At 38.4% G+C, this 72,089-nt stretch overlaps 1 long non-coding RNA gene across 1 annotated transcript; it reads left to right on the top strand.

Moving 5' to 3' along the window:
* The first annotated feature begins 17,448 nt into the window (after positions 1-17,448).
* LOC122148553 lies at positions 17,449-40,915 on the top strand. Its single transcript, XR_006162446.1, has 2 exons — positions 17,449-17,508; positions 40,690-40,915. It is a non-coding gene; the product is annotated as an uncharacterized LOC122148553 (long non-coding RNA).
* The last annotated feature ends 31,174 nt before the right edge of the window (positions 40,916-72,089 follow it).

Genomic DNA, 72,089 nt, shown 5'->3' on the forward strand with positions numbered 1-72,089 from the left:
GTACAAAGGTGTGCCTTTTGAAAAGGTATCCGCCCCAGTGACAACTTTTGTACCTTTTTTTTTTTCTGAGAGTGTATGAGTGGGAGATATTAGTCAGGCCTGGGGTGTCCGGACTGTAAAAATCCAGTAACAGCTGTGTGTCAAATGTTCAGCAACAGAAATGAGGCCTGTGACCTGGACAAAAATGAGTTTTTGGTTGTTATGTGTTTTGTGTGTCTTTTTGCAAATGGCAGCTCTAAAATAAATTAAGCACAAATGTCATGTCTTGTAAGATTGTAGTCACTTTGAACAACTTTAGAAAGCTTGAGATGCCTCAAATTAGATGATGAAACACAAAATATGCTCTGCCTCACACTTAAGAGACCTGTTAAAGGATTTTAATTAAAAATGGTAAGGATTAAGGAAACATTTTAATTCAAAACACCAAACAAATTGATGACAAATGCACAGTGATAGTTTAGCGCGCGCGTGCGCGCACACACACACACACACACACACACACACACACACACACACACACACACACACACACACACACACGTCTAGAATCCCAACACTACTCAAACACAAAGCTCCATCAGAAAGACATCTGACCAAGCTTTGTCCCAACACAGCACGCCACACTGCCCCATCTCTCTCTCTCTCTCTCTCTCTCTCTGGATAAAAAAAGATCTGCATTAAAAAGGAACTCTAATCTGAAGAGACCAGCAGAGCATCAGCGACTGTACAGTGGAGAATAGCTAAAGTACTGCTTTAAATTCACTGGCATCTGAAGTCCTACAGTCTAAGTGACAAGTCTGGTTATGTTCATTTATCTGGTCTCCTCTCGGCACATTGTCATTAAGACAACAAACGCGCGATGAAGGAAATGCTTTTTAAACGATTCCCTCCATTTTCAACCACATTGTTGCACAAATGAATTATTTCCCTATCAGCATGGCTAAATCTATAGGAGCTGGTAAAAGCAGAAGGAGATTGCTCTCGCTGGTAAATTACAAAAAGAACGGCTGATTTGGGCTTTTGTTCTGTACTTGGTTTACTGAATGAGTGGCAGATTAAACGTGGATTGAGAACCCACAATTCACTCCATAAGTGCAAGGTTTTAGATGCACAGAGAGAAAACAGCATAAAACCGGTTCCAAAAGAGAAAGAGAGAGAATCAAGGAGTGTGACAGGGAAAAAGAAGAAGCAATCACTATTCAAAATAAATAAATAAATAAAAGTGACGCTCATAAATACCAAATCAAATGTGAAATGATTTCTTTTATAGTCAGTGATCTCAGGCCAACCAGCCGATGCGGAGCACCACAACAAGTACTTCTCTGAACAGCCTCACCTATTTTATTTTCCACCCGAGAAGGCGGCAAAAAAAAAAGAGAGGCGAAAAAACATCTTTGAGTAGCTGACAGCTTAAATCCTCTGTGTACTATAATAAAGGCTTGTCTATTTTGGGAGCCACGATCATTAATCTACCCGAAGATGTCCCCTGGGCATGAATGTGTTCAAAAACAGACAAATAAATGAAAAAGAAAACATAATAGAATGAATTCTATCATTGTTTTTATAGTCTCATGTCATACCAAACCCATATATTGGTGTTTTTTTTTCTTTCTTTTCATCAAGGACAAAATAAGAATATTTATGGAGTTATTTTTTTCATATGTACACATCAAGCACAATTTTTATGCTACAAAAAGAAAACATGTTAATAAAACATGAAAGTCCGTATGATTTAGAAGACTTTGTGCACACAAATAATTTCAACGTATTTTATGGTGTTTTTATCATTGGTGTAGAAAAAAAAGGTTTTAATTTAATTTAATTTAATTTAATTTAATAAATAATTACAAAGAAACAAGTAATACATGAATTTAGTAGAACGTAGGAAGACTGAAATAGTACTTTCTTGGAAAGTACAATAATCTGCTTTATTTACAACTTTGAACATGGCTGAATGGATTATTTTACACTTTTGTGTTCCACAGAAAAAAAATTAATAAAAATAAAAAAAACGTGCAGGTATGGGATGGCATGAGGGTGAGCAAATTAGAATAAGTGAATTATATTTGGGTGAATAATTTCCATCCTTTAGGATGAAGGGAAAGGGAGTTCTTGGAAGTATTTTTTCTTTGAAAGTGCTTATGAAATATGCAGTGCTGATGTACAGCAAAGCACAGAGCAAAGATCAGAGTTGAGGTGTATCTTAAGTTTTCTGCTCATACAGTGGAATCCGTCCCCCTTTGCAGCAAGCCACTCTGTGTGTTGGCATTTGTGACTGCAAACCAGGCTTGTTTTATTGGGTTGGGTTCTCAAAGCTCCATGCTCTCAGTAGGTGGTTCAAAAGCCAGCGCCAGTTGCTCTAGGCTCTGACTCTGATGTTCTGTATCCTATTAAACATTCATGCTTTGTGTACAGACACTTTGTTTTTACTTTAATAACTAGATTTTTGGTGGAGTGGCAAGGGATTCGATGTTTTTAAAAGTCTGGGAAGAAACTGTTGATTTTGCAGTTGGCTACTCCATCAGAGATTTGTTTCTTTCTGTTTTAATCCTCCCTCCCTTTACACATACTGTATAATTCAATTATTTATGAATGTAAAAATAATGAACACACACACACACACACACACATACACACACACATACACATACACACACACACATATACACACACACACACACACATATATATATATATATATATATATATATATATATATGATAAAGTTATATATTAATATTATAATATATCATAACATTTAAATCATTTAAATATGTTTTTTTTCTAATTAAATAAAACCCAGTTTGCAGATATTATCTCTAAAACAGCAAATATATGTAAGGGAACATTTTTTCAATCAAGGTAAAATTTAGTTAATATTCATATTCGGTATGAAAGTTTCCTTATGAAAAAGAAATGCACTTAACTGTATTAAATGTGCATATTTTTAAAGTATATTTTTGGAAATTAAAGATAAATGTACCTGCAGATTGAATACTTATGTGTGGTTTTAGTGGATGTATTAAATGTTTTTTGAGTAAATGTTATTAATTTTTGTTGTTTTTCTTTTTTCAGTACTAACTATTTTTATTTATTTAAAAATTAATAATTTTTTATAAAAAAAAGCCAATTTCAGCTTCAAGTTCAGTTCATTTAATCTTTAAGTTATTTGAGATCCAACCCAATTTTTTAAAGTTTAAATTACTTAATTACTTAATATTTAAGGCAGCCACTGAGCTTAGTTAAGTTGAAGTAGGTGTAGATGCAAAAAACATATAAAGATTCATTTAGTCCTTAAAGGGTTAGTTCTCTCAAAAATGAAAACTAGACTGCATTTTACTCACCCTGAGGCATCCTGGGTGTATATGACTTTCTTCTTTCCAACGAATCCAGTCGGAGTTATATAAAAAATTGCCTTTGATCTTTCAAGCTCTATCATTGCAGTCAGCGGGAGTTGCATTACTTCAGTCCAAAAGAAGTTAAATAAAAAGCGCCCATCCATAAAAAAAAAAAGTTTCTCACACAGCTCTGAGGGTCGAACAAAGGCCTCCTGTAGTGAATCAATGTGTTTTTGTGAGAAAAATATCCATATTCAAAACGTAATAATCACTTAAATCTAGCTTGCGCTCACTGTTGAAAACGGAAGCAGTTCTAGGAGCATGACGTATGAGGTCAGCGTTGCGCTATTATTGATTTTGATTAAGTTGCATGAATTGTCTGAAAACATTACATTCAGTAAACCCTTATGTACATTTTTTTTTTCACTAAACTATATTATTTCCGAAATAACTCTATTCAAAAATATTCTAAAGTGTTCACAAGGTTTAGAAAAACACATGAATTATCAACTACTAATTTGATGTACCTAGTAATTCAGCTCATTTGAACTGCATTGCTATCTTCTCCTGTTGAAAAGCGTGAAGAAATGGTCAGTAATTGTGAGTTCAAATATGGCCTGCTGCAAAAGAGCCATGGGTACTGTTACTTACAAAGTGCCCGTTTGCTGAATCATCCAGGATAAATGTTTAGAGGGTTATTGCCCCTCTGGCTGAATGAGATTTTCAATCTTTCAGATTCTCCCCATCCTGCTGTAACTTGATCAGTGTGTCTGATATGAGAAAATATTTTTATACGTGCCAAACCCAATAGAGCCATCATCGATGAAAGCTTTAGGTTGCCTGTTACCTAATCTAGTCACAATGAAAACATTAATCACTCCCTCTCTCAATTATTGTTATTTCCTTCTGTCTTTCTCTAACTTTTCATACCCATGATTAAGACGAATGAGCTTGTGGAAGAGTTTCTGGGAGCTCAACTTCTAAATAAAAATACATTTCTCTTGTCCATATCTCTAGTGGTTTCTGAAACCCTAGACCCAAATTCATTGGTCTACTGTAATTCCTGTAACAAAGAAAGGGCACTGAGCAGGGAAAAAACAAAGTAAGCATTCAATAAACATTCAATGCAATATGCAACACCCAACAAGAAGTCTCAAAGATTTAGCACTCTACCTTTTGTAAGTCCATATATCAGTAAATTAATGACATTCCAGATTAACTCTCATCCCCTGACATCAGCAACCTGCAGGGAACATTCACTATCTAAAGCTGCTCTTGGTTTATTGAACAAATATAAGTCACAGCCTCTAGGGATATCCCAAGAGGATCCATTTGTGATCTAATCTGTTAAAGGACTTCCAATATATAAGTTTACGAGAACATAATTCTGTAAATGTCAATCAAAATAAACCCTGCACAACTTACTGTAGCATGTGTTTCCAACACAACAGCAGGGGACAGAAAGGTATCTGGAGAGCATTGTTCTACTATCTCAATTTAGTGACATATGTGATAATCTGAAACTAATTATCTCCCCCCAAATGACTGTCGTCAAAACACATGTAAACATTTACTCACATCACTTACGATCCATAATCCATCAATAAAACTTAACAGCAGATGGTGCCACCATTGTGATTTCATAGGCTGTTTAGGAACTCAATTGCTTCCCATCTAAATTCATAGAGGGAGATTATGTGCATAATCAAATGAGTGGTTCTAAATGAATGTGTTTGCATGGCGTTTCAGAGAGCGCTGATCTGAGATCAGGATGAGTATGATGTAGGCTGAGAGGCCAAGCTGTGGCAGAGTATAGAGACGCTAAGCCCCTTGAGTCTTTTATTATGACAACATTATGATTGGCAACCAGTCATCAATTAAAGTCTTGAGCAAATGGGCAGTGAAACTAGCAGGGAGAAAGAAAAGGATAGAAAAACATGGGGCATATAAAAAATGGTAAGGCAATAAGGCAACAGGAAGTTGAGTGGCAGGAAGAAGAATTTACTGAATATTCACGCATTAGGTATGGTACAAAATCTGTGTATTAAGCACACTAGGTAACATGCATATTACTAACATACTGTCTATTTATTAGTACTTATAAAGCACATATTACTATGTTATTAATATCGTATTCTGCATGACCATATTTTAGATCTCTTAAGCCTACCTCATACCTAAACTTATAGCAACTAAATTAAATAATCAGTCACCTCCACCACTGACCAGCTCGTAAGTCATAAATACACATATGCACTTTCATAAGAAGTAAAATGTATGTAAACAGAGATATTATTATAAAAGGGCTCCAGTAAACATCTGCATCATGGCACTGCACAAAGTGTTTTTGAAACCAATTAAGAAAATAGTGGTATTCAAGTGTTTAGATGCTTATTATTATTTTTTTTTCTTCTATTGATTGGATTATTTCTGATGTACAAAACGTCAAACCCATTCAACATTTTCATTCAGATCAAACTTAATCACAATTAGAGATTTTGTTAGTTAATTTTAGACTAATCATGCTAAATTACTCATTGATATGTAATATTTTCACAACTTATTAGACATAAGTTCAGTACTCATGAATCACAATGATTTTGTATAAGTTACAATATGTTAACATATCCCATTTATTGTGTGCATGATAACATGTTTATGAGTTCTGAAAAACAATGATTAAAACCAGGAATTTACATCTTTATTCAAATTACGGTTCTACTTTACATCCTGTTTTTCAATTCACATTAAATTAAAATTCAATTAATTGAACTAAAATATGAAATGCATGCTCAATTCAATTCTGACAACCCGTGCATGTGCGTTGCATGAGCCAGAGAAAGAGAGAGATTTTTCTTAAGTTGTTAGTTGGCCTTATATTTGTGCTGAAATATTATCTCCATGCCTGGCTGCAACATCCACTTAAAAAAAAAAAAACTAAAGCCTGTCTCCCCTCCAAGTTGATTAATATTGATTCTGTGTTTGCACAAGCATGTGGGTCTCCTCAGGTGGAACCAAATTACTCTGAAGAGCTCTAGTACTGCTCAGCTACTCCAGGAACACAGCAAAGCATTAGTGGTCTGTTTGTGAAAATAAAACAAAGTTAAAGAAAATGAACAGAATGTAGTTGGGATGCTGTCGAGGGAATCAGGTTCCTGGTTGTTGATTGGGTGAGTCTTAAAGACACTTTCATTCTAGAAGGTTTGGTGCAGACCAGCTAATGTGAACTCCTGTACGGTGTGTAATTGCCTACAGAAAGCAGCACACGTTCTGCCCATCAGCAGACAAACACAAGTGCTGTTCGGTGCGAGAGGTAAGTCCAAAGGCATAAATACTTCAGTGACATATAATAAAATTGTACCTATCAACAATGGTAAACAGAAACAATTTAATACTCAATCATACTGTGGTTCAGATACAATGTGAAAACAAAACATTGGGAGAAAGAAGGTAAAACCAAACTTTTCTTCAGACCAAGCAATAGAACTAAGTGTGAAAACAACTTAAACCTCATAGAACCCCCCAGCCCGAAAGAAAATTTTTCTGAATCGGCTCCATTATGCTTTTTACATAACAGAATGTTCTGCTCTGAGGCCTTTGCAAGCTGTTTACAGAGATGGCCTGCAGCAAATTATCTATCATGCATGCCACATTTGAATAATTTATTCACCTTCTGTGGAGTATTGCGGAGGGAGACCTCTTCGTTTCCCAGTCATACTTTTAGCTCTAATTTGGGGTCTCTGATTAATTATTCCTCCCATTAAGTACATGATTGCGAGTTTTTCATGATGATAATTTCCCAGAAACTGGGAATTCTGAGCTATCCAAAGTCATTGCTGTGAGCCGGCAATTTACCACATAGATTCCTCACCCTACTGTTCTAGCACGATTACAACATTTGAGATCAGTGAGAATACAGAAATGCTAATGAGCTCCTAATAAACACCAGTTGAGAACTGGTTAGGCCTGTTTTGTTTCATGACTCGTACCACCAAGGGAAGCTAATGAGCAGGAACTGGAATTCTGAGGCCTGATTACCCAGTGTAAGGTGTTCACTTGCTACTACTTTATTTTCTTTGAAGCAAATAACCACACATTATTCATGCATGTAGCACGTGTAATCCACATGGGTAAAAAGGGAGAATTTTTATATGACCTCCAGCTGAGAAGCTCATGGCCATCCATGAACTGACCTCCCACTACCGGCAGAGAGAAATAAGAGTTCATTTGCAAATCACAATGTAATTATGACACTTCCATCTCTGGAAAAGATCTGGTCCACACTTTCAGGACAGTTCTCATTCGCACCTTGTCTCATTGGCTAAATCGAATGCCATGAACGGACCTCAAACATGCACGTTTGCATCATACGTGCAGTTCTGAAGGTGATTGGAGGCCCACGCTTGCATGAGACCAGTAATCTGGGAGCAAAGCATCTGTCACTGCCAAAGATCAGAATAAAAACAGCAATAAATCAGACAGGATTCAGTAGTGTTGCTGTGGCTGGCTTGATTTGCACATGTGAGATGGAGCCCAAAGATGCAAAATTCTCCAGGTATGGCAGAGGGATGGAGTGGAGAAAGATGGGCCAACAGCTGCTCTTTGAAATGCTGAAATGCCTACTGACAGTTACAGAGTCCTGCAGAGAGATACTGAAAGAGAGTGAGAGAGCAGGAAAATAAAAAGGCTTTGATCTCTGCAGCATGGACGAAGTAGACGTTTCTTGGGTCTGTGTTTGTATGTGTGTGAGAATATGTGTGGATATGTGGTCATAAGTTTGTCCTTTAGACAGTATTATTTGATAAAATTTTAATTTTAATTGGATGAGTTGCATTTGAAGCACACATTTTATATTAATTTCACAAGTTTTTTATGTTTCTTGGCAACGGTCAATGGCTATTGTCAATAATAAATTTGTTTTAGATAATTACAGTATATAATGCAATTCAGATGTTGTTGACTTTGATTCTGCTATTCGATTTGTTTGCTGTTCAATTAAATGTTAAAAATTCATAACTTACAAAAATTATTTTACATTTATGACATCTTTAAAACAATAATGTTGTTACAATATTAACAATATCTTTTGATATATTACTTAATAACAAATAATAAATTACTTAAAATGATATCAAATACATTTTACATAATCTCTAAAATAAATAAAAAACATTTTGCAAAACTAAGTTTTCATATATTTCCTTAATAATATATTGGATGATATTGTCAGCAATAAATAAACATATTTTCTTTTACATCTATGATATATTCACAATTATCTTATATGGGACTCAAGATGCACATCTTCCTCTCCATTTCTTGCTTCCCCAAACACAAAAGTGCAATTACATCTGTGGGTTTAAGTATTTTCAAATCCATGTTGCATTATGTTGCACACAAAAGTACATCAGTATTTTTTATCCTTGTGCATATTTTTGTCATGAGATATTCATGAGTCGTACAGCACAGGACAAGGACAAACCACATATGCTTTTTCATGAACTACACTATTCAAATGCATATTTCCTTTCTTTAAAAATAACATTTCTGGAGAAGCAAAGCCTTTTTTTCCCCTTTTATTTGTACCATTACCTTTACACAGTATCCCCTGCACAGCAATTAACTTAACTGAGAGAGAGAGAGAGAGAGAGAGAGAGAGAGAGAGAGAGAGAGAGAGAAAACATTAACAGCAAAACAAGCTGATTAAGTGAACAAACATTTTAAGCTTTTGCACTGTCAAAATTTAATAAGTTAAACCTAAGAGAGAAACTTTAATAGAACAAAAGCATAAAAAGCTGGAAATGTGGCCACATTATTAGGCAATCATGCAAAAGCACATTTGAGTGTTTGCTTTCATTTTCCGGATCATGTGATGGTCGTGGAGTTGCGTTGGTGTTGTGGGAAAAAAAGTTACTCTCTCACTCTGTTTACAACCCTGAATCTGCCCTTTCCCCCCTAATTTCTGCACTGCCCAGTGGGGAAACAGTCTGATTTATCTACACAGTGCAGACTATGCTCTTCTGGGGGCAATAATTAATCCCTCATTTATGAAAAATAAAAGCTGGTAGCTGATAAGCCAATATGGTCAGGGACTCATTTCTCTGTAACCTCTGCATCGGGACCCTCAGGGCTGCCATTGTGTCTGATTCGGCTCAACCAAACCCATGCATGCAGCCAAGTCATTGATATCAGTCGTACTGAAGGGCAGGAGCCTTCAGCTTCCTTCTCTGCACTCCATAACCAGCTTTAAAGATGCAGCCTGGTGGAAATGAAGTACTGCATCAGTATTAAAGACTCCATTTATTCTGTCTTTTGTTCTCTTAATGAGTTTTTAACCTTCCACACTGCAGCAGGTTCTGAGATTTACATTTCTGAGATAATTTTTCCTAAGACTAAATTATTAAGTAATAGCAGTATGAGGGAATGTTGGCATTTCTGGTTTGCAGCCGGGTTCACTTGATGTCAGTGTTCAGTTTGTTTGGATGACGCAAACACTTTTTTCTCGGCATACTATAGAGTAGGGATGTATTTGATTTCAGAACACTTTCCAGCAGGGGAAGAGAAAAAAAAAAAAAAACTCGGACTAAGCAGTAGAACCAAAGCACCCTAAGATATGTCAGTAGGCAGATGTAAAGGCTCAGCCTTAGCCCTTAGTCAGTCTGCAAGGGTTACCAGGTCTGCAAAACAAAACCAGCCCAAATGCCATTCATAACTAGCCCAAAACCAGCCCAATCACAGTTTTTCCCTTCCGTCGGGGGTCCCCTCTCTTGAAATAGCATTCTGGGGGTGGAGGGAGATTGCTTTAACCTGCAGACTAAAAAAACAACCCACAACAACAGTGTAAAAGTAGCCCAATTCCACAGTAAAACCACAGACGTGGCAACGTTGCAATCTGTTCCTCACACTAAACTATCATATCGCTTCAGAAAACCTGGAATATTGCACATAAGTCATACAGACTGCTTTTACTTTCTGAGTCATTTTAAAACTTCAAAGTCTTGGTCCACATTTATCATAGTTGCATGGAAAAGAGCAAAAAAAAAAAAAAAAAAAAAAGGTTTTGGGGTTAACTAATCCTTTAACTTCAGATATGCCTTGTCACACCTCATGAGCTCAGTTTGTTACTGTACTCCTTTTCTCTCTTTTCTGTTCCTGTCAGGAGACCTGCTGCAGCGTTCAAAAGGACGGGTTGGCTCTCCCTCAAACAAAAAATTAAAAAAAATAAAGTGGTTGTTCCGTCCCGTCAGGCAGTCAGTTACATCACCATTCAGATGTCAAGTCATTGGAAACATGGGCCAGGTCTGAAAGAGTTTTAACCTCTTATCCAGGTTGGCTCCTAACAATAGCATTATTTCAATGGAACACGCAGATGGATGGTGCCTATTTCTCACTATCTGACTCCTGTCCATGCTATCAGGGTTAGTGAAGACCAACTCAAGACAAGAGCAGAGCAGAAGAGCTTCATCCCATAATCTGCGTTTAATAAGTTTTAGATTGGATGGCAGATGGATATGGTCTGAGCTCTGTAAGAATGACAGTTTGACTTTTCATGCCATTGATGCGTGGGTTGACAGCCCGCATGTATTAGCTAATGGTGCGGTTCCACTCCCATCTGTTAGAGATGGTCCAGTGAACTCACAATTATCAGATGCCATGGATCACTGCAGGGGCCCATTACAAACAAGTGTGTGTGTGTGTGTGTGTGTGTGTTTGTGTGGAACCAGGGTCAGTGTCTCTAGAGAGCCGATTTTTCAGAAACGACCTCATTGGTTTTGCAGTTGCCATGTCTCACATCTTCAGGAAAACCTGCCACCTTAAAAAAAAAAAACACCAGTAAAGAAATATTATGCTGTTTGTCTTTTCTCATATGTTTTCACATCCTTGTTGACCCTGGTAAATCACTGTATGCACAAACAGGATTACCCCCCCAAAAAACAAAAAACAGATAGCATTCATTTTCTGCTGTATTGGACAGGTATTGAATAAATCCTGAGCTGACAATATCCATGGCACATAATCAGTGATTTATAAAGCTATAACAGATGCAATATATTCTAAAGATGAATATTTTCCTGTGCCAGCATTTTTTTATTTATTTTATTTATTTATTTAATATCCCAAAGGATTAATGTTCTGGACACCATACAAAATATAAGCTGTAGATGCTAACTGACTGTGACATTAGGCAGTATATTCAGAAAATCTCTCATGTATTTAAAATGAAAGGAATATTGATTTGATTTACTCATGTTGTGAAATTGAGAAGTGTGCATGAAATAAGCCATTTTATTATCATTTTCTTTCAATCATATTATCATACACACAACATTTGGCCCCTTTCCAAGAGTTATTTAACAGAACTCAATTTTTTTCTTTTCTTAAATACACCTGAAATATATAATCAGTAGGTTGACTACTTATGAATAATTTAATCACCTATTAAATGATCATCCCAGGTGACAAATCTAGGATATAAAACATTGTGGGAACATTGTTTTTTAAAATGTTGGTAAAATGTTAAAATATCCCGTTTCAATTTTTAACATTATTTAACAACATATTATAACATTATTTATTGTTGCAACATACCACTAATTCTACAATTCTCACTATTAACTAGTTGCTTATTAGCATGCATTTTCTTAGCATATAGGCTGTTTATTAGTACCTTATTAGTTTATTAGTAAAGCACACATTAATTCCTTATTCTGCATAGCTATATTTCAGATCAGTTAGGGGAAGTTATTGTAGGGGAAGTCGTGGCCTAATGGTTAGAGAGTCGGACTTGCAATCAAAGGGTTGTGAGTTCGAGTCTCGGGCCGGCAGGAATTGTAGGTGGGGGGAGTGAATGTACAGCGCTCTCTCCACCCTTAATACCACGACTGAGGTGTCCTTGAGCAAGGCACCGAACCCCCAACTGCTCCCCGGGCGCCGCAGCATAAATGGCTGCCCACTGCTCCGGGTGTGTGTCCACAGTGTGTGTGTGTTCACTGCTGTGTGTGTGCACTTTGGATGGGTTAAAAGCAGAGCACGAATTCCGAGTATGGGTTACCATACTTAGCTGTATGTCACGTCACTCACATTTTTTTAATCCTACCCCAAGCCTAACTGCCTTACTAACTATTAATAAGCAGCAAATTAGAAGTTTACTTGAGACAGAAGTTGCAGTTATTAGTTAGTTAATAGTGAGAATTGGACCTTAAAATAAATCATAAGAGGTGTTGCTGCCTGAACTAACTGAGTCCTTCGAACACCATATACAGTATTATATTCTTTCTGGTGTTTGTTTATGATGCGATAGAAGACACATAAGTTTAATTACTGACTTTATTTGTATATCAATATCAACCTGTTAATAAGCAATCATTAAAGATTCTACATTATCTACAAAACTTGTGAGTTCACACTCAGTTGACCCCCTTCCCTACACCTATGCATCTCGCCATTCCTGCTGGCCGTGTGACTTTCTTTCTTTTACAATTGGTTAGCATGTGAACCAACGATAGCTGTGCCCCGTCAAAAATAAAGAACAAAAACGAACGGAAAAGAAAGAAAGAATGAAATGTTGATTCAACTTCCCATAAGACACACAATAGAACATCTGGTGAAGAATATTCCCACACTTCAGGTATTTTTGAACATCCTCTGTGACTGCCTCCCACAGAAGAAAAACATGATCTAAACCCTCTCACACAATATCACACAGGGACCAGCTACACCCTCCACCCTCTCCCCCCGTACAACCCTGCAAGACCCGTCGAGAAACAGCAATGAAGAGAAAAACAACATTCACTAGCTCCTTATACTTTTTTTCTCCCTCTTCCAGCATTTACCTAACCTCCCATACATTTCATGTTTGGAATTACATCCAAATCTCTTGCCTAGGCTGTTTCAGAGTCTGTCCCTGAATCATTATTACCTGATTAAATGTGATTAAGCAAAGATCATTAGCAGCTGCATGTGCTGTCACTAACGATTAGAGTGATGGGGGAGTCATATCCAATACTTTCGCCTGCTACACCCCTGAGGCTCTCTCTCTCACCCTGGGAGACATTGTTCACCAATTGACTTGGACGCTCTGAGCTTGTTACAAGAAAGGAAGTTTGTTTCTTCTTGTTTCTAATTCTTCTATGATCTGCCCTGAACTAATACATTTGCACTTCAGATGAGTGTGATTTGCTCTTGGTGTTTGATGATAAAGAGAGTAAATTAGTTTTTAAGTGAACGCTAAAGTTATCTGAGGTTCCGTCAGTCATGATTTAAAAAAAAAAAAAAAAAAAGTACACAAATAAATGAAAATGTAGTTATTATTTACTCACCTGCATGACAATTCTAGTTAACCTAAAAACGAGAAATGCCATAATTTTCTCACCAGCCACTTTTTCCAAACCTGTATGAGTTTTTTTTTCTTGTGCTGAGCACAAAATGATTTGTTTTGAAGAACGTTGGTAAACAAACAGTTGATGGTAGCCACTGACTTCCATATATAACGGCTACCGTCAGCTGTTTGGTTCAACAGCTGAAAGAAATGAATACAGGTTTGGAACAACTTGGTGAGTAAATAATGACTCTTTAGCACTAAAAGAGGGATTCTGAAGAATCTTTACACTTTTTTTCATATAATGACAATTCCACGGAGGCCAAGGTTTAAAAAGAACAGAGAAACAACACAAAACACCCTAAAAGTACATATTACACATGTGCTACAGTCAAAAGTCTTCTAAAGTCATATGTCAGCTTTGTGTGAGACTGAAATGTAAGTCATTATTCACTAAGAACCTTCTCCTTGCTCTGAATTCTTATGAACATCCACATTCAGAATCAAAAACATTCCCCTGCTAGGTTTGACTTCAGTGATGCATAGCAGTTATTTCACAAGTGAGTGATAGAAATCTGAAAATGTTCAGCCTACAATCCAAAAAGTTGTCTTATGTTGTCTTAGTTGTCTTTATTAGTTCTTATAATAAAGCCCAGATTCAAATTCTGTTTTGATAAACCATATTGGAGTAAAACAGAAGCACTTATTTCATTCAGCTGAGGCCTAGAGTTATATAACTGTACTATTTAAGTTGACAACACTAAGTTAAAAAAAAAAGAAAGAAAAAAAAAATTGTTCTTGGCTAGACAACTTATTAATAGTAACTTTAATTCAAGATTCAAGATTTTTATTCATCACATATACAATTATATAAATAATATATAACCAGAGGTGAAATGTGAGTCAGGTCCGTTCCATGGACAGTGCAATTATTAAAGAATACAACACAGAGGAAAATATACATAAATATAGGTATGAAAGAATGAAATAAAAGTAAATAATAAAAATTAGAATAAAATATATAAAAAATGTATGCTGTAGAATTAAATATAGAATAGAAAATAAAATGTGCATGAAATTACAGTATACTGTTTATATTATATTATATTTACACAGGAATGTACAAGAGGCGAATGTGCAAACAGGTTGTGACACTGTCAATATGAGGTAGAGAATGATGAATATCTTACTGATTAAGCGAATATTAAGTGGAGACATGTAGATGTTAAGAGACTGGTTTTGAGTTTAGGAGCCTGATGGCCTGGGGGAAGAAACTCCTCCTAAGTCTATGGAAGCGCTTACCAGATGGCAGCAAAGTGAAAAGACCGTTACTAGGGTGGGTGGAGTCCTTGATGATTTTAACAACTCTGCTTTTGCAGCGTTTGAGGAAGATGTCCTGCAGAGAGGGGAGAGCAGACCCTGAGGTTTGCTCAGCTAAGCGCACAGCTCTCTGCAGGGCTTTGCAGTCTTGACTGGAGCTGTTCTCATGCCACACTGAGATACACTGAGTCAATACACTTTCTATGGCCCCTGAATAGAAAGTTTTCGGGATTGCAGGTGAGACCTGAATTTTCTCAGCTTGTCGCAGATGGTACAGTCTTTGCCTGGGTTTATTAACCTGTGTTTGAATGTGGGTAGTCCAAGTCAGGTCCTCAGAGATGTTTACACCAAGGTACTTGAAGCTGCTTACCATCTCCACAGGGGTCCCGCTGATCATAAGAGGAGGATAAGGCTGCTGCTGTCTCTTCCTGAAGTCCACAATCAGCCTTTTAGTTTTACTCACATTCATAGAGAGACAATTTTCCTGGCACCATGATGTGAGTTTCTCTACCTCATCCAAGTATGCAGCTTCATTATTGTTGGAAATTAGGCCCAGAACCACAGTATCATCAGCAAATTTGATAATAGATGTGGAGCTGTGGGAAGACACGCAGTCATGTGTGTAGAGAGAGTAGAGGAGGGGACTGAGGACACAGCCCTGTGGAGCTCCCACATTCAGGGTGATGGAGTTGGAGGTAAACTGGCCTACTTTCACCACTTGAGGTCTACCAGTGAGGTAATCAAGAATCCAGTTGCAGAGTGAAAAATTCAGGCCGAGGTCCATGAGTTTGGAAGCTAGCTTGATGGGGACTATAGTATTGAAAACTGAGCTATAGTCGATGAATAGCAGCCTTACATAGTTACCATTGTTGCTGTCAATATGCGTGGGAGAAGAGTACAGGATGTGAGAGATGGCATCTTCAGTAGATCTGTTGGGGCCATAGGCAAACTGAAGAGGGTCCAAAGTATCAAGGATGGAGGAGCAAATGTTGTTCTTTATAGGTCATCTATGAAGTTGAAATGTCATCTGAAAGTGACGTGACATACAGCCAAGTATGGTGAACCATACTCAGAATTCGTGCTCTGCATTTGACGCATCCAAAGTGCACGCACACAGCAGTGAACACACACCCAGAGCAGTGGGCAGCCATTTATGGTGCCCGGGGAGCAGAAACGTTTCTCCGTGTGCCTTTCCATGTTTTTGTTAATGCCATAAGACACTTCAAAGTGGAAAAATGAATCTGCTCTCACACAGTTGTCATCCACAGATCCAGTTTCAGCTAAGAAGCACTAAATGCACTAAAACCTACTGTTGTAAACTACACTGTTCTAAAACTTACCTTTCTGAGTTTGTTTGATTCACAAAATAAATAAATAATTTGTAATTTGTGGCTGGAAAGCTGTTGTTTCTGATTTATGAGCTCTTAAGATCCTGAACAGTGCATTTCCATCTGCATTTCCATGTTTAAACATTTGTGTGATAAAATAATAATTAATACTAGCATATGCCTAATGAAAATGTGTAGGAGATGGATTTTAGTTTTATTCAAATCAAAAGGGAAATGTTGCTCACATGTTCTGCACCTATGCAATGATGATAGGGCTCTCTTGAAATAAAGTAACATTCCAGTAACATTTTCCAGAAGACTTACAGCATAGCACTTAAGTACTTTTAAGGTACTTTTTGGCTTTTTTCCCCCCTTTTTGGTTTGAATTCTTCTTTTTGGGTTGAAACGATATGGGGGTGAGTAATTAATGACAGAATTTAATTTTTTTTGGTTATCTATTTCTTTAAGGAGAAACATATCCATGTATCCATGTTCCCCTGAGAAGGGAACAAAACACTGCATCCTCTAGCGGTCACTATGGGGAACACCTTCAGCGTGATGAGTGTCTGAAGCAAATGTCTAAACATGCTTTAATGGCGGATGTATGTCTACATTTGAGTGCAGGTGACGACACGTTCTGGAGGCCGTGGAGAAGCAGATTCGGGTCCTGGAGCAGAGGCAGGCCCAGCTTAGACAGCGGAGAGCCACGCTGGAAACATCCCGGGCTGATGTTCACAAGTCCAGGGTAAGTATGCAGTGCGCTACTAACAGTCCCACCCCCTCTACCCCGTGTGTTTCTCTGGACAGGCCCAGTGCACCCAGGACGCGATCTGCCCAGATGTCCTTCACTCCGGAACCGGGACACCACGGACCCTGGGTGCATCCGCAGCGGCAGACGGAGACGCTGAAGAGGGACTTCAGGAGCCTGATCGAGACGGTTCGCAGCACGACCCCCGCGGCAATGATTATCATGTCAGGACCACTGCCCACATATCGACGAGGACACGAAAGGTTCAGTAGACTTTTTGCTCTAAATGAATGGTTATTGTCATGGTGTAAAGAACAGAAACTGCCCTTTGTTAATAATTGGAATTTTTTCTGGGAGCATCCTAGGCTTTTTCGCGCTGATGGCCTGCACCCCAGCAGAGTCGGAGCGGAGCTCCTCTCGGACAACATCTCCAGGACTCTACCCTCCATTTGACTAGTAAGCCAATTCTCAAATAACTGCTATGATGGCTTTTGTTCTACCCGCTTAAATGTTAGAAGTACTTGCACTGTCCAATCTATTAAGACTGTGTCTGTTCCCCGAATAGTGAGGTCAAAATATAAATTTAATGTAGGACCTAGAAAAAATCTTATCGTGATTAAACCAGAAAAACATAAAATAAATGAACAAAAACAATTTCTAAAGTTTGGGCTCATAAACATTAGACCACTCACACCCAAAGCAGTTATTGTAAATGACATGATCACAGATAATAGTTTTGATGCACTCTGCTTGACTGAAGCCTGGCTAAAACCAAATGATTATATTCGTCTAAATGAGTCTACTCCACCAAACTACTGTTATAAACATGAGCCCCGTTAGACTGGTCGATAATAACATTCATGTTGATAATACACAGTTTTGGAATAAAGAAAAAAATGTCACTGGGCCCACTCATCGTTTTAATCATATGCTAGATTTAATTATATCGCATGGAATAAATCTTACTGATATAGATATCGTACCTCAAAGTGATGATGTTACTGATCATTTCCTTGTATCGTGCATTCTGCGTATTGATGATAATAACTATATGCCTTCTCGTTATCGTCTGGGCAGAACTATTGTTCCAGCCACCAAAGACAGATTCACAAATAACCTGCCTGATTTATCTCAACTTCTCTGTGTACCCATAAATACACATGAACTAGACGAAATGACTGGCAACATAAGCACTATCTTCTCTAATACATTAGAAGCTGTTGCCCCCATCAAATTGAAAAAGGTTAGAGAAAAACGTACTGTGCCATGGTACAACAGTAATACACTCTCTCAAGAAAGAAACTCGTAGTCTTGTGCGCAAATGGAGAAAAAATAACTTGGAAGTTTTTAGAATTGCGTGGAAAAACATATGTCTAGCTATAGACAGGCTCTAAAAACTGCCAGGGCCGAGCATATCCACAAACTCATAGAAAACAACCAAAACAATCCAAGGTTTTTATTTAGCACAGTGGCTAGATTAACAAATAATCAGACGCAACCTGATCTAAATATTCCCTCACAGTTAAATAGTAATGACTTTATGAATTTCTTTACTGATAAAATAGATAGCATCAGAAATACAATAACAAATGTAAATTCTACAGCATCTAATATTTTAGTTTCATCCATCGCACCCAAAGATAAACTGCAGTGCTTTACAACTATAGGACAGGAAGAGCTTAATAAACTTATCACTGCATCTAAACCAACAACGTGTTTTATTAGATCCTGTGAACCCACTAAATTACTGAAATAGTTGTTACCTGTAGCAGAAAAACCGCTTCTCAATATTATTAACTCGTCGTTATCTTTAGGTCACGTCCCAAAACCATTCAAGCTGGCGGTTATTAAGGCTCTTATTAAGAAACCACAACTAGATCCTATTGAACTGTCAAATTACAGACCCATTTCAAATCTTCCATTTATGTCTAAAATTGTTGAAAATGTTATGTCTGCTCAATTGTGCTCGTCTTAGTTAAGGGAATAACATAGTTTAATATGAAAAAACGGTGGAGTATCCCTTTAATTTGGTTTGGTTTATATCTTTCCTGTCGGTTCGATTTTGTTTTTGTTTATTTGGGTGTGGTGTCATTTATTTTATGTCCAGTAAAATATGGTGTAAGGATCTGTCCTAGGTCCTCTGCTATTTTCAATATACATGTTGGCCCTTGGTAATATCATTAGAAAATACGGGATTAGTTTCCACTGTTATGCTGATGATACTCAACTATATATCTCAACGAGACCAGATGAAACTTCTAAATTATCTAAGCTAACAGAGTGTGTTAAAAATGTAAAAGATTGGATGACCAATAATTTTCTCCTATTAAATTCAGATAAGACAGAGATATTACTTATTGGACCAAAAAAACATTACACAGAATTTCGTAGATTACAATTTGCAATTAGACGGATGTATTTTTACTTCCTCTACTGTCAAAAATTTTGGTGTTATATTAGACAGCAACTTGTCTTTTGAAAATCATATTTCCCATGTTACAAAAACAGCATTCTTTCATCTTAGAAACATTGCCAAGCTACGAAACATGTTACCTGTTTCTGATGCAGAAAAGCTAGTTCATGCATTCATGACCTCTAGACTGGACTATTGTAATGCAATGCTAGGTGGTTGTCCTGCATCCTCAATAAACAAGCTACAGGTAGTCCAAAATGCAGCGGCTAGAGTCCTTACCAGGTCAAGAAAATATGATCATATTACCCCAATTTTACAGTCTCTGCACTGGCTACCTATTAAGTTCCGCATCAGTTACAAAATATTTTTACTTACTTATAAGGCCCTTAATGGTTTAACTCCTGCATACCTAACTAGTCTTCTACCACGCTACAATCCATCACGCTTCCTAAGGTCACAAAACGCTGGATTTTGATAGCAAAGTCCACTAAAGGAGGTCGAGCTTTTTCGCATTTGGCTCCCAAACTCTGGAATAGCCTTCCTGATAATGTTCGGGGTTCAGACACACTTTCTCTGTTTATATCTAGATTAAAAACACACCTCTTTGGCCAAGCATTCAAATAATACATCTAATTTTGGACTGCAGTTATATGTGATTGTAGTGTGGTTATTTTTATTTTGTTTGTGTTTATCTAATTAATTTTACTTGGCTGGAACAGCAGCTACGCTAATTATGTCTCTATTTGTTTCTCTGTTTTGCCACGGGATTTACATTACATTTGTAGAGTTGCTTTGCAATGATTTGTATCGTAAAAAGCGCTATACAAATAAACTTGAATTGAATTGAATTGAATTGAATTGAATTGAATTGAATTGAATGACAATAATATTGGCTGGCGACAGCATATGACATCACTACTGGCACAACCACAGTATAAAAGGGCACCAACTGAACACGCCATCTGTTCTTCATCTGAAGCTTGTGTCTGAACCATGGCAAGAAAAGAGGATGCAGTGTCTTGTTCCTTTCTCAGGGAACCATGGTTAGATGCATAATCTGAGATGTTCCCTTCTGAGGGAACTCAAACTGCATCCTCTAGTGGTCACTATGGGAAACGGAATACCCGACGCTGCCATGCTGAGGGAGTTGCCCCTTTGGAGGCCTCAGTGTCTGTTAGTGACGATATCCTCGAGCTACATAAAAAACAACCAAAACAACTTACCTGTTATGGGCTGGGCAAAGAAAGCCTGGTCCCAGGGCAGAGCTCAAAGGCTTAGAATCAGACAACAATGTGATTCTTTTAAGGTGATATAGCCAGGTGTCCACAGTAAACTCACCATATTACCAGAACCTGGCCTTTTACCTAGGGGGACTTCATACATCAACCCCTTATTCTCCCAGAGAGACTATAAAGATAGCCAATCCACCTGTCTGCCAGAGGCAGAGTCTCAGAACACTGACAAGTGCAAGGGACTGGCACAACCCATCTCCACTGTACCTGAGATGGCGAATTCCCATTAGATGGGAACCATTTGTTATGGTATCACTAAGGATACATACTTAAAAGGGGACCCAAGGTGAGAATCGGGGTCTGACCAACCTGGAGAAAGGATATGAAGCTGGCTGTGCGTGACCCTTACCAAAATTTTTGAAAGTGCACAGGATGCTCAGCATGCGCACTTACCATAAACATGGATTTTAGAAAGCACTTAGTGCTATTATAAAGGCCATGAGGAGGCCCAGCAACCTGGTATAACTGCATCATGGAGCTCTAGGGAGTGGAGTTCTACACTCTTTGAGTAAGAGGAGGACTCACATACTCAACCTTGCACATAACACGACTCCTGAGAGTAGTGTGTTCACGGTGACCCATCAAGCCATGAGGGGGCTTTGTTGCTCACAGTTCATCAGTAGGGCCAAATGGACGGCCCAACAACCTGATATGACTGTTTCACAGGCCTAAAGAAGCAGATCACTCACCTCTCAGAATGAGAGGAGAATTTACATGCTCAGAAGGGTGCATGATGGGGCTCCAAGAGTGGCATATCATATTAGACCATCCAACTGAGTGTAGTACCGCCAAACCCACCCATAAGGGCAGTCACATGATGGGAGCTCCAGGGAGCAGCATGCTCAAAGTGACCCTGTAATAAGGGGAGCAATGCCAGGCTAAAAACACTGACAGTCATCAGGAAGGCCACACAGGAGGTCTTAATCCATCTGGTATGGTTGCCTCATGGAGCTCCAGGGAGCAGAGGACTCGACCCTCAGAAAATAGAGGGGAACTCAGACACTCAAGCTGGAAGCGGCGAGCTCATAGACAATCCTCCAGTATGAGGGGAGAATTGCCAAGCTCACCCAAAAAAGCAATCTAACAGGGAGGCAGAGATGACCTAACAACCTAGTATGGCTGTCTCACAGAGCTCCAGGGAGCAGAGGATTCAACCCTCAGAAATGAGAGGGGAACTCAGACGCTCACCTTGGGAGCAGCATGCTAAGCTCAACCATAAGAGCAGCCTAACTGGGAGACAAAAAGATGGCCTAACAACCAGGTATTACTGTGCACATAGCTCCAGGAGCATAGTACTTGGTTTTCAGATCGAGAGGAGATCTCACATGTTCCCTCCATGTGTGGCAGGCTCATGGGTGACCCTCCCGCAGTCAGGGGAGCACTGCCAAACTAAAATAGGCAGCCTTGACTGCAGGTGGAGTTCCGGGAACGGGGTCCTAGGCTCTCAGATCGAGAAGAGAACTCGCATGTTTGCTTTAGGAGCAGCAGGCTTATAGGTAACCCTCCTGCAGTGAGGGGAGCACTACCAAACTCAACCAGAAAGGGCAGTCTAGCAGGGCAGCAGAACGGAAGCTTCTCAACCTGATACAACTGCACACAAGGCACCTTGACACTCTCAATCTCATTCCTCAGTATATAGGGAGAGTGATGGTCCCATACAGCTAGGCTCAAAGGAGCCTGCTAAAGAAGTGTGTGGGAGTGGCCGGCAATTGCACTACCCTTATTTTCAAGGGGAACAATGCCTGCTTGACCACATAATGGGATCCATTTATGCACATGATTAGAGCTCCTCAGTGTGAGTACCTTATAGTAGAACTTCCAAGAGAATGAAATACATTACACTAATACTGTATATAAGGGAATACAGTGCACTCAAAGCCACTCCAAAGAGAGGAGAGATTCACTGGTTCAACCTTAAGGGCAATGTGAGGGAGGTCTATAGTGGGCCAGACAACCTATCAAAACTGCAGAGCGGAGTTACTCAACAACTCAGAGAGAGGAGAATTCAAGCTCAGTACAAGTGCAGAGAGTACATTACACTCATACCTCAGGGAAATCAGTGCACTGAAAATCCACCTGAGAACCCCATGAACTCATTTTTCTCTGTGCCTCAGTAGCGGTGGGTCCTGAACCACTGGGAACCGTTGGCTGACCTTCTCCCCTAGAAAAGGAGACAAATGAGAGTGGAGCTTTTTCATAGAAAAACGCTCACAATGAACGCAGATTGCCCACTTTAAGACATTGTTTGCTTGCTCTCTACCCAAACTCAAGACGTAAAGTTTGTGTGTGTAAGAAAACAAGGACATGGATCTGCACACTTCTAAAACGTCTTAAGCTGCATTTCCACCATCGCAGATGGTGAATATAATTTTAATGAATATAATGAATATATCTAAACAAAACAAATGACCCCCTAAATAAAAACACAGTAGATATTATGGGGCTAATTAACATACATAATTATTGAATCATTTCTGCCATAATTGTTCTGAAGCACCATTTTACAGAAATAGTGTTTACAGAATAATGTTAAAGTGAAAAAAATATTGATAATTCTAACCTCGCACTCATAGTTTTGATTAGAATACATCACATACAGTCGTGCAGTCACATATGGTCTAGCCGCAGAAGGTCAAAATTTTTAACGCATCTAAAACCTAAAATCGGATCCGAATTTTCTGCTTACGCATATGATTGGAACTCCACGCAGCTCCCCCACTACTCTTCATTGAAAAATGAATAACTTCCAGTCTTTCGCTTGTCAGAGATAGTGGAAAGGTGGCTTTACTAGTGCTCACCATTACTTTAAAGAAAGAGCAGCATTCTTACCAGAATGCATGCTTCAAACAAAACAGTCCCTCATGACAAAAAAGAGGACGGCATGTTTGTATTGGCACCCTTTTATACTGTTGTCATGCCAGTAGTGATGTCATAGGCTGTCGCTGGCCAATGTTATAGTTGTGTTTAGACATTTGCTTCAGACACCGGACACACTGAAGGCATTTCCCATAGTGATTACTAGAGTTCCCTCAGACGCAAACTGAATTATACGGTGACCAGGAGGGGACATGTTCGGTTCAATTATTTTTGTAGTGGCCACAACATATTAACTCGTGGGAAGGTGATATTATGTTGTGGCCATGAGATTTAAATTTTTGGGAACGTCATATTAACTTGTGGGAACGTGATAAAATGTGGTGGCCATGAGATCATTTTGTCGAGGTAATGACATCCTTATATACTATGTTAAGGGAACGACATCCATTTCTGAAATTAATATCTTGTTGCCACGACATAATATCACGTTCCCACAAAAAAATAGGTGAACCAAACATATCCACTCCTGGTCACCATAGAATTATTATGTATTGCTGCTCTTTCATTCCAGTCTGTTGTTTATGGTTAGTCTGGTCACCTGTGTATTCAGTTCAAAGTGTTTTCATTATAACATTTCTGTAATTTTCACAAATCATGCATATAATTTTGACCATCGGGCTCTTGCATGTAGAAATGCAATAAAATGTGACAAACAATGCAGACAGCATTTTATTTTTCTTGTGTGTGCTATATGTACCGGAACATCTTCAAAAATTACATACAAATCTTTACAACCTATGAAGCAAAAATATAAACTTCTCAGTGTATTTCTGAGAGTGGTGCTCAAATTGAAAATTCTGTGGGTATGATTAAAGAGTGAAGCTCTTTGCCTTTGAACCTAGGACTAACAGGATTTGAAAAGAGTATGAATATAAATAATCTTCTTTCAGCCTTACCATTACAGCAGAGAGAGGAAGGAGAAACCAAATCCTGATGCGAAAGCATCTGTGGTGCTAAACCCTATTAGCTTGACCTAATCATCAGAATGCTGAGGGATTATCTGAGACCTGGTAATTGAGATGTTCTCGCTAAGGAAAACTACAGAGACCTGTAGTCATAGTCATGTAAATGGCCAAAATGCATAAACAGTTGTCATGTAACACCCTCTTCAACAGCAATGGAATTAAATCTACAAAGGCTCACTGGAAATACATGTCTCTACCTACATTTCTGTAAAACTCAAAAAGCATACCTATACATACGAAACGCTGCATTTTCCAGTTGACATGAACACAGTAAAACTCCAACAACTTTTATTCCTTTTCACACAAAGCATAATTTACAGGGCCAGGGTTTCGATTAATACAGTAAAACATATTTTTCGCACAATTATTTGCAGAATACTATATTATCACTTCAAAACAATTTTACCATGCTGCAAGATTTAAAAACTGATATTTTAGAATGTTAGCGTCACATACAGCTTCATACAGTAAGTATGGATTTTCTAACACAGTTGGTCGGCTCTGTATCTCACGTGATACGGCGTTGCACTTGTGAGGCGAAGTGCTCCAGTACAAACCCCGTGGAACAAAACAGCTCAAATCCATGTATAAGGACATTAAAATAGCATGTTGCATGAATGAACGCGTTATTATATCACTTTTGCATTCATTAACACTATCAGGTACATTTAGGGTTGGGTTTAGTGTAGGGTGTATGTTATTTTCCAACACAGTAGAGCAATAACCTTTTAGCCACACTCCCCAGACATTTGAATTCTGAACCACCACAATACGTGCCTGAAGCAACTTAGTAAAAACACAGCAATACATGCCTGTACCAACTTAATAAAAACGTGCCACGGTAAAAAACATATCATGTGTTTACCAAGTTTCAGAAGAGATCTAATAATCAAGAAAATTGGCAAGGTATCAACGTCAATTGAATGTCAAGAGGTTTCAACTTGAATTCAAACATTTTTCATGTAAATTAGCTGAGATATGCTATAACATTCATTCAAATTTTACCTCTATATTCTCGTACTGTATGCCAACATTTGTCCCATTTGTGTCTATTTTTATTTGTCGTGTCCATCTTTATTTTTAAGTTTTACAAAATACATCTGAGACTATGTGGGTATTTCACAGAAGCATAACTAAGAACTCCATATGTGGGCTATGAAAGGGGCATTCTCTGACCAATAAAATGTTACTCTGGACAATTTCATGTCCTGTCTATTGTGCTCTCAATAAAAGCAGCAAAAAGGGCCAAAAATAAAATGAAATGGGGAGGTATGAAATGGGAAGTAAATGGCATTTAGTCTGATTTGTCACAAAACCAACTAATAAGTGAAACGCTGCCTGTGAATAAGAGAGAGAGAAACATTTGGATTTACTTTAAGCATCAGTTTAACCCTGAATTAGACAATAGTACCTTTTCTGAACATTGAAATGACTTCTTTGAATTTTGAAGCATTTCAAGACAGTGGATAATTCACCAATTCAAGGAGTTACTTTAAAAATCTGACATTTGTTGGCACCACACTGACTCAAGATTGATTCGCACAGACTCATTACAGTTTTCTCTGGTTTGTACTTAGTTCTTGCTCACAGTGAAAGCTAAACAATCAAAAAGGAGATCTGTAACCTTTATTCACCACCAAACTGAAGCTCAAAGCATTAATTAGAAATGCAGGAGTGGTGAGTCAGTTAAAGAAACTGATGTGATTGAGTATATCTGTGTACACTTCAAAAGAGAAAGACAAACTAACCTTGGAGAGCTTGTCTGGAAGGTAACATCACTTAGAACACATTTGTTAAGTTAAAATACATGCACATACACAGTCACATACAGATGAACAACTGTGGTGAATATGTTTTCCTATACATATTGTTGTTTTATGACCATTAAAATACGTCCATACTTCCATTTAAGTATAATTGCCTCATTTATGGTTATGATCACATCTGTATACCAGCCCATATTGAACTGGCTGTGGATAGAACATTTACATTTACATTTAATCATTTAGCAGATGCTTTTATCCAAAGCGACTTACAAATGAGAACAATAGAAGCAATCAGATCAACAAGAGAACAACAACGGTATACAAGTGCTATGACAAGTGTCAGTTAGTCTAGTACAGAACACGTAGCCAGGTTTTTTTTTGTTGTTTTTTTTTTAAGAATATGATAGACAAGAAAAGAAAAGGTAAGTACTAGTATTAGTTGGTTAAGTGCAGGCGAAAAAGATGGGTCTTTAGATGTTTTTTGAAAATGAGTAAAGACTCAGCTGTTCGAATTGAGATTGGGAGGTCATTCCACCAGCTGGGCAGTCCAGGAAAAAGGTCTGTGAGAGTGATTTTGAACCTCTTTGGGATGGCACCACAAGGCGTCGTTCACTTGCATAGTGCAAACTTCTGGAGGGCGAATAAGATTGAACTAATGAGCTTAGGTATGTTGGTGCCGTGCCAGTGGTCATCTTGTAGGCAAGCATCAGTACCTTGAATTTGATGCGAGTGGCTACTGGTAGCCAGTGCAATATGGTCTGTGAAGCTTAACTGATGATCCATCACAACTCCTAGGTTTCTGGCTGTCCTGGAAGGAGTTATGGTTGACGAACCCAGCTGTATAGTGAAGTTGTGATGAAACGATGGGTTAGCTGGAACCACCAGCAGTTCAGTCTTAGTAAGGTTGAGCTGAAGGTGATGGTCATTCATCCAGCTAGAAATGTCACTCAGACAGGCTGAAATGCGAGCAACTACCGTCAGGTCATCCGGTTGGAATGAGAAGTAGAGTTGAGTGTCATCAGCTACAGTGATAGGAAAAGCCATGCTTCTGAATGACAGATCCTAAAGACTGTAATGGTGAACTGCAGACCTAGAGGTATGAAAAGGGATCTTCAGCTTTAAATGACATAAAACACTATGAGAAGTCTGAAATAATGCAAATGACCTACCAATATATATATATAAATGAAGCCCAATGGCCAATTATTTCCCTTTGCCAATTAACCTTCCCAACAGCCCTTGCTCTTCCCCCTGGTGGCATACTGACTGCCAAATGTGTTTGCACTCATCAGCTCCAGCTAGCTGATGAAAAGAGACAGGGGACTCAGAACATTAGCCCAAGGGTGGGACAAATATCAACCTTACAAGTAGCTTGGAGTTCAGGTGTGTGAGGTGAGACCATCCACAAAACAACAATTAAATCAATAAAGGAAGCAAGCACTGCCTCCACAAATCTATCGTCCATCCGACCATAGATATGTGGCTTAAAGGTGGTGTTCACCCAACAATGAAAGTTCTGTTATTATTTACCATTATGAAATCCATATGCTGTTATTATCAGTCCTAACTAACTGAATATTAATAGCTTTTTCTTAAGTCAGAGGCAGCAAAACTTTTCACCTATATCTTGGTCTTGTGCCAAATCACACTAAGTGACATTTGCATTTAACCTATATATTCTCGTACTGTATGCCAACAATTGTCTCATTTGTGTCAATTTTTATTTGTTGTGTCCATCTTTATTTTTAAGTTTTACAAGGAACATCTGAGACTAAGTGGGTACTTCATAGAAGCATAACTGAGAACTCCATATGTGGGCTATGACATGGGCATTCTCTTACCAATAAAATGTTCCTCTGGACAATTTCATGTTCTGTCTATTGTGCTCTCAATAAAAGCAGCAAAAAGGGCCAAAAATAAAATGAAATTGGGGCTATGGACTAGTAAGCAAATGTCACTTAGTCTGATTTGGCACAAAACCAAGATATAAGTGAAAAGTTTTGCTGCCTCTGACTTAAGAAAAAGCTATTGGATTTATTTTAAGCATCAATTTAACACTGAACTAGATAATAGTACCTTTTCTGAACACTGAAATTACTTCTTTGAATTCTTAAGTATTCCAAGACATGAAGTGGATAATTCACCAATTTAAGGATTTACTCAAAATCAGACATTTGTTGGCCCCTCACTGACAGTTTTTTACTTGGACAGACCCATTACTGTTTCATCTATACTTAGTTCCTGCTCAAGATGAAAGCTAAATGCTCAAAACTCAGAAATACTTTTAAATTATTGACAAAACAGCACATACATGGACTCATTCCGGGTTTATGATACCTTTGTATTTGGCATTACTTGAAATGTTCCCTTAATATAACGTTTTTACGCTTTGTCACAGAAAACTGCAAAAATAATGATTTTGTCTTAAAGCGATTAATGCATGCTTTGCTGATAACAGAAATAGTTTTTGGACAGGTGTAATTACATGTCAAATGTAATCACCAACACTACTGATCCAATACTTGCAACAGATAAAGGCCTTTTCACAATGAATGCAAAAAAAAACAATCAAAACAAAAGATCCCTATTCACACCAGGTGTGATCATTCGCAGCACGAAAAGCCAGGATATATAATTTTTTCATCCTTTGTGTCAATGTTCATGATGACTGGAAACATGGGCGTGGACTCTATGTCCTGGCATTATGCCCACGACGACTGGAGACCCTGGCATGGCGGCCATCTTGAGGAGAGGCTCTGGGCTGGTGGCCATCTTGTGGAGAGTCTCTTAACTGTTGTGAACAGGCTCTAGTTTGGGAATCACAGGACAGGAAGGTGCAGAAAGCACAGGACTAGCTACCATTAAAACAGGACCTGCTGGTGACCATGGTGGGCCAAACTCCATGGCCAAAGGAGCTTGGTGTGTGGTGCCCCTCCTCAAAAAAATAAAAAAATAAAACCTACATAAAAAAACTAAATAAATAACTGTTTAGGGAAACATCCTCCTCAACTTCCCCAACAGTGAAGGAGCACCCACTCAACAAAAGTGCATAGTCCAAAAATTCAATTAGTGACCCACAAGGACCATCACGAATGAGACTAGATTTGTAGAATTCATTGAGTCAATGAGATCAAAGTCAAGATGTGAGTTGAGCCAGGTTCAGAAAATCTCAGTTGTGGTCCTTGGTTGATCTATTACCTTGCTGCAAAGTTGAACTGCTGGATCCATAGCGGCTTAGTCTTCTGTCACTATCTGGACAGGAACGCAAAGATTGAGGATCCAAATACAGTTTATTTAAGAGTAATCCAAAGCTGTAATCCAGAAACAAGCATAAGGTCATTAACACAGAGCAATCAGTCCAAACAATTCCAACAAGGCAGAAATTCAGACAAAAGGGATAACCGGGAAACCAGGCAAAGATCAAAACCAGGATAAAGGGCTCAGAAAAACAATGTGACACAATACAAGACTAAGACCACATCCACACGAAGCCAGAGCTTTCCCTATCCTCGTTATAAAAAAAAAAAAAAAAAAATCTGGAAACATGGCTTCATCTCAAGAAATATCTGCGTACACATAAAACCAACTCAAAACTATGTAGTATACATGCCAGACCACTATGTGGCACTGTAATTCTGGCACAGAGATACGCTAAAAATGGAGAAGTAGACTTGGAGCATGCGCATAAACCTTGTTGTACATTTTTTGCTTTAGTAATTTCTAATTTTGCTTTAGTAAAGCTAATAGGCTCAGTAGCTTCTGGAACATGAACACAAGTACTGTATGCAGTCTGCCGTTGTTGTTGTTGCTGTTATATTATGTAACGGTGTCTGACTAGGGTTGAGACATGGGGTGATATCACAAATCTATCATGAGACGCTCTATGCCCTATTGGCACAGACAGCCCTGAGTGAAAAGCAGCAGTCCACCATTGCTGTTTTCTTGCTGTAGCTCCTGGAGATACAATGTCACCACCAAAGAGGCATTACAAGTGTTGTGTTTTTGGATGCACCAACGCATATAGGAGTCTCCATAAACCACTGAGGTCATGGTTTAAATTTCATTTTCGAAGTAAATGTCCCGGAAAAAAAATGGAAAGTCCTATATGTTTGTGCTAATCGTTTTACATTGGACTGCCTCACAAACGAGGATCAGTTCAGCACTGGAGTTGTGCAAAGGTTGATTCTGAAAGAGGGGTCAATACCGACACTTCGTGCGCAAACGTCAGCTCCAGACAAAGTAAGCATCGCACGTCATATTTTGTTTTCCAGATTGCCTGCTTCTAGGCACTCTGTCAGGCTAATTTTGCTAATGCTACCATTGTCTCTGCCTATTTTCACTGATGCTGCCTTCACGTGCTATCAGAATGATCATAAATAGGAATGTGGTAGTCAAAAATTGCATATGAAAGTTTAGATAGCATGCGAAGGCACCATGTTGTTATTTTTATCCCGCTGTGCTCCCCGTCTGTGTAATTCATAAACACGCATATACTATGCACAGTACAATGAGACTGCATGAAACTGTCCCGTTTTGCTGTTGTGGGTATCTTGAAGCTCCGCCCTCTTCTGAAAAGGGAGGCGAGAGCACCAGCTCATTTGCATTTAATAGGACAAACACAAAAATGGCGTGTTTTGGCTCATACCCTAATATTGGCATTTTCAACAAGTATATATTAAAAAAAAATATCTGTGGGGTATTAAAACTTCACATACACACTCTGGGGACACCAGAGACTTATTTTACATCCTGTAAAAGGGGTCATAATAGCTCACCTTTAATGTAAGTACTCTACCAGTATGAGTGGATATTTCATGTCTGATTTTAACCCCCCCATAATTGTTGCATCTAGGACTTGAAGTTACTTTTTATACCCTGCAAAAGCAGTTTTGGTTATTTGGTTCAAATTGAGGGATGAGTCACAATTATTTTCCTCAGTAACTGACATCATATGAAGTTGAGCATATATTTTTATTTTTAATTGCACTTACTCTCCTCATTCTTATTCATGGGGAAATAGTGCCCTTGAGTATCAACCTACCTCTACATTTTCCTTGTAATATATCTCCTTTGCAATTAAATTTAAATGTTTTCTGATATTTTTTCAAGTTGGTGTACTGATTAAAACAATAAATGCCATCATAGTATATGATAATTGCTTGTTCTTCTGCACTAATGACATCATTTATTCAGCATACAGTGAGCAGAGCCAGTTAGAAAATGTATTTTTTTTTTTTATAAACCTCTCACAAATTAAACCACAAGCCAAGAAGACAAGAGCTTGTTAACTCCCAAGGTTTAGTGGTTTGAAGGCTGACTTTTGTGAAATACCTCAGACGAACCTGAAAAAAAATAATGGTGCTCCAGTGAAACAAGTCAGTGCTGGAGAGCAGGGAAATTTAAAGGGAAGATGTAGCCACTGTGGTAGCTCAGATGTGTCTTAATGAATGTGCTAAAAAGCCATTCAGTCTAGTTCACATTTGCTTCAGAAACCAGGCGAATTCTTGGAAAAGTAAGGCTCGGTCTACTGTGCCTTAACAAATTAGATTCCCTCTGGAACATTAAATTCATTTAATGAATTCCATACATCAAATTAAATTGCTGCTAGTGTAAGTTCCTTGCATTGAGTGTATTTAGAGAATTACTGAACACTGCCCTCCAGCTCCATTTGAGAACTACTTTACAATCAGGAAACAGTGACTGAATATACCTGAACTTTACCTGAACAGTGACTGAATATACCTGAACCCGAACATTAATCTTTTTCTATTTAAAGACATGAAAAGACACACTTGAAGATTTTAACACCGACTTTAAGCCCAACCCCCCCCCCCCCCAAACGATGGATTTCTTTGTCAAAAAATCCTCTATCGTTTTATGTCATTATGATTATTTAACTGACATGATACCCGTGATCGCCTATGAGAGTAAGCATCACATATTAGATGTTGTGTGCTCCTATAGCTGAAACTTGGCAGCCACAAACATGCCACAAAAGTAGCGCACTGAGAAAAAACATCATCCATATTCTTTTTATTTCTATTTTGTTTTTCACTGTGCAACAGAACACGTGCCAGGAGAGCCAGTTGAAAGCGTTGATTGTCTTTCATGTGTTTTTCTTCTTGAGTTACGTTTGATCTCACGATTCTCCGTGAGATCTCATGTCAAAGTTCGATCATTCCTACAGTCAACAAGTGTGTGGTCTCGCGGTCTGGTCGAATCATCTAATGTGTGCGTTCAGAGGATTATAAGGCTAAAAATCGGTTGAAACTGTCTTCATGTCTGTGGTCTCCCATGGTTTTAAAATCGGCTAATATTTGGAAATTGTCTAGTGTGTCCCAGGCCTTAGTTGGAAATGATGACCAGGTAAAGCAAGTCAGTAGTTAGGTAAAGCATTTTCTCCAGTAGATGTGAAGTTTCGAGAAACGGTGAATACCCAGATGACAAAATGTCCAGTATACCACAAAACACACTGGTTGAATTTGAAATACTCTAGCATACTAACATAATTCTTTTACTATTTCTTCCATATAAAGATATACAGCAGGAGAAAGCATAAAAGTAGTATAGTAGAATGCTACTATGTTTAATGTTTTAAGTTTTGTTATGTACATTCTATTTACTGTTAATGAAGAATAGTTGTAACTATTCAGTATGTATTGTATACAGTATGTATAAGTATATGTTTTAACATTTGAATGATACTATATTTCCCAACATTCTCTGTGGCAGCAAGAGAATGATAATATATAGCATCAGTTACACACCTTGTACAGCATGAACATTTGCACAACTCTAATAATTTGCTCTTTATTTTGTTGCACCACAAACACATCATAATTAGGACTTCTGAGCTTGAATGTAGGAATTTCCCATGAAAATTTGAAGGTAGCAAAAGGAAATGGCTGTAAAATGCTGACATCCAATGTGAGTTTGTAGCGATTGAAAGAATTAAATCAGAAACATACGGTTTCATTTAGTCTGAAAAATGTGTAATGCAGTCATTAAATGCTTACAAACATTAATAATATGCACAGATGAATAGTTCCAGTAAGACCCTAACATTTATCTAGAAAGTAAATAAGGTAAGTTTTCATTTTGTTGTCTTTTAAGTTGATCTGGTTCAAATATTTCAGTGTGCACGAGACACCTTTTTTCTCTGCATATCGCCTTAAAGGCCAAGTTTTTATTTTTAGAGCTTGTGTCTGCAGACAGACAAGATCAAAGAGCGTTGACAGGCTGCTGCCTCAGCTGTGTAAGCAGTGCTGGCCGAACACGTCCCGGTCAAACGTCCCTTGTCTAAGTGCATGTGTCACCTGTATGAAGTGCTGCAGGTTATTCGGTAGGGGTTTCACTGCTGCTGACAGTGCGCTGTGAGGGCAAGAGAACCGAAATGTTTTTTTATTTTTTTATTTTTTTTAGATATGTGTGAAAGCAATATATGAGCTTCACTACTAGATAAAAAAGATGCAAAGGATTATCCATGAATCAGAGCAGCTGTCAAGAAACACAGCTTTGTATTTTTTTAATCTATCACCTTGCTGATATTAATTTACTGGAGATTTATTTATATTAAATGCTTCCCGTGAGCCTTTCCAAAGTCATGAAGGGAATAATTGTTTTTGGACAAATAGTATTTGGCAACATTTTATTTGCATCAAGAGAGAAATGCAAACATTCATACAAATATTCTATCATTTTTTACACTTAATGTTAATGTAATCTTAATGTAGTTGCAAACAAACATGTATATTCATTTATGAAATCTCTGTGTAGCTCTAACAACAGTTAACATTGACAAAAAAGAAGATAAACAACCTAAAGTTATAGTTTCTAGTCATATAATCACAATTCTGTGCCTCCTCAGGTCTGTGTTGTAATTTGGAGGGGTTTCATTGTCAGCCAATGAATGGGCCACAATGGGCCTACAGCTCTGACAGAGGGGTCATATCCATAGACAGGTTTTTTAGTTTTCAGGACTGCAGGGTCCAAGGTCAATAGATCTACAATACTGCCAATGCAATTGGAATTAATCTCATTAATCTGGCCAAGAAGGTGACTATTTATTTATTTATTTTTTTGGGACATGCAGTAAATACTGGGAAATACGCACCCACTCTGATGATCTTACAGACATTTATTAACTCAAACATATGTATACCTTGCAAATAGCATTGGTACAAAACAAATAAGGCAAATTGCATGTGTTTTAATAATGACCTACCAATTTAATGTAGTGGTGGCTTTTCGTCTTTACAAGTCTCACTGCTGCTCTGCTAGCGCCGCTGCAGGAGGAAAATACTAGTTAGCACAGCTTTACTGGAAAAGTGAACAAGTTACATTAAAATAATATGAACAAGACCATGATGAAAGGTGTTTACATGTGTCTTAATGTATACCTACCAATTAAACGTGCTCTAAGCACTTTTAACTTCACAACGAGTCTCCCCTTTGGTCTGCCATCTGTGCTGCAGGAAGAAAAGGCCAGTTAAATCACTTTGACTCAGACATTGAGCGTTCGCTCAGACATTCACTCAGCTACTCTTTATCTTGCAAATAACATCAGACTAGATGTATAAAGTAATTAAAAAGTGAAAAATTAAAGTTCTCTTTCTAATGGGAACTCGTGCTGCATCCCCAAGAGGGTGCTTTGGGGAATGCCTCCAGCATGACCGGTGTCTGATGCATGAGTCTTAACATGACAATGAACTTGACATTGACAGGCGGCAGCCTATAAAGTCACAACTGGTGCGGCCTAGAGTATAAAGGAGCACATGTGAAATACGTCATCCTCGTTTTTGTCTTCAGGAGACACTTGTAAATAGGTTAGGAGCACACGTTTAGCTCCTGAGGAAGCAGACTGTGCGTATAGAAAGGATTTCTCAATGAAAGCTCCATTCGTGCCGTCCATATTTTCGAGGGATGTGGGATGAGTTTTTGGGTGGAATGCTGTCTTCTATGATGCATTTACAAGACTGACTATAAAGACGTGTTTCCACCGCTGGAACTTTACCCAGGAACTAGGGAATTTGGGCTGGTACTCGGTGTACCGCAGGAACCAGGATCTAAATAAAGTTCCGGGTAAAAAAAAATGCCCATCAGAAAGTCGAGAGGTAGTACTTTTTCAAAGGTCCGGAACTTTCGGGGGTGGGACTTGGGCACTGAGCATACTGATTGGTTGAGTTCACTCAGCATTGTGATTTCAACCACCATTTATTTGGATAATTTTCAAAATATAACTGTTATTGTGTCATGAAATGTAGTGTTAAAAGTATTTCAGGCGAGAATGTAGTTGTTTAAAACTCATATCTGTGGTTTATTTATGAAGAGAGCGGCTTTTTAAAAATGTGTTTCGCCGATTTCGGAGATGATCAGCTCCACGCGATCAGCGGGAGCTCAGTCCTCATGTATCCACCGAGAGCAGTCTCAACTCGGCTAGTCCTTCTTACATTTGCCGCTGGCTCTGATGTGTCTTTAGTGGTTAAACATAAAATATAACTTGTTTGGGGTGAATCTAACAGGTATTCTTCTTGGGTCTTTATTCAATTTATCTATATGTTAAAATGAAAATATTGAGGCAATTGATATAATATATCTTTTCATTGTAATGTAGGCTGTATATATACACATTTCCCTGAACTAAGTACATTTCTGCGGCTATTATTGTTTAAATGAAAATGAAAGGAGGCAGTGGTATTTGATATTCTATTTTGTCTTATTGTACATAAACAGTGAGGAAAAGGTGAGGTGAGCTGACTGATGTTATCAAGTACACTGCGGTTTGCAGAATTACCGGACTTGCATCGTCCTGTCTGCGGAAGATCACACTCGCAAAGTCCGAACTACCGAGGATGCAAGTCCGAAATTTGCATACTTTGTATTGAGAAACAAATGCAGACCTACATCACCAGACTATTTGCCTAATCTTCATGGTACTTTAGACCATGGTGGAAATGCAGAAAGCAACAGATCTGGGGGGAAAATAGTTCCTGGGGAAAAAATTTCCTGGTACAATTGTTCTGGGTAATGTCGGTGGAAACGCGGCATAAGTGACAGGTAGGAACTTCTTTCTTTCTGCTCTCTCGTGAGGGATAGTAGTTAGTGTTTGCAAAACCGCTTTTGGCTCTCGAAGGTGTTTAAGGCACTCATAACGGTTAATTTGCGTCTGTTCTCATATGAGTATTATTTTTTTTTTCAGAGCGATAGAATCTGTCATTTGAACTAGTGTGCTTGAGGTTAAATGCACGCTTTTTGCAATGCGGTAATTGGTTCCATCTGGGCTTGACTCTCTCTTGAGAAATGAAAGTTGAGTGCCTACGCCCCATGGTCGGGTCCTGTGACTGCCATTACAGTGAGGTGGGGTTAAGCATGGGGGTTGTAGGCAGAGCACGGACGAGTCAAACAGTAATTTTCCTTTTTTGGCTCCTCTTGTTGACTCAAATAACACTATTGTTCTTTATGTGTCTAATTCTGAGGAATTAGAGACAGAAATGTGCTGTAGTCAGGTAGTGGCCTAAGTTGTTAGGCTTTCTGTGAGCCTTCTTGTGTACTGCAAGCATTGTTAGACCTCCTGGCACTACAGAGGGTTATCTTTCACTCCTTAGAGCTCCGTCCTTAGGTCTCTGTCAGTGGCAGCGCAAACACGGAAGACTAAACACACAGAGACAGCGCTGGGAGCGGATAATTATCATCAGATTGCGTAAATCAGTGGAAAATGAATAGAAATTATGATTCTGTCAGAAGAAATATGAAGTAAACATGAATAAATATATCCATATATCTCCATGTATATGCAACCTTGGACTATAAACCCTTATTGACGCTGTTCAGTGAATCTATGTGAACACAAATAAACCACTGCTGACGTGACTGAATATGAATGCTTGGTGAAATTCTATTCTAAAAATTACTCATACATATTTATTATTTTGCACTCCTGACATAAATTACAAAATTTCTGTCACTGCAACAATGTTTTATCAAAACAGTGGTTAGATATCGAAGCTAGAATCTTTAAATTTTCAACTGATGCATAGTTTGTTTAACGTGCTGTTAAAGTGAAACAACAATAATCTGGGGCCGTCGCTGATCTTTGACCACAAAGGGGTTAAACAGAGTAGGTTGACTAGGTTCTCTGTGAGCCTCCTTAGACCCTGCGAGCATTGTTATGCCTCCTCTCACTGGAGAGAGTTATCTTACTGAGGCCTCTGCTCTCTGAAGCTCCACTAGGATAGCACTGCAAGTATTAGGCTTTCTGTGAGCCTTCTTGCATAGTATCCTGAGCTTGGACTATCGTTAGTCTCCTTTCGACTTTAGAGAGTTATCATGCTGAGGCTTTCGTTTCCAGAGCTTGGTTTTTGTTTGCTAAGTTGCTAGGCTCCTTGTGAGCCTCCTTGGCTATTGTGAGCATCGTCAGGCATCCTCTCCTAACAGAAAGATATCTTTACTGAGGCCTTCGCTCATCAGAGCTCTGCTAGGACATCATTTTGCAGGTTGTAGGCTCTCTCTGAGCCTTCTTGCATGGTATCTTATGTCTGGGGCATAGTTAGGCCTCCTCTCATTTTAGAGAGTCGTCATGCTGAGGCCTTTGCTCCTAGAGCTCGGCCATATACTGTGAGCATCGTTAGGCCTCCTCTCGCTACAGAGCGTTTTCTTCATTGAGGCCTCTGCTTCTAGAGAGGGAAGTATGCTAGGGTCTTGGGCTCTTTTGAAGCCACATTGGCTACTGACCTTAGTATGGAGTGTTGTGAGGCTTCTCATTTTGAGAGGTGTTGTATTTAGGCGTCCACTCTGCAGAGCTTTGCGGGCCAGTTAGCTCTAAGTGTTAGGCTCTCTGTGAGCCTTCTTTGATGCTAGCCTGAATAAGAACATATTTAAGCTTCCTCTCTCCTGTTGAGACCTAATATCTTAAGAAGTTTCAGCCTATGATTGCGTTGCTGGTGCAGAGATGAGGACTCCTTTGGGTATTTAACTTAGCTCAGCCAATAAAGCACTCATCCCTTCGGCAGGGTGGCATGGGTATACCATTACCCATAGCTCCCTCTAGGGGACAAAGCACGTGTTCCTATTCAAAAGGGAACGTCTCGGGTTACGCATTGTAACCATGGTTCCCTGAGAAGGGGAATGAGATGCTGTGTCCCTTTGCCATGCTACAGGAATTCCTGCATGTCTCCTTCAGACAAGAAGTGGAGGACCTATTTCACAGGTGCTCTTTTATACTCTCTGCCGCATCAGTTGTGACATCATAGGTTGCCTCCTGCCAATGTCAGTTTCATTGTTGTGTATAGACTCATGCTTCAAACACGGGTCATGCCGGAGGCATTCCACATAGCGCCCTTTAGGAGACACAGCGTCTCATTCCCCTTCTCAGGGAACCATGGTTACATGTGTAACCTGAAACATTAACCTACCATAGCTTACTCTTTTGGGGGCTCTCATCCTTATTACAAGTCTGTCACAGAGCCGTTGTACGAGGAGATGTGTGGTTGTTTTTTGCAGTCATTTACTACTACTGTATTTAGACTTACAGTAGGCTAATATTCTTCCAGAATGCACTGACAATCAAACATACTGTATATAGCGTATACAGAAGGAAACTGCTTAGAATACAGTATAATACTGTGTAAACAACAAAACTTTCAGTAACATATGCAAATTGTGCAGTAGGGAACTGCTGAGAATGCACTAATAGTACTGTGAAATTCAGCAGCAGTCAATTTTATATAAAGCTCAGTTTTATTGTTTTCTCATCTCTCTGTTTGTTCACTGTAAGACCCTTCTAAGACTCTGTTTCCTGGGGCTGGAGAGACACTCTACTGCTCCCATACCAATCATTTGCCCTGATTAAGTGGTTTTGCCCACATCCCCTCCGAGTCTGTTGAGAAATTTATGACTGACCGTCAGAGTTCCTCCAAGAAATGACATGAAAAACTCATTTTATTTTTGGCTTGAAAGCAAGGAATGAATCAGAATTAGTTAGTGTATTTATTGTTTGTTTAAGTATGGATGAACAATCAATCAGGTTGGTTGGTTGGGCTACTGTGTGAGCTGTGTTTCATAGATTGCTACACCACCATTGACAATAGACAATGAACCTGTTTTTCAACCTTGGCACATTGAAAATGCGTGCCTGGGGCAATGTTTTTGCAACACCATTATTACGTATCTTTTTGCACATTTTGTGCAGTTTCAAAAGGAAATGTCTAGTGAATGGCGCTAAAATGCACATTCAGTATGTGACCCACTGCGTTAGAAAACCCATGAAGCTGCACATGTGATGCTAATGGTCATAAGTATCTCGCAGCATGTTAGAATTGTTGTTAGGTCATAACATAATATACTGCACATAATTCTGTGATTTTTTTTTTTTCTTCAATAAATTGTTTGTAATTATTTTTTTTGTGAAAAGTAGTAAAAGTTATTTGAGTTTTTCTGCCTCTAGTGTTAATTTTTTATTGGAAACTGTACCAATTCATACAGTATGTGTAGGTATTTTTTTTTTATGGCATTATTGAATTACGTGAGGAACAGTGCACACACACACACACACACACACACACACACACACACACACACACACACACACTCAACTTTCACCCTTGGCTAATTCCAGTTTGGTTTCAAAGGAGAGCAGTTTCATACTCAAGAGTACAAAAATATAGTTTGAAAGAGTTTAGAGTTCACAATGTGCATTGACTTTATCTAAGTTCTTAATCTGACAGCATCACTTTGCTTTCACTTTGAAAAATCAATGGTCACAGTAGGTTAATTATGCTTTTTTAATCATGTCTGTCGAAGAGTTAAAAGACTAAGTGAATATGAAACTGTAACTGGCCAGTATATGTACGAGAAACTAAACAACTCTTCCAAACAGAAGAAGAATGGTTAAAGCAAAATAAGTCTGACTGATGGAGCTATGTGGGCTTGTCATTAAAGAACTTGCTTCACTTAGTTGGTCTGAACCAGAGTCCGATTCAACACCCTCCATTTGCCACCACAGGTTCAGATTTGGGTTCGAACTGTGGTTCAGTTGCATCATCTACATGAAAACCACCATGTTTCATGGTTCAGGGGGCCTTTTTCGGCTCCTCTTGTGGTCTGTGCTGTCTTGTCTATTTTGGCAGCTCTTGACCTAGGCAATCAGTGCTGATCTTTTGGCGTGAGTGGAAAGTTTCTCCCCAACCTGCCGCTCATTCCCCCTTCCCTATATAATCTCTGCTGTTCTGTCCTTCGTTTTCAGTAGATTGTTTTGTGTGTCTGTACCGTGACTGTGCTGATTACCTGTCTTTCACGTTTCTCTGTCCTTGTGGTTCCTGTACCCCAAGACGTGCAGAGAGGAGATACAAACGCTCATTGCCTCGCCGATCCCTCTGTCTGACATCCTGTCTCTGGTGAGCGCTGGGTCTTGGGCAGCGTCCACAGCCTTTCTGGGTCTGCACTACTCTGCCGAATCTGGATTAACCCAGCGACTTGTTTGCCATTTTTGGTTATTTTTTATATTGCTTTGTTTTTGTTTTTTCCCCTGAGATAATAAAATCTCCGTTACTCCAACGCCTCTGCATTTGAGTCCTCTTTTTCCCCGGGTCCCCATGAGTACTAGAAGCAAGTTTACCACTGCAGGTACTGTATGTAAAACCTCAGGAGGGGAAGATGCCAGTTTCAGGCAAATATGATGACATTTAATTGAGTTATATACATATTATACTATCTTTTTACATTTTATTCCACTGTTTCACCCGTTATATAAACTGCATTAATACATATGCAAAAAGCATTGCTCTCCAATGAAACTGGAAATTGTGCAATATCTTTGTATACCATTGCATATATAATGGCATTTTATGACACACTGGTTGAGATCTAAATGTCTTAATGCTTTGCGCTTTGATTTTGATGATGTCAAAGGATGTACTACACCTCATTCTGTAGTGTGATGCTGGAAAAATTAGGACATTTCTAAAGGAACGCTAGATATTGTTGTTCTGTGGTAACTGAAATGTGTTTTTCTTAACAAAACACACTGCATTGATGTAACCTGCTGTACATTCTCATTATTAATGCTGTGTGCTTGCTCCCAGACTCATGTCTACTGTTACATAATTCAGAAGATTGCATTCCCAGAATAGCACTGCAGTGCTTTAGGGAGGAATTGTGCATAAGTGTCATGCTGTATGAATGTAAAAAAAAAAAAAAAAATGACCAGATTCAGTGTCAAGCCAAACCTCCAACAAAATGGGCTGATGCACTTATTTTGAGTCCCACAAGCAGAAGGGATGCAGTGAACACAACTGATATCATTCAACAAACAGGACATGAAGCTCTCAGATCTCTCCCTGAAGAACAATGTTCATTGCAGTGTTGCAACAACTGTGTAGTTACAATATACAGTAAGAACAGCTGAGCTTGACAGTGTTGAACGAATGCAATGCTGGTTCTGATCTCAGCTCAGAGTTTATCGCAAGCACTGAGTCATTAATCGATGCAGCTCAGCAGAATCATAGTGACGTGAAGCTTGCCCATCCAGAATGATGCCGCACTGCTGCGAAGGGGCCAATTGACTGTAGAGGGCTGAAACTGTTTTTCCTTCAGCATCTGAGGGGCGCTCCCATGAGACGGAGGAAGGGGAAGGGAGAAAGAATGAGAGGGAGATGGGAAGGGGGGTTCTGTGTGAATTACTGTGATGTGATGGCAAGGTATTCGTCCAGAGTGCCGCTGATAGAATCTGAAGTCTGGAGAGGAAAGATAGTGCGGCAACAGCGAAAGGATCAACCTGCTGACAGCCTCCTGTCATTCATTCACCTCTGAAAGCTCGAAGCCATGGCTTTCCATGCACACCTAATCAATAATGACATGAACAACATTTCACACAGCTCTCATAAATGTTAATGGCTTTTCCAATTACTCTGACTGACAAATTTAGACCAGGGCATTAAAAAGGCTGAACATTAACTATAACTTAGCCGCTCATGTGCATCCAGCCGTACTTACCATGGAATCTTAATTATGAGTGAAGTTGTGAAGGACAGAAATGACCAAGGGATAGAAAAAGGGAGTGTGGTTTCATAGGGTTCGTTGTCATTTATAATGGGAGATAGAGGTCTTGGCATCTGATGTGTCTGTGTGTTGACTCAAGGGCTTATGCAGCTCTGCTGGCTCTGTAGAGAGAAAAACAGGCCACTGTCATGTCAAAGAGCATTTACATACTGCTTTGTTCACTTACCCCCGATGCATTTGAGCACACACTGAAACCACTAAAGACATTTGTATACCACAGCAGATCTGCTGCCAGAGAATATTTAAATGACTTATTTATAGATGCTTTGTCCACGTGCAACTCTACGTGGAGGGTTTTTTTCTTTTCTTTTTTTCATACTTTCTCTGAGGGTAAATTGGGATGAAAATGAATTGGTTTCTTTTTTGTATAATTATTTTTAAGGGCCTTTTTGCCTTTATTTGACAAGATGGAACCCGCACAAGGGCTAACATGCCAGAAAACGTGAAATACTCATGAGGTCATGATTGCATTTTTAATTAATTAATTATTATTATTTTTTTTTTTGGCATGTTGTCACAATTACAGAAATCACAGAAAATTAATTATATGTACTTACTGTATGCTTAAGGTTAGGGCTAGGATTGGGTTTAGGGTCAATTGCTTGTAATCATGCATAATATACTGTTAGTACAATAGTAAATACATGTCACGTGAAGCTATACCAAATTAATAGTGTCACTCATCAATTTAATCAGCGTTATTAGAAATTTAATAACATTAATTGGTTACACTTTATTTTAAGGTGTCCTTGTTACAGTGTAATTATACATTTAAGTACTGAGTAAAATTAATTAACTACATGTACTTACTACAGTATATGGTTAGGGTTAGGATTAGTGTTTGTCTTAGGGTTACTTGCATGTAATTATGCATAATTAATTGTTAGTAGGTACATGGAACCTGTAACAAGGACACCTTAAAATGTTACCCACAAAGTCGTAATATATATATATATATATATAATATATATATATATATATATATATATATATATATATATATATATATATATTAAAAAGTTTGTTTTCCATATTCCTTCAAAATATACTGTAAGAAAAAGAAATCATTTTATATCCATTGGGGCTGTCTTCTTTTTTTTTTTTTACTTCCCTACTCCTGTTCCTTTACCCTCATCTCTTTGCTGACCTGTATATTTCTAGACACACGGGCACTCAGAGGAGGAAACAGTTATAAGTTTTAGTGCTCTGTGTATGTCTTCACAGTGACAGGAGTCACAAGGGCTGTGCATCTGAATAAAGCAACTCAGCTGCAGCTGAAATCTCAAAGGACCCTTTTTTGCAGAGGTAAAATAACCCCCCAAACACCTGTCCAATTTACCTGTCTTCATAAAAACACCTGTCCTATGCTCAAAATGTTGCCACATACACACACAGTAAATAAGACCATCATCAACTGTCAGCACTGGGCTTGCACATTATTAAAAAACACTTCACAGCAAAATTAAACAAAGAAAGCGCCTGGCATTAAAAAGCAGTGTATGCATCAGACAGTCTACTTAAGCACAATATTTACATTTCACATTGAGGTAATTTTAATGGCCACAAGCAGTCTATATTTAGGGATTTATCCTTGTTGCTGCTGAAAGGGAGGCCTTCATTCTAATTGGGGCTTAACTAGTAAAGTAGGGTGTAAGCAGAAAATAAACAAGTATTATGCTTTCTTATTAGTTGTTCCAAAGTCAAGTGAGCTGCTTATCTAAATATCATGTCAAAGTTGACAAAAACTATTAAAAAGAAGAGCTTGCTGTACCAGCAGTAGTATTGTTGAAAAAAATGTATTTTGAACTGTGTCTGAAGATTGGGACTCTTTCATTCTTACAATTAGGCACGATATGGGCTTGAGGTTTATGGGCTCTATATGGACTTGTCCACATATTGGTGTTAAGATATTGGTATGGGCCCTAAATAGGGTTGTCTATGGGTCCCATGTTCTGAATAAGCCCCAGTATGTATGGTACATGTGCCAGGGCTGACATAGAACCTGTGGACAAGCCCATTTAGGGCAGATACTGGGACTTATCCAGATAAGCCTGGCAGGAATCCCATGGACAAGCCCATGTAGGGCCCATAACTTATACCCTTATCGTGCCTACATTTCTAAAGTGAACTTAAATGTGACGTGACATTCAGCTAAGTATGGTGACCCATACTCAGAATTCGTGCTCTGCATTTAACCCATCCAAAGTGCACACATACACCAGTGAAACACACTGTGAACCATAGTGCAGTGGGCAGCCATTTATGCTGCAGCGCCCGGGGAGCAGTTGGGGGTTCAGAGCCTTGCTCAAGGGCACCTCAGTCGTGGTATTGCCGGCCCGAGACTTAAACCCACAACCTTAGGGTTAGGAGTCAAACTCTCTAACCATTAGGCCACGACTTGCCCGTTGACCCCATCATAAAATTTTGGCTGGGTTGCATGCTAGGACAAGTGTTTTGAACTTGACTGTGGCTGGGATAAGGAACCAATTAAGGAAGCATAACATATGTGTGACGTGGGAGTACTTGGAAAGGTATAATATCAGCTGGGCTGCAGTATTCTCGATGAGCTGCAGAAGTTTTATCACATATCCTGGTAAGGCAACCAACAATTCATTTAGCAAACAGATATTTCCTTCAGTTATTTCCACACTTAATTATACCTGTTAAAATGTGTTTTATAAGCTTTTGTTACTTGTGAGAGGGGACAGAAGCGCGGCAAGCGTGGAGGCACATGAGCTAGGCTAAGGGCTAACCCCTCTAGACCAGCGATTCCATCACTCAATGCTCTCAAATGTTCGCTCTCTGGAAAATAAACTGGACTTAATTCAATTCAGTCAGTCTACACAGCATGAGACACGGGATTGTTGTGTGTTTGTTTTCACTGAAACATGGCTAAATGACAACTTTACTGACTCTGGTATTCAGCTACATGGACTTGCCTGCTATCAATCGGACAGGGACAAAGAACTGTCTGGTAAGTCTCACGGAGGTGGATTGTGTGTTTATGTCAACAAAGAGTGGTGTAATAATGCTGTGGTAGTGACAAAACACTGTTCATCGCTGGTGGAGTTTATGTTTGTGAAGTGTCGACAGTTCTATCTAACGCAGGATTTCATGGCTATTGTTATTGTCGCAGTTTACACCCCCCCCCCAATGTGCTAATGTGAAGGATGCGCTTCCCAAGCTGTACAGCGCCATCAGCGAACAACAAACAAATAACCCCAACAGCTTTTTTCAAGTCGGTGACATTTAAAAACGCAAACTTAAAGCATGCAAAAGACAGTTTTGCCAATGTTCTACAAAATTTTGAATTTTGAAAAAGGGGGAAAAAAAAAATTTGTTTTTGTTTACAGAAAAGAAAGGGTAGTGTGCTATAACATGCAAAAGATTGGATACTCTGATCACATCTCTGTTAATTCCAGCATACAGACCACTTCTGAAACTCACCAAACCGGTTCAAAAACTCATCACAGTTTGGCCAGATGATGCTACCTCAAAACTACAGGACTGCTTTCAGTGCACAGACTGGAATATGTTTAAAGAGGCAGCCACCTACAACAACATCACAGACCTGCAGGAGTTCACTGAAACTGTGAGTGCTTATTTCAAAAAGTGCATTGATGATGTTACAATCACCAAGACAATCACCACACGTGAAAACCAAAAGCCGTGGATGACAGCAGAGGTTCGTGGGCTGCTAAAGACCGGAGATGAAGACGATGCCATTTCCTTCACCCTCCACCTGGCTCTTACCCACCTAGAAAATAAAGACTCCTATGTCAGAATTCTGTTCATCGACTTTAGCTCAGTATTCAACACAATAATCCCACAACAGCTCATTAAGAAACTAAACCTACTGGGCCTTAATAATTCCCTCTGTAATTGGATCCTGGACTTTCTAACTGGAAGACCTCAGTCAGTCCGTGTCGGTCACAACACCTCGAGCACTACCACACTGAGCACAAGTACTTCACAAGGCTGTGTGCTCAGCCCGCTGCTCTTCACGCTGCTGACCCACGACTGCACTGCCATGTTCAGCTCCAACCACATCATCAAGTTTGCAGATTACACAACGGTGGTAGGTCTCATCAGCAACGGATGAAATGCACTACAGAGACGAAGTGGCACAGCTGGCTGAATGGTGTGGCACTAACAACCTGTCCCTCAATGTGGAGAAGACAAAGGAGGTTGTGATGGACTTCAGGAAAAACGTCTCAGGTTACGAATGTAACCATGGTTCCCTGAGTAGGGAACGAGACACTGCGTCCTCTAGGGGTTGCTATGGGGAACACCTCGTCGTGACCCGTGTCTGAAGCATACAAATTCGTAACCTGAGACGTTCCCTTTCAAGGGAACTTCGAACTGCGTCCTCTAGGGGTCGCTATGGGGAACAGTATACCCACGCCGCCATGCTGAGGGGAGTGCAGGCCAGAATCATGGCGAACACTAAGTACCAACTCTACCATTTCAATGGGATTTGCCCCCGGGACGTTTAGATGGCTGTCTGTGACAATACCCCTTATGGCCAAAGGCCTAAGCTACATACCCAACTTAATTGTTAGGGCCTCGGCCCGGTGGTAAAGCTAAAGGCTTGGAATCAGGAAAGATTCCTTTAAGGGATACGGCTAGGAACCTAGCATTTTATACTAAGTCTTGCCTGTCCACACAGGGGCTACAGCTTGCTTCCGCAAAAGCTTGCTGAAGGAGCTGTCTCAACAGATCTCCAGTAGCAACACCCTTGTTTAGATAGGTATCCGAGGATACATGGGTGGAGTGGCGCCCAAGATGAACAAGGCTTTTTACCAACTCAAGAAAGGGCACGAAGCAACCGCGCGAAGCCCTCACCATATAGGATATTAGAAAGAACGCAGAGTACTAGCGTGCGAACTTACCACAGTGTGGATTTCAGAAAGTGTGCAAAGACTTCACGTGCACACTTACCATATCATGGATTTTCAAATACTGTTCTAGGGAAGGGCTCTCGTGGCACTCTGATAGAGCAGCTCATAGATGGAATGGTGCATCTCAAAAAAAGTATGTTTGAGAGTCATCAACTCGATCTGTGGAAATAATGCTGGAACGCTCTGGGAAAAACAGTGAACTCAGTCTCATATGAGAGGAGAAGGAGGAGAATCCAGAGTAGCACGCTCATAGGCGACCCTTCTTGGAAAAGGGGAGCGCTGCTAAACTACCACGAGAATCGCCCGAATAGCCCCTCATGTTGAGGGAAGCGATGCTTGAAGTGTATAAACAAAATACACACTGGCTGAATGGAGCCCAAGGAACCAAGGTCTAATCATCTCAAGAAAGGGAACGAGGCGGAGCGCGTAACCCTTACCATACAGGATTTCAGAAAGTGCGCAGAGTCTTGCGTGCACACTTACCAATATGTGGATTTTTAGAAAAGTGCGCAAAGTGTTCACGTGCACACTGACCACCATGTGGTTTTCAGAAAGTACACAGAGCTTAGCGTGTGTACCTAAAGGTTCCTAAGCATCGCAGAGGCGCTGAACCGCACGGGAGAGGCAAGCTCAAATTTTATAAACCTCTAGCGAGGGGAGCATCACCTGAGGCAGCATATACAAGAAGACTTCTGTAACTGCCACCTTCACTTCCCGCTGGATGCGACAGCACCTAAGCGGCCAGGAGACCCCTCAGGGTGACCTGGCCAGACATCCATGAAATTCCCTGCAGTGCCGTGCCAGGCCTGATGATCAAGGAGGCTCCTGCAGAAACCTGTGATCTCAGCCGCCTAATACCGGAACCATGAAGCCGGATGGCTGGTGCTGACGAGTGTTTAGTAAACACTGTAACTGAGCACTGCAAAGGAAACTCACAGAGTTTATTAGTAGACATAACCACCAGCAATTTACACACAAGTATATACAGAAAGGGTTATTTTTATACTACCCACCCTCCTGCGCTGGAGCCCCGCTCAAGGGGCGCCTCCTTCTAGTCCGGACCATCAGTAAGGTGGTTGCTATGAACCATAGAACCAGCCAAAAACATTATAGGTCCAGCATAGGAGACTGTTATGCGTTAGAGGTTTCACCTAAACCTCGATCAGGTGGAGAGCTGGTGGTTACAGGGGAATTAGTAAAGAAGGGGAGGATAAAATCCCTAAAGGGAACGAGTAGATACCTCAGTATCACTCTGACTCAGACGAGAACGCTGCCTCATCTGGATCACATCCCTTAGGTTTCTGCTTACCCCCTTGTGACCCACAATTTCTTAACCCTGCCCGCAGGGGGGGGAGGAGCATGAGTCGCGACACTAGCCTTCTGTGCCCGTCTTTGATCCTCAGATCGAGACAGGCCAGGTACCCTATGTTGTTCAGGCTCAGACCTGGACCTTCGTGGGAACGAAGGATCTGAAAGCAGCGGAGTGCGCCTTCGTCTCCCCGAACTTCTCGATCACCGTCTCAACGGAAATACCGAAAAGTTCAGAAGGCGAAACCTGAGCATCGAGAAGAAAGCCTTTTATTTCTTCCCGATGTCTGCCAGGTTCATCCACAGAAGTCTCTCCGCCACCACCATGGCCGCCATAGTCCTGCGCTTGGCAGAGGCAGCCTGCTTGGTAGCCCGGAGAGAGGCCTGTGGTGCGGCGCAGCTCGGCTACCTGATCAGGAAAAAGGCTTTCTCCTTTATCCAGGTCTCTTAGCAGATCAGTCTGATATGCTTGAAGCATTTGTTTTGTAATAAAGCCACAGCCTGACCTGCATGCCCTGCCATTTAAGCAAGATGCATTGCTTGAAGGGGCTTAGATGGCAAGGAGGGAGATTAAGAGAGGATGTCTCCCCCGCAGAGTGAAAGCTCTTTCTGCAGGGGGCATCCTCTCATAGCCATTTTCGTGCATTGCCTCGATGTTGGCAAACTCTTATGCTGAAACCGATGGATGCGAGAAGAAAACGGCCTCTTTCATTTCCTTTCGATCTCTGTATGGAGATCAGGCAGAAATGGAAGGCTCACCTGAGCTGGAGGGCTATGGTCGGAAAGAAACGCTCATCGAGGCGCGGCGCGATCCATAAACTCCAACAGCTCTACATACGCAGAGCAGGAGAATTGAGAAGGCTCAGCCTCAGCTTCTTCACCATCCTCAAATATCGCCTGCTTTTCCTGGGTAAAAACCCAGCAGAGCATTACCTCAGTATGCAGAAAGTGTTAAAGATATAACATCATCCTCCCGAGGCTCTCTCTCGTCCGACGCCATTATGAGCGCGCGAAAAGGGAAAAGTCCCTCTTTAAACCATTCAGACAGATCCACCTGAAATTCTCACGAGCTCATTCTCCTCCGTGCCTCAGCAGCGGCGGGTCTCTGAACCGCGGGAAGCAGATGGCTGCCTGTTTTTTTTTTTTTTTCGGAAAAGAGAGACGACGAACAGGGAGCGGAGCTTTTCCTTGAAAAAACACTTGCAATGCACGCAGATTGCCTCCTCAAAGACATCGCGTGCGTTCTCTTTACCCAAACAAATCACGTAAAGAACGTGTGTGTCATAGGGTTGTCAAATAAATGCCGACACGGGATGCATACATTGTCTAAACGCTTGCTAGTAGTCGCCATGATAGACAGAGAAAGAGCGCTCTTACTGGTTCTTTCAGATGCACGCTCAAACAAAACAGTCAGATGCGACGAAGAAGAGAATGACGCGTTTTCCCAGTGCCTGTTTTTATAGTCGCCACGGTAGTGACGTCAGAGGCTGTCGCCGGCCAACTCGTTGGTGTTTTTTCATTTGTATGCTTCAGACCACGGGTCACGACGAGGTGTTCCCCCATAGCGACCCCTAGAGGACGCAGTTCGAAGTTCCCTTGAAAGGGAGATAAATTGATTGTCCACCCACTGATGATCGTCGGCTTTTTTGTTGTGGGGGTAGTCAGCAGTAATTTATTGGTGGTGGTCATCACAGAGGATCTCACCTGGACCACCAACATCAAGTAAATCTCAGAGGTTGTAAAAATGCGGCGACACTTTCAACGCCGGCTGAAAAGAGCAAGTCTCCCTCCACCCATCCTCACCACATAGAGAGCGTTCTGACCAGCTGCATCACCGTCTGGTATAGGAACTGTAGTGCAGCAGACCACAAGACACTCCAGCGGACAGTGAATACAGCAGCAAAGATCATCGGTACCCCTCTCCCCTCCATCCTGGACATTTTCCTTACATGATGCTCCAGCAAAAGCAACAGTATCGTGAAGGACCCCACCCATCCCTCCCAGTCTCTTCCAGCTCCTACTATCAGGAAGATGGTACCGGAGCATCAGAGCGATGCTCTCCCTCCCAGTCTCTTCCACCCAGCTTGAACTCACTCACCCTGCCCTCCTCTGAAACCCCCACACAAACTCTCTACCTTCTGAAACATGGACCATCTCCACTCCTCCACCCCCCACACCCCACCCCCACCTTACCACATCACAGAAAAACTGTCTGAAACAGTGCAATTCTCCTCTATGCACACTAGACAGTTTTCACACACACTGCTGTGTGTACATAATCCCACAAAAGACTCAAATATGTGTTTACATGTTTGTGCACTGCAAATCATCTTGCACTATTCCCCAGCCAGCTGCTTGACTTATGATGTTTCTCTTTTCACATGTACAGTATTATGTGAAGCATTCGTATAGTCTATATATGTGGTCCTGTGAGGAACGACATTTCATTCCACTGTATGTCCACACATGTAGTGGAATGACAATAAAGCTCAACTTGAATTTGAACTTTCACTGTCCATTTTATGGCGTATTAGAGCTGCTCCATTGCAGCAGCTCAATACTGTTATCACAAAACATTTTCCTAAAATAATGCAAGGAACCACTCGTTATACATTACACGAGTACGCGCATATGTAATTTGCGTCATGCGCCCTGTACGTGGACCCTCATGTACGAATAAAAACCATGATTTTAATGCAAGCTAAACATGTGCAGCGTGCACACATCTGCATTGGTGCAGAATGAGAGAGACACTTATAGCCTAGTGCATTTCACACAGTCTGCTAGTTTCATTTTTATTTTTATCATGTATACTTGACGTTTAAAATAAATGTTGTTTATAGTAAATGGCCCTATAATTTTTGTTTGCTTTATATACGAGCCTGTCCTCCAACAAAAAACGACCCTATAAGTCGTTTGTGCAAGCACCTTATTACAAGCTATATTTACGTTTTAAAGTTAAAAATAATGGCAGTGTTGTGTTGCATCTTTCGTCATGAAATGACGGTTGACTGTCATTACCAATCAAAATGCATGTTTATTTAAATGCAATGTGTGGACTTTTTACACAGATCTCACAGTAATTTGTACATAGGTGGCATATTCATACGAATGACCACACCTAACCTCCCCCTTAACCTATCCCTAACAGAAATCATGCAAAATCATGATTTATAGTGCATATACATTTTATGATCCCATGATCGTGATTACATATTGTCGTATAATGCAATGCTCTACCAACTGAGCTACACAAAATCCGAATTATGGCGCAAATAAAAGTGCAAAACATTAATATGAAAATATCCTGTTGCCAATAGGGGCACAGTTGTAGTACACGCTCTGATGGGTCGTATTTCAGGGATTTTGACAAACGACCTATATGGGCGTATTGGTTGGAGGACAGGTTGTTAGTAACTTGTGCACTGTTTTGCTTGCTTGCTTTTGACATATCCGACCGAATTACAAACTTTCCCGTGATGTCTGTGAGATATTGACCCGACAAGCTCGTGCATCTGTGCAGCCGCACGCTCAATTCACTCAGCGCGCTCTACTTATCAGCTCGCGCACATTTGCTATACAGGCTTGAATATTGAATGTTTAACATTATATTAATCACTTTCATGTACGTCATAGACATCCTTAATCTCTAATAACTCCATTCTACTCTCTGTTGTTCTGTTGTAAGTGTTTCTTTTTCTGGAGACAGCTCTGTTCACATGCTTTGTAGTATTGCATTTGGTATCGGGGGATTTTTTTTTTACGAGTATGAGTACAAGTACAAGTACAGGAGTGCAGTATCAGGCCCGACTGTAAATCGAGATACAGTAAGAGCACACCAGGGGTTGTACCAGAAACTGAGTAGCTTCCCTGGTAAGAAAAGGTTTGACTTGGCAGAGTGTTTGTAGGAAGAATCTGCATGTCTTCACTATGTTTAAAACAAAGACATTGTCCAGTGTAACACCAAGGCTCTTGGCTTTCTGTGAGGGTGAGATGATTGAGTTGTCTATTGAAATGACAAGGTCTTGGCCGAGATGAATAGTAGCTTGGTTTTTGCTAAGTTTAGCTCAAGATGATAGGTGTACATTTGGGCAGTTCATGGAATTTGAACCCATGAGATTTGCGTTGCAAGAGTAATGCGCTACTTGAGTTACAAGAACTTCTACTAATTATATGAAGTACTGCATTGTACAGTATTTGGTTTGCAGAAGACTGTGGTTGCTCTAACCAATGGATCCAAAACTCCTTGCAAGTTTCATGTGTACTGTATAAACAAGGCTGGGAAGAGTTATGAGTAACAAGACCCAACACAGATGAAAAGAATTATAAAAGCACCTCTCTGGGTGTATTAATTCTGGATGTTTGAATCATCTAAGAATAGTTTGAAAGCCTCATCACAATGCAGTAAAGAAAATGTGCCACTTACTGTTCAATAATTTCTTCAGCAAGGAGTTATTACCGCTTTCCACACTCCCTACAGCTGCTGAGTGACTTCTCTCCAGAGACAGCAAATGCCAAATGACTAAGAACTAAATGTTCCTGCTGCACAACACATCCACCACTGACAGGACCCTCAGAGGAAGCCCTGTTCAAGGCTAAATATAAAACATTTTAAAACTGACTGCAGGTTTGAGACCAAAATTTAATCTGGCCATCCCCTGTTTGTAATTTAAGGTAGGGGAATGAAAAGGTGAGAGAGAGCAGTTCAAATATGAGGCAAAGTTTTCAAGATACATTGCTTATCAGAGATTATGTCAGTTGTGATTGCTGAGTGACTTTGCACAAGGACAGTCAAACAGGCAGCACAGTGCACCGGGGAATTATGGGAATTTTCACTCATCACGTTACCTCTGCCCATAACTGACAATGACAGGCAGTAAATGACAGCCACTCTCGAATGGGAATAAAGAGCTGGACAATGATTAGAGGAAATTCTAATGCAGAAGATAGAATAATACCGAACACCCATGTAGTGTCCACAGTCTGTTTTAATTTATCTTGAAAAAAAAAGGAAAAAAATAAATAAATTGAAAGTGCTTGTGCATGTGAAACGTTCCAATCAGACTGTCTAGCAGCAACACAACTTACAGAAACTTCAGAATTTGTCACGGATGGCAAAATAGTGGCTAAATTGTACATCATAGTAGTGGTAAAATAGATGTACTGTATCTTGGTAAACCGAGTTTGAGTCCTGGCCATCTTTCCTCTCCCCACCCCCATCATTTTCATAATTTGAGCAGTATTGAACAGATTTGGCCAACTGGCCCATACAGTAGCAGACGATTGCTCCTCATATTGCATTTGTCTCAGTATTTCATTGTCTTCATGCTGGTAAAGTTCATTGTAATAGACACAAACATAATTTACATTTGATATTCTCTTTATGTAGTCACCAAAACAATGCAACATGTTGCACTAATTGCTTCAGCAGGTAGCAAAAAGATACAAAGCGTACAACAAGAACCGGTCTCAAAAAACAAAACAAAACCCAATCTATAGAATGAGTTGTTTACAGAGGTTTTTTTTTTTTTTTTTTTTTTACCTGAAGCATTCTTTCTCTTCAGAATAACATGAACAACATTATTTTAGCTCAGAGCAAACAGTTAAGGCATACTTGTTACTGAGGAGAATGAGTGGAAATGAGAAATAAATGTGTATGGTTTTAGTGGAGGTGGAGGATTTTACTGTGCAAACTATCAAACAGCTAATGGACAGCACATTTAAACCATCACTGCTAGAAATATACATAAACAGTGACAAGAATAAGTTTGTGAACTTAAAAAAGTATCTTTTTTTTTTCTTTTTTTTTTACTGATTACTCATACATGTCTTCTTTTCTTCATCTAATGATTATGGAAAAATAAAATCTTGCTAAACTTATAACGCACAGACAGTTCAGGGTTTACTTACTTTTTCCACCCTGCATGTTAATCATTAATAATTTAATACTAATTTAATAAAAATGTTAAAAGAACATTTGTGTGTGTGTGTGATTTGTTAATTTTTAATGTTTTTTTACTAATTTTGTTATTAATACATTTTTTTTTGATTTTATTTTAGATCACACTTTATGAGTAATCAGTGATGAATTAAATTGTTATTTGTTAATAAAAATGTGTTTTTCACCAATTCTGAGTACATGATCCTAACATACCTTTTTAAGTGCACTGTACCACACTGTGACCATGTCAACAACAGGTGCAGATATAAAGAGAATATAAATGTATCATATTTGTGTCCATGGATTCTGTGTCCATGTCCATCTCTTTGACAGGGAAATGTCTCATCTGAGGTTTGATGTGACAGTGGAGTCTGTGAATGCAGTGATGTTATGAATGATGGGGGAAAGAAGACCAGTGAATAAACAGCTCCAGATCGACATGCAAGAGAGGCACAATTTCAGATGCATTAAGTGAGACAGGATTCAATTTTCCTGTATGCACCTTTGCTGTCTGACTTCTGCCATCTTAAAGAGGATATATGACAGTTCGCTGATGCACCCAGCCTTTTATCTGAAATACCTACAGCACACACAAAAATACTGAAAGTATCTTGTGTACATATACAAACATGTAAAGCTGGGGGAGTAAGGAAGAAAGTAGTCATTTAGTAGAGGCTTTTATCTATTAATTTATAAAACATCTACTACAAAGACACCACTACACTCAATGAAAAAAAAAAAGGATTTTGTAGGAGCATTTTGCAAAAACTATTGTTCTGTATCATTTATATCAGATTTACACACCTCTGTACATCAGCTGACAACAACTGTGATCGGTTGCTTCTTATGTCAAAGACTAGATGGTTCATTGCCAGAATATGCTGCATAGTGGACCAGACATTATGCAGATAATGAAAAGTCTGGATATGGGAGACTATATCACCTTGATCTTGGAAGCAATTCAAAGTCTTTTAAGTGAAATCCAACAATGCCAAACTCACATCCTCAACATAAAAGAGAAAGACAGATGATGCAGTGTATAAGGTTTTACCATCTACCATTCTAAATTATATAGAATAAGTGCACTTTGTTCAAACGGATTCAGGGCTTCAAATTTAGCTAATATTTTAGTACGTGTTGTTTTGCTATAAGACAGAAGTTTTCAAACAGGGGTCCAGGGACCTCCAGGGGGTGCTAGTTAGTCTGTAGAAAAAGTAGAAATACTTTATACTCATAATAAATACATTTAACCAAATTTGAAATGATAGCTTATTCATTTTGCTTTCTAAAAGCTGATAGAGATTAATCACAGTAATTTTATAGTATAGCCATTGCCATCCATATACAAGCAGTTCTAAATAACATTTTCACTATATTCACTATGTGTGTGTGTTTGTGTGTGTGTGTGTGTGTGTGTGTGTGTGTGTGCGCGTAAAGATCTGTCATGAAAAAGTTGGCACAGACCGATTGTTCTATCTCAATCTGATATAATCACATCATTTCTCACATGGTACAGCTGATTGGTTTCTTTTCACATCAGCAGCTTGCTGCTTAACATTCAAATACTTGGCTAGTGCTTGCTGTAGTGGTTCAGTAGTGCTTCAGAAACCCTCCACCTTCCCCAGCTCCACCTCTATAGATATGCTACAATGTGATAACATGTGTAATGATGAGGCAGCTGAGTGAGGATCCATTTGCAGTTTATTTAACAACAGAATGAAAAGGACAACCAGACTTAAAGGCAAGATGAAATCATAAACAGTACTGGCCAGGATCGGGGCAGGCAGCAGAGAATCACTGTCCAGTAAACAGATACAGATCAGGGCAGGCGGCAGAGAATCACAGTCCAATAAACAATCCAGGTCACAACGTAAAAAACAGTCCACAATAAATAAATGATCACCTAGGCAAATCAAGACTTTGCGATGATGTGTGTGATTACTGTGCTTATATGGAGAGAGGATAATGACTAGCAGGTGTGTGTGTGTATGTAATCAGTCCCAGGTATGTGGGCTTATGGGAATTGGAGTCCAAATGGATATCAATACTCTGGTGAGCGTTCCCTCTGATGGTGCGGAGGAGGTGGTGTGGAAGCCTCACCTGTAACACATGTATGTTATATATAGAGGTTATTTTACATGTGTTATATGTGCAGCAGGAAATAGGGGTTTTAGGAAATACAGTAGGCTCAATTAATCTAACTGAATGAAATATCGGCTCCAGGAAGGGTAAGTGCTATTTGTAGTTGGTATGTTTATTTTGTGGTAGGTTTACTTTAACAGATAGAATATCAACAAAAAAATCCTGAAAAGAAAAAAACACATTATATAAAGGTTAGAAATTGATTTGCATTTCAGTGAGTGAAATAAGTATTTGATCCCCTACCAACCAGGAAGAATTCTGGCTCCCACAGATTAGTTTTGGGCCCATGTGGAACACAGATTAGTCCTGCCACTTTACAATGTTACTCTTAATATCAGCTCGTTAGGTGTATAAGACATCTGTCCACACAATCTGTATCTTCCATTCCAACCTCTCCCACCCCCATGGGCAAGACCAAAGAGCTGTCAAAGGATGTCAGAGACAAGATTGTAGATCTGCAAAAGGCTGGAATGGGCTACAAGACCATCAGCAAGAATCTTGGCGAGAAGGAGACAACTGTTGGTGAGATTATTCGGAAATGGAAGAAATACAAAACAACCATCAACCGGCCTTGGTCTGGAGCTCCGTGCAAGATGCCTCATGGGGTAAGGATGGACATAAGAAAGGTGAGAGATATGTCCCGAACTACACAGGAGGAGCTTGTTAACGATCTTAAGGCAATTGGGACCACAGTCACCAAGCAAAACATTGGTAACACACTACGCCGCAATGGACTGGAATCCTGCAGCACCCGCAAGGTTCCCCTGCTCAAGAAGGCACATGTTCAGGCCCATTTAAAGTTTGTCAAAGAACATCTAAATGATTAAGAGAAGGCTTGGGAGAAAGTCCTGTAGTCAGATGAGACCAAAATTGAGCTCTTTGGCATTAACTCGACTTGCTGTGTTTAGAGGGAGAGAAATGACCCCAAAAACACCATCCCTACATTCAAGCACGGAGGTGGAAACATTATGCTTTGGGGCTGTTTTTCTGCTTAGGGTACAGGTTGATTTCACCACATCGAGGGGCAAATGGACGGGCCATGTGCTGTAAAATCTTGGATGAGAACCTCAGCCAGAACACTGAAGATGGGTCATGGATGGATCTTCCAGCATGACAATGACCCGAAACATACTGCTAAGGCAACAAAGGAGTGGCTCGAGAAGAAGCACATTAAGGTCATGGAGTGGCCTAGCCAGTCTCCAGACCTCAATCCTATAGAAAATTTATGGAGGGAGCTGAAACTTTGAGTTGCCAAATGACAGCGAAGTAACCTTAAGGATTTAGAGAGGATTTGTAAAGAGGAGTGGATCAAAATCCCTCCTGAGATGTGTGCAAACCTGGTGACCAACTACAAAAAATGTCTTACCTCTGTGCTTGCCAACAAAAGTTTCTGCACCAAGTACTAAGTCAAGTTTTGCTTGGGGATCAAATACTTATTTCACTTACTGAAAAGCAAATCAGTTTCTAACCTTTATATAATGTTTTTATTTTTTATTATTATTTTTTTTTTTTTTGATATTTGGTTGGTATTCTGTCTCTTTACGTTAAAATAAACCTACCATATGATTCTGTTTTCCGATTTATTTATTTTTTTTGTAAGTGTGACCTGTAGAAATGAGTTGCTATTAATAACTAAACAGATGTCATTTTCCACTATGCTTATAAATGGTCTTTTTTTCCGTAACCTTATTAAATGTGTCATCTTTCACATACAATTCTTATAATTCAGTAAAAAATAAATAAAAATAAGAATCTGTAGAGTTGTTACCATTCAAATGAAATAAGTATCAACAAAATCTTTTTTTCACTGCAGGAAACACAGAAGCTGCTGCTGAAGTGGCATTAGATGCATTTACAATGACTGTTTGATGAAATAAATAAATGAAATGTATAAATAGTTGTATAAGATTAATGTTTTATATATTTTTTAAACATACAATTAAATGTTGTGAAAATGCAGTGATATTTTTAAATATGACTAAACCACCAGTAGGTGGCATTCATTCAACCGGTTCATTCAAATGTCTAATTCATTCAGAAACAAGGCTTGTGACTGTCTTCATGAATGGTCCACTGAATCACTGACTCGCTCGATTTGTTCAAAAACATGGATTCATTCAGTAACTCTGCTGTGTTGCTCGGAGACACACTGCTGTGGCTTCGATTAGAATGATTTTCGTTTGCAAAACTGAGCAAAAACAGTCAATACTGTATAAAATATAAGTGATTTAATTTTAACTTCTTGTTTATTGAACTACAATTGTATAAAATCAGGGTCACATTGCAATTGTGTTGATATTGTGGGAAACATATTGGTCGTGTAATGTTGCTTACCTAAATCATATTTTATAAATAAAAATATGATCACCGGTTCGGGCCGATCATGAGGAAAATCAAATTTCTGGTCGATAGGTGCATCTATAGTTTCCACCATCATTCTATGAGCGGAGGAACCTTCTTATGAGTATCTGACCAGAAGTAGGTCAATGGTCTTTCATTTATTTTGGCATTTATTTTGGATTCAGGACTGCCTTTGATAAATTGGATAATCACACTGGAATCACTCTTTTGACTAGGGATGACGGAATTATCTTATCTATTATCTATTATATATTAGTCTATCCCATTTCAGAGCAAGAACAAAAACACAAGAGTTCTCGATGATGTGGAAAAATTTACTTAGGCTACCCTTACGAAAAAGAAGTTTATTTAAGTGTGCTATTAGTATACTTCATTTAAACTAAAAAAAAATAAGAAAGTATACTTTCAGTCTACGTTTTATGTACTTATCAGAAATGAGCTTCACGTACTTCTCAGAAATACACTTAAAATGGCATTAAAGTGTACTTGATTTATTTGAGCTATTGATCATTTTCACATGACGTCACACCCTTAAAAGGAACGCCCACTTGGAGGGCAAAACGAAGCTTTGCTCCACTGACTGCCAGTTATTTTTACGCAGTTTGCATTAAGTAGCAATGTAGTAAAACACAGAAATTAAAAGGTGAAATTCAGGAAACACCTTATTGATTATGTATATTTTGTACTGGCAAGCAGATGAAGCAAGAATATAAATGCAATGTTCAAAGTTTTGCGTTACATGGTTTCCCATAGAAAACCATCTTAAGGAAAACACTTGAACCATTAAGTGGATTGCGTTCATATTCCAGCCCCATCTGCTTGCCTATGAAAACTATAGATCATTAATATAGAGAATATTACTGTTTTAAATATATTAAGGCACTTCAAGTGTTTTTACAAAGTTTTGTCACACTGTTTAATGATTGAAATAATGCCGTAGGTGCTTAATATGGATTGCAAATGACCAAGACTTGTTTGCAAAATTGCATTTTGTTCACATACCTTTGTTTTATTCTTTTGAGAGGTGATCTAAATATTTGTGGCTGTGAATCAGATGGAAAAAATTGACAGGCTTTGTTTTAAATGTTGTTCATTTGTTTCTTTATTTTTTATTTATGAAACTTACCCACATTCAAATTTTTATAAAAAAGAATGCATGAAGCTAGAATAAAATGTTTTTGTTTACAAGCAGATACCCTGTTCTTTCTTCTGATGCTTTGTATGTTCAGATATTCATATAACAAAATGTATACACATTCTTAAATAGGGACATAGTAGTAGTATGATGAACTTACGAGTATACTTGCAGTATAAAACTACTAAACTATTAGTTTACTGAGACTATACTTCAAAGTGTACTAAAAATGTAGTACCTAATTAGTAAACTATCAGTATAAGTTCACTTTTAGTATACAGTAACAGTAGTCAACATTTGAAGTGGATAAAAAAAAGTTAATCAAAGTTGTCCAAAGAAAAGAAAATTGTTTTGGTTTCAGGACAACTTTGATAAAGTTTGATGTTGACTACTATAGTTGCAGTACAAACTAAAAACATAGAGGTAAACTAGTTGTGTTGTCGAAGTTTACTACTGTTATGCTTAAAGTATACATAAAAGTATACTTTTATATACTAGAAAGTGGGCCATTTTAGTCCCAAGGAGTATTGAAATAGTACACTTACAAGTATACTACTAGTACACTGACATTTGTATACTTACTACATAAAGTATACTTAAAAATGTACTTGAAGTTTACTTAAGTATACTTAATAAAATAAACTTAAAGTATACTTCTTGGGCTGCATTTACACTTGGCATTAACATGCGATCACCGTGATCCGATCAGGCAGATCGGATCATCAGTCAATCAGAACATGGTGCTTTTACACTTGGCAACATCAACTGACTTTTCTTTTGAAAAGCATGTGTATGTGGACAACATCCGGATACAGGTCACATGTTAATGCCAAGTGTAAACGCAGCCTGAGATCTAATGTGACCCGTGACACTACCCTAGACAATGAGATTTCAATCAGGTTGAGGAAAGTGGCCTCTACTTTTGGGCGTTTAAGAAATCAAGTGTCACGGAATAAGCATATATCTGTCTGCACTAGAGCCCGACCGATATGTTTTTGGGGGGAGGCCAATGCCGATACCGATATTAGGGAGTAAAAAAGAGATATACTGATTTATCAGCTGATATTCTTCATGTGTACGCTACATTATAGTACAGTATAGTCAAAAGTTTGGACACACTTCCCATTTGTGTGTCAAAACTTATGACTGGTACTGTATATAGAATACAGTATATAGCCTACATAAACAAGAATATATATATATATATATATATATATATATATATATATATTTTTTTATATATATATGTATATACTGTATATAAAGTTATATATATATATAATATATATATATATATATATATATATACATATATATATATATATATATATATATATATATAAACACATTTTTTTGCAAAGATAACTTAAATGTAGTGATCAATAATGATGTGACAAACATAGGCCTATGTAGTGTAGGAAGGGTATTTAGCAATTTAACAATAAACTTTATTATTCAAAATGAGTCTGACATCAGTGCACTTAACAGAAAACTTTACTTATAATAAGTATATATATATATATATATATATATATATATATATATATATATATATATATATATATATATATAATGAAACTAAATCAAGTAAACTTGTATATAAATATATATTTACTTTGCTGATTTTTATAAGTTTTAATCTTTATTTATACATTTATTTAGTAAATATAAGAATAACATTATTTTATTATATTATATTGTTTGGGTGTACAGATGTTAGGTTTTCCAAGGACACGTGTTTGATTTTATTTTTATGTTGAGTATTTTTTTATTGTCTAAAATTTGGTTTCCTGTTTTCATACTTAATGAAGGTGATGATCGTTTGAACAATAACATGCAGACATTGTACGTAATTGACCAGTCGTGGTGCATGAGAAGGTGGGATCTACAGAGAACGGTCAATGCAATGCAAATACGTGTACATATTAGTGTTCGGCTTGAAGCAGCACTGAGTATACCGATCGGTGTATGACATCAAAGTACTGTGAGAGTGATTCAAAAGCACAAGAAGCCGTCTGTTCTCTAGAGTTCTCGGTACTTTGTCATACAACAATTGGATATTTTAGGCAATATGGAAATCCTGGCCAGGACATGTCCTGGGAAAATTGCACGTTTGCTCACACTAATATTATGTTATATTATATATTATATTGGTAGTAATACTTCAGGATGAAGGACTGAAGCAAATTAGGCTTATTTGATTATCTAAACATCTTTTCCCCCAAAAATTTGATACAACAGCTATGTTTATTTGTACATCTCACAATCATCTTTGTATTACATCCATTATAAGTTACTTACATAATTTAATCATGAAACCACTGGCATTCAAGAAAGCTTTACGTATAAAAACAATGCCATATTGTGTATATGGTTAGACTCATGCAGTTCATGGTAATGCATTTCAGTGTTTTATTTTAACAATGTTTGATTTGTTTGCTTGCATGCTAACCAATTTTGTTTCTGCGTGGAGTTGCTACTTGTCTAATGTAAAACCTGTGTGCTGCAATATACAATATATTTTTGTCCAGCTTGCTTCAGCTTAAAGCATTTAATTCATAGCCTAAACCACATCTGTAGAAATCTTTGAGTACAGTCAATAGGTAGGTGGGACAGAGATTTTATTGAAATTGTCAGAATAACAAATTTGTAGCTCATACATGACTGAAGCTGAGCCAATAGAGTAATTTCTCTTATAAACCACCCGACAGCCTAAAGACCTTCAATGTTAGCTGGGAGGATGCAACATCAAACATTTTAAAAGTTGCCTGTCTGAGATTTCAGGGCGAGTTTTGTGCTGCTTGTAAATAAATGGCAGAGATGGGAAGCCTCTGCAGAGCTCTGATGATTTGCCTGTTCATAACTAAATTCCATTACCTTCCAGAAACTGTTTCTGAAGTGGGAATGTTCAAAATGCTTTGATTTTAGAGAATGTGTCTCTGGATGCTCATTGGAAAATGACTCGGACAAGTAAATAATGTAGAAAATTTGACTAACCAGCAGACCAATCCAGGAATGCAAATGAAACTGTGAATGAGACCTTCACAATCGATGACCCTCAAAAAAAATAAAAATAAAATAAAAATAAATAAATAATAATAACTTTTACATGAAGTTGAATCTGGCTTTGTCAGATAACTTTTAAATACAATATAAGCAACAGTTTGCATCATTTTTTATTGAGTCATGACAACTTCTAATGATAATAAGTTCAACTAACAAACTACACCGAGTTAGAAGAAGTTAATGATATGTAACAAACACATATTTTTTAAATGATTGCTCAAAACAATTAAGTTGCTCCAACTAATGGATTTGTGGGCCTAGAAGCAATTTATATTATCTTTTTTTTTTTTTTTTTTTTAGCTCAAATCCACAGCTATCATTACACATACTAAATGTAACTTATTTAACATTTATATTTAATGAACAATATGTTACTTGTCACTGGCATTAGTGCAGTCATTACTAATTGAGTCAGTCTAGTGTTTACCTTCATGTGGTCTACTCTTCAGCACAATGGTAACCACAAAAAAAACGTCAACCTAACCGAAACGCTTTTAGATGTCAAACACAACAGCATTAAAGGTGCAGTGTGTAAATTTTAGCGGCATCTAGCGGTGAGGTTGTGAATTGCAAACTAATGGCTCAGTCCCCCGCTCACCCCTCCCTTTAGAGAATCTACGGTGACCGACACAGGTAAAGACAGCAGAGAGCAATGAGATTTCTTTACAAAGGTAAATTTGGGAATTATATTTACTTAATAATTCAATAAACCAATGTTATTGTGAATATTAATGTACTTGTTCTTCACTGTGTCAAAAAAAAAAAAAAAAACGGTTAATTAAATAAGGTCTTTATACACCTTTGAAAACACAGTTCTTCTGAATTTAGTTTGTCTCAGTTTCATCTGTTTCTTCATGTAATCACAGACAGATTCCATGATGGTGAGATCAGATCTCCATGTGGAGCACCAGCTGTTTTCAGACTGCTTGTGCATTAAAAAATCTCACTAGATTATTATTCAAATTAATGGCAAAATAAATGTTTGGAAATGTAAACTGATATTTTCTACTGACACACTATAGCAAAAGATATAAATAGCTGGCCGAACACCATTTTTTGAGGTGAAAATACTAATGTGCCTAAGACTTTTGCATAGTAGTGTGTGTGTGTATATATATATATATATATATATATATATACTATATATATATATATATATAAAATTTGTTAAATTAGAGATGATCAAACAGCCAGTGGCTACATTGTCCTGCATAATTTATTACTGTTCTAGTTTAGTAGTTCTAGTCGGTAGTTTTTATATTTCAGTTAGTGCTGGTAATTTATTCCTATATGAGTTTCTGTCTTCTGTTGAACACTAAAGAAGAATGTTGTGGTAGCCATTGACTTATGTATATTATATTGCATTTCTGTCGATAGATCATTGTAAATATTACACATTGCACCTTTAAACTCTAACAAGTCTTTCCCTTCACAAAAAATAAACAAACAAACAAACAAACAAACAAATAGACTAACAAACAAAAACATAAAAACATATTTATTTTCAACTTTTACTTATTCAGTCCTATGCAAAGCATGCTGGGAACTAGAAATCCACTACCCAATTTCCAAAGTTAACAATACAACTTTATTGAGTTACTACAATGTAATTTTTAAAGAAATTTAATTAACGTGGGAATTTGAGTTAAATTATTAAATTTATTAAGTTATTGTGTTGATGTAATTTATTTTGTTGTCTGGTGTAGTCAAAATAATGTTTAAATTATAAAAGGTTTAATTAAATTATTAAATTATATTTTTTCACTTGAAACCATACATCTATTTAATTTGTGGTAATAGTTTATAGAGTGTGGTTGTGTTTGGTAAGTGATGTCAGTAATCATTTTACCTTGACTGAGAACTGTTAAAGTGATAGTTTGTCCAAAAAAATAAACCCTTCCACTGTGTTCAATTATTTTCAATTATTTACTGTATTTTTTTGTTTTTTTTTGTTTTTTTGAGGTATTTTGATTAAATATATTTTTATTTATATTTCTTTCTCTACAAAATATCTTCTTGTATGTTTAGCAAAAGAAAGAAATACACACAGGTTTGAAATAACCTTTAATTTAAGTAACAGATTAGCTGTTCCAAATTGTAAATGAAAGTTCACCTAAAAATTTACATTCTGATATCATATACTCATGTTCATGTCATTCTAAAACATTATGTCTGGAACAGACTGAAAATGAAGTAGATTTTAAATAATCTTCCCTATTACTGAGGCTTTCAAATATTTTATTTTTATTTATGTTTTTAAATTAATCTTATAATTATATTTTGTGGTGAACTGTTCCTCTAAGTATGCTAGCAAATGCAATGAATCACAGGAGTCTTATGAGTATGAGTCAAGCTTGTATAATTCCTAAACCAGTTTCCCTTTTTCTCTGTGTCTCTGTCTTATTTATTGTACCAAACAGATTAAACACAAAAATAAAACAGAGCTCTGACTTTCAAATTCAGCATTTCATGCCAGAGAAAAGCAGTGATGCTTTTTTTAATGGTCAGCTTTGTTATGCTGTCCTCATTTGCACAACAAATTTGGAGAACAAACAGTTGATATTTTCAGTCATTATGGTTCTGTTGCTGCAGTATTTTTTTTTTCTCTCCATAACTTCATCTTTTGAGAGCAGTGCTCTGTTAAATATTTTGTTCTGTTTCATCTCTATCACAATGAGATTTTCACTGTTAACTCACAAGCATGTGAATACGGACAGCACCTTCACAGCATTCATCAATCACTCATTCAAACAGCACATAGATAAAGTGCCTTCTAGTTTCTTTATCTAAGTGCTACACCATGGCTTTCTTCCACAAAAAAAAGTTTTCATCTTGTGCTGTTTCAGATCCCCCACACACACAATCACACACACACACACACACACACACACACACACACACACACACACACACACACACACACACACACACACACACACACACACACACACACACACACACACATACATATACACACCATACACACAATGTGTGTGAAAAGACTGTGAATCCATGTCCCAGTTAGCATGTGTCAGTCAGTATCTCTCGTTTTCATTGTAACAAAATAAATAAATAAATAAAATAAACCATTGCTGAAAGATCTGGGGAATCTAATTTCTTATAATTGTTAATTTTGTAATGCAAATGTAAAATTCATGAATATTTTTGATATATTTGCAGTTTTTTCATTTCATTTAATTTCATTGAATATTGATATAAAAAAGACAATAAAGCACTTTATTATATGTGGTAATATCTGTGGAAGAAAAATGTGCAGATGGAATGAGACATTTCTGGAGGAAAGATTATATTTGACTGTATATTCCATTGAAAATCAGTGTTTACTCAAGTAACTCTGAAAGCTTGATTTAAAATGCCATCTTATACTGCATTTGCAAATATGTCGCTATCCGATCTTTACAAACTCCCCCAATCACAGTTGCACTGAGAGCTGCTCACAAATGCTGATATATATATATATATATACACACATATATATATTGGCATATGGTACCTCACACTCTCACAAATGTTTATCTCTGTGTGATTTATTAGAAAGCATTGTTAGAAAAATGTGTGTTTATATATATATAATATATATATATATATATCATATATATATATACATACAAAATTTTGCTAACAATGCCATTCTAATAAATCACACAGAGATATAAACATTGTGAGGGTGTGAGGGTACCATACTATATATATATATATATATATATATATATATATATATATATTCAAAATGTCTGTGTTTTATTTATTATTATTTATTTATTAAGAACTGTAGCAACGTCTTCAAGACATTTTAAGAAACCTGCCTCCAAAGCTACAGTACTGTGAGAAGTTTTAGGCCCTTTTTTTGTTATTATGTAAAGTAAGGATGCTTTCAAAAATATTGTCATAAATGGATTTTATTTATCAATTAACTTCTATTAACTGAATCAAATCAATATTTGGTGTGACCAACCTTTGCATTTAAAACAGCTTTTGTCCAGGTGCACTTGCATATTGTTTTTCAGGTAGCTTTGCAGGAAGCTTTCTTCAAGTGTCTTGGAGATACGACAACAGTTCTTCTGAATTTAGTTTGTCTCAGTTTCATGTGTTTCTCTAGTAATCTGTCAGGATCCCAGTCTATGTTCCCCTGTCTTTGGTTTTGTGGACTCTTATTTTGAAATGTTCTTGTTCCCCATTGTTTCTGTTCCCTTCTTCCTTTGCCCATCTTGTTAGTTGCTATAGTAATTAATTAGCTCCTGCCTCCTTGTTACCTCGTTATCCTGTCCGTATATAACTCAATCTCACACCACCATTCACTGCCGGGTATTGTTTAGGACATGTTGTCTCGTGCCCTGCCCTGCCCTGCCCTGCCCTGCCCTGCCCTGCCCTGCCCTGCCCTGCCCTGCCCTGCCCTGCCCTGCCCTGCCCTGCCCTCGTGTTTTGTTTTTGGATTGTTTACTTGGTTTTTGATTCTTGCTTTCGGATTTTTGGATTTACCCTTTGGATTACCCTGTCTGGATGGTTGTTTTTTTTTGTGCTGTGTTTGTTTTTTGTAAACTGTTATGGTTTGTGATTGAATATGTTTACACAATACGCCCCCCTCCCCACTCCCCTTTTCCCCACCCCTCTCGGGGTCAGGCAGCTGGGGGGGGGGTTTGTTCGTTGTTTTTGTTTTTCGTGTTTTTTTATATATATATATATAATTGTTTTTATCTATATATAATATATATATATATATATATATATATATATCTTATATATATATATATATATATAAATACAGAATCTGAATTAAAATGTGTTTTAAGCCTACATTTCAAAATTTTGTGTCAGAAAATGTATTGTTTTTAAGCCTTTCGCACGTACGATCACACAGGTGTAATCAGTCTAGGCTGGTCCCTGGAGCGTACGATCAAGTGCATCACATGATCAACTGCTAAATTCAAATGTTGAATTTAGCCAGAGACAGGCGCGCTCAGAAACTGTCATATATCACAACTTTTCAGTGTTTTCAACCACATACTGTTTATTTTAGGTTTCAAACATATAAATTCACATAAGTACTAAAAAAAACCAATACATTTAGAGTTTGTAAAATACACACTGATGTCTATGGAAGAGGTAATAATAATCCTTTCCATTATAATTCGACACGTTTTATTCATATCAGATACACATTGTGTAAGTAACTTAACTTCAATGTTTACTCTATTCTATTCCCAGTTCACCAGCCACTTACTTTTAAGTATTTCGGGAGAAGTGGATGAATTCACGTGTTGTAAACATAGAGGTTGTAAATCCCAACAGATCCGATTCTCTGAACTGCGTCTCCGGCACAAACTAACATGGGGGCGCCCATCGCGCATACAGCTCAACTAACGCGATCGTTATAAAGGTGTTTAAACAACAATATACTTCCACTTGCATGTATTTGACAATCGGAATATCAGATATTTCATGCCATAGCTAACACATTTGTGAATATTCTAAATGACAAAAGCAAATCATCATTCATTCAGCGCTGTTGCTGCTGCGGCGTGTCACGTGACAAGCAATGACGCGTCACCATGGAAACGCCGCCCCCCCTCTCACAATATAGTTCCCACTTCCCTGGTAGTGTGTGCGCGCTGGCTTTAGCGGTGCATTCAAGGGCACTCATAAAACTGATGTTTGTTGTGACTGCCAGAGTTGTATGCAGGGGGAGCGCGGAGACGGGGAAATCTATATCGTCTATATCGTTGCTTTTTTCGATAGTTATATCTTGAAAGTTCATATCTAGATATAGATACGATAACGATATATCGTTCAGCCCTACTGGATATTGTTCATCGAGGACCCAAGCTTGCCCTAGGATTATTCTTGTGTCTTGCCCTCTATATACTTGTTTACCATTGTTTGACCCATGCCTGTTATGACCACGTCTCTGACCAATAAAAGCTTGCACATGGATCCGCACGTCTCATCGGCTCAAACATTACATAATCACAGACAGATTCCATGATGGTGAGATCAGATCTCCATGTGGAGCACCGGCTGTTTTCAGACTGCTTGTGCATTAAAAAATCTCACTAGGTAATTATTAAAATTAATGCCAAAATGAATGTTTGGAAATGTGAACTGATATTTTCTACTTACACACTATAGCAAAAGATATAAATAGCTGGCCGAACACCATTCTTTGGGGTGGAAATACTAATCTACTTACACACTATAGCAAAAGATATAAATAGGTGTGTGTGTGTGTGTGTGTGTGTGTGTATATATATTTTTTTTTAATTAAAGATGATCAAACAGCCAGTGCCTACATAGTCCTGCATAATTTATTACTGTTCTAGAATAGTTTAGTAGTTCTAGACGGGCAGTTTTTATATTTCAGTTAGTTCTGGTAATTTATTCCTATATGAGTTTCTTTCTTCTGTTGAACACAAAAGAAGAATATTGTGGTAGCCATTGACTTGCAGTATTCTTTCCCATTGTAGTATTTTTTCCCATACAATGGTAGTCAATGGCTAGGTCAACTGCTTTGTTACCAACATTCCTGAAAATATCTTCTCAACTTGAAGGTAAGAAAATGATGACAGAATATTCATTTTTGGGTGAATTATCCCATTAACGTTGATAATAACACAGGTTTTAAGTTAACATTGCCAATGTTTCATGTACATTTGTCCATTATACATTGAAAGGACTAGTTTATTACATCACACTAGCAAAACAGATTTAAAGAAATTATTTCTGTCATCATCTTCAGGAAAAACATTCAATTTCAAATAAAAGGGGCCTAATTACTGTTCGATGCAAATTTGAATGCTGTTACTAAGCCATTACATGCGAGTTAGGATTACATTCTTGCCTTTGCATGCCACTTTTCCACCATTTTGCTGATGTTAAGGGGATATTTTGTGACTACAATAATTAAATGGCAGCAGCAATTCACAGATAATTCAGAATGTGAATTACCAAAATGCACACGGGTCTCATTAAACAATGCTGGAACATTTACAATCAATACATTTTAGGCCTTCTGGCTAATCCTGCTTTATTACAAAAACTTCAATGCAACTAATTAAATGGTTGAGGAAGAAATGTTTGAAATGCCTTTCTGGAGGAAGACATTAGCAACAATTAGCATATTACTCATGTTAACAGTTTGACGATCCATGTTTGAATGGCTTCTTGGGAAACTAAAACCACATGAAATGGAAAAATGAAAGTAAACACTTAACTCGTTAACTAATTCTGCTGCTCGTGCAATGACTGTGCTTTAGAGCTCCATTAATGGAGGCCTTGATTGCAACAGGCAGTGAGTCACTATAATAGAGCCGCTTATTTTTCTGCCTTAATTTTAGCCTTTAGAAATAAAGGCTTAATGAGGGGACAAGCAGAGAGCTTCAAATGACATTTTTAATGATTTGTTTAGAATCAGTCAGTTTCAAAGACAGTCAAAAAGAAAATGTTAATATATAAATAACTGTATGAAAACAAAGTAAACTTTGACTTTATGTTAAGATATATTTAACCTTACACTATTAGTGAAAGTCAACATTAAAAGTCAGCATTTTGTGCTTGATTCAAGGGCAATCTGTAAATTTGCAGCTGTTGCTTTCTTTAATGGTGTCACACTGTAAGAAAGAAATCTGTAGAAAATCAGCCATTGTCCAGGTCGAAAATTACTAGTACATTTTTGTTATATATATATATGACATTTCCTTCAACCTTAAAGCCATTGTCCTGGTCGAAAATTACTAGTACATTTTTGTTATATATATATTTTTTTTTAAGAAATTTCTTTTAAAATGTAGTGAATTATGACGTTTTCCCACCCTGTTTCTCATCCTTTGATTCAAAACAGTCTGTTTTTGGGTTGTTTCTCCTTTAAGAGTTCAGTGTTAACTGCTAACGCCCGCTGTTATGATTGGCTAACGACAATGGCTCATATTAACACACCCAGCCAGAACATTTGTGGATTGAGCGTAACTGTTTAGTAGCGGGTGATGCATTCGAAGCGATGGCTCTTGCAATGATAAAACCTTATATGTTTGAGCACATCTGCGTGGCATTGTAATTTTCCTGTACACAGACACACTCGCTGTAAAAAAAAAAACTGAACACTTGTGAGGCGCGGCGCGACAACGATAAGAAATGAGCGTAGTTGTCTTGTGCTGGAGGCGGTCATATGCAAATGGTTGGAACGTCACTTCGCACCGTGACATCACTTCTTACCATGGATCAGAACGAGCTGTATTTAGAGCTTGATTAAAAAACGTTTATAATGGGGAGGACGTCTTAAGCTATGAAACTTGCAGGACGTTTTAATGGTACAAAGACCTCTTATATTCCAAAAGATCAAGGCAAATTTGGTTTCTCATTTCATGACCCCTTTAAAACATAACACAGTGTGTAATTGGAAATGCAGGTAAAACACCTGTAAAAAAAAATCATAACTATTATTGGGCTGTATTTTTACCATGGAATGTATATGTGGTTTTGTTACAGGAAGCTTACTTTCTGTGTAGTTTTCTGAAGAGCATTTTTGAAGCTCAAAGTGGGCGGGGTCGGCCGTCACCATATTGGCAGTACGTCACCTCGCGTCACTTCCGGATAATCGATAATGGGCAAAAAGGCAGGAGCTGGTTGCTGAAGCCACGCCTAGCTTGCTCGATGGCAATGTCAGCAGTGGCAATCCACCTGCCATGCCCTTAATTATGCAGAGCTATAAGTCTTAATATAATTTAAATGGATGAGTTATACAAAGAATGCACCCCCTCACAATTGTCACGAAGGCCAACATTAGCTTTATAGACCAAAATCTTT

The sequence above is a fragment of the Cyprinus carpio genome, chromosome A18 (genome assembly GCF_018340385.1).
Source record: "Cyprinus carpio isolate SPL01 chromosome A18, ASM1834038v1, whole genome shotgun sequence".
Taxonomy (NCBI): Eukaryota; Metazoa; Chordata; class Actinopteri; order Cypriniformes; family Cyprinidae; genus Cyprinus; species Cyprinus carpio.